The following is a 70866-nucleotide window of genomic DNA, read 5'->3' on the forward strand; positions in this document are numbered from 1 at the left end:
CTCTCCACGTCCACTCTGTCTGTGCCCTCTGGTCCAAGACTCCCCCAATATAGGAAACATCCTCTCCACGTCCACTCTATCTGTGTCCTCTGGTCCTAGACTCCCCCACTATAGGAACATACTCTCCACATACACTCTATCTGTGTCCTCTGGTCCTAGACTCCCCAACTAGCGGAAACATTCTCTCCATATCCACTCTGTCTGTGTCCTCTGGTGCTAGACTCCCCCACTATAGGAAACATCCTCTCCACATCCAGTCTGTCTGTGTCCTCTGGTCCTAGACTCCCCCACTACAGGAAACATCCTCTCCACATCCACTCTATCTGTGTCCTCTTGTCCTGGACTCCCCCACTATAGGAAACATCCTCTCCACGTCCACTCTATCTGTGTCCTCTGGTCCTAGACTCCCCCACTATAGGAAACATCCTCTCCACATCCACTCTATCTGTGCCCTCTGGACCTAGACTCCCCCACTATAGGAAACATCCTCTCCACGTCCACTCTGTCTCTGCCCTCTGGGCCTAGACTCCCCCACTATAGGAAACATCCTCTCCACTTCCACTCTGTCTGTGCCCCCTGGTCCTAGACTCCCTCACTATAGGAAACATCCTCTCCACGTCCACTCTGTCTGTGCCCCCTGGACCTAGACTCCCCCACTATAGGAAACATCCTCTCCACGTCCGCTCTGTCTGTGCCCTCTGGACCTAGACTCCCCCACTATAGGAAACATCCTCTCCACGTCCACTCTGTCTGTGCCCCCTGGTCCTAGACTCCCTCACTATAGGAAACATCCTCTCCACGTCCACTCTGTCTGTGCCCCCTTGTCCTAGACTCCCTCACTATAGGAAACATCCTCTCCACGTCCACTCTGTCTGTGCCCTCTGGACCTAGACTCCCCCACTATAGGAAACATCCTCTCCACATCCACTCTATCTGTGTTCTCTGGTCCTAGACTCCCCCACTATAGGAACATACTCTCCACATACACTCTATCTGTGTCCTCTGGTCCTAGACTCTCCCACTACAGGAAACATCCTCTTCACATCCACTCTATCTGTGTCCTCCGGTCCTAGACTCCCCCAATATAGGAAACATCCTCTCCACATCCACTCTATCTGTGCCCTCTGGACCTAGACTCCCCCACTATAGGAAACATCCTCTCCACGTCCACTCTGTCTCTGCCCTCTGGGCCTAGACTCCCCCACTATAGGAAACATCCTCTCCACTTCCACTCTGTCTGTGCCCCCTGGTCCTAGACTCCCTCACTATAGGAAACATCCTCTCCACGTCCACTCTGTCTGTGCCCCCTGGACCTAGACTCCCCCACTATAGGAAACATCCTCTCCACGTCCGCTCTGTCTGTGCCCTCTGGACCTAGACTCCCCCACTATAGGAAACGTCCTCTCCACGTCCACTCTGTCTGTGCCCCCTGGTCCTAGACTCCCTCACTATAGGAAACATCCTCTCCACGTCCACTCTGTCTGTGCCCCCTTGTCCTAGACTCCCTCACTATAGGAAACATCCTCTCCACGTCCACTCTGTCTGTGCCCTCTGGACCTAGACTCCCCCACTATAGGAAACATCCTCTCCACATCCACTCTATCTGTGTTCTCTGGTCCTAGACTCCCCCACTATAGGAACATACTCTCCACATACACTCTATCTGTGTCCTCTGGTCCTAGACTCTCCCACTACAGGAAACATCCTCTTCACATCCACTCTATCTGTGTCCTCCGGTCCTAGACTCCCCCAATATAGGAAACATCCTCTCCACGTCCACTCTGTCTGTGCCCCCTGGTCCTAGACTCCCTCACTATAGGAAACATCCTCTCCACATCCACTCTGTCTGTGCCCTCTGGACCTAGACTCCCCCACTATAGGAAACATCCTCTCCACATCCACACTATCTGTGTCCTCTGGTCCTAGACTTCCCCACTATAGGAACATACTCTCCACATACACTCTATCTGTGTCCTCTGGTCCTAGACTCTCCCACTACAGGAAACATCCTCTTCACATCCACTCTATCTGTGTCCTCCGGTCCTAGACTCCCCCACTATAGGAAACATCCTCTCCACATCCACTCTGTCTGTGTCCTCTGGTCCTAGACTCCCCCACTACAGGAAACATCCTCTCCACATCTACTCTGTCTGTGTCCTCTGGCCCTCGACCCCACCTCTCCACGTTCACTATCTCGGCTTTTCAACGTTTGATCGGCTTTCACTGTGATATCCCCCTTTCCCCCCCCCCCCCCCACACACACACACCTCCTTCTAAAATGTTCTCCAGTGAGTACAGGCCCAGAGACATCAAACACTGCTCGTACATTAACCCTTTCATTCCCGGGATCATCCCCGTGAACCCTCTCTGTAACCTCTCCAATGTCGGCGCATCCTTTCTTAGATAAGGGGTCCAAGCAACTGCTCACAACACTCTACGTGCGGTCTGACCAACACCTTAAGTCCTGAGCATACACCCTGGATCGTATATTCTAGTCTTCTCGAAATGAATGCTCATATTGCATTTGCCTTCCCTACTAGATAGATACACCCTTTATTGATCCCAAAGGAAATTACAGCGTCACAGCGGCATTACAGGCCCACAGATATAAATATTAGAAGAGAAGTGGAAAGAATAAAAAAATAAGTTACCTCAAACAGTCTTGCAGGAGAGAGTCAGCAGTTCCCCGGCGGCAGGTTGACTCGTTGTACAGTTCAATTTCCAAGGGTAAGAATGAGCTCATATCGCACTGTTTGGAGCAGCACGGTTGTCCCAGTCTGTGACTGCTCCGTTCAGCCAGGGTGGCGTGGAGAGGGTGAGATACATTGTCCGGAATTGCCAGGGTTTTCCGGAGGGTCCTTAGTTCCACCACAGCGTCCGGTGTGTCCGGTTTGACTCCTTTAACAGAGCCGGCCTTTCCAATCAGTTTATTGAACACTGTTGGCATCACCCATGTTGATGCCATTGCCCCAGCACGCCACCGCACAGAAGATTGTACTGGCGACAACAGGCTGGTAGGACGGGTGAAGGAGCGGCCCGTGTACTCCACAGTCTCCCCACGAAGTGGAGGCGACTCCGGCCCTCCTTGTCCACAGCCTCCGTGTTGGGGCTCCGCTCAAGTCTGTCATCCAGGTGCCCCCCACCCCGGGTACTCGTAGGTCCTCACCTCATCCACGTCCTCGCCATCGATAGTAACCGGGAGCAGTGTAGGCTCAATCTTCCTAAAGTCCATCACCACCTCCTCTGTCTGACTGATGTTGAGCTGCAGACTCGACCTGCAAGTTAATCTTTTGGGAATTTTGAAATCCCCCATGACTGTCGTGACATCGTTGTGTTTGACATGGGCTTTCTATCCCCTGTTGTAATTCGTACCCCACGTCCTGGCTGCTGCTCGGAGGCCTGTATATAACTCCCATCGGGGTCTTTTAACCCTTGCATTCCTCTGCCCACCAGGGTTCTGCATCTTCCGATCCTGTGCCACCTCTTTCGAAGGATTTGATTTCATATTTTACCCCTCCCCTTCTGCCGACCTGCAATTTTGCCCCATCCTCAGCCTTCCCTTGCTGCCTCTTGCTTGTACACCAAACGCCCCATCACTCCTACTCCCACCCCCTCCCAAATCTGTTTAGATCCTCCCCAACAGTTCTAGAAAACCTGCCCGCTAGGATATTGCCCCCATCCCCTCGGTTCAGGTGTAACCTGCCCCTTGTGCACAGGTCATACCCTCCTCTCCAATGATCCAGAAATCCGAAATCCTATTCCTCAGCCACCCATTCACCTGCCAAATCGTCCTTTTCTTACCCTCACTGGCAAGTGGCACAGACAGCATGGAGGCCCTGTTTCTCAGCTTTCTACCTCGCTCCCTTAATTCGCTCTTCAGAACCTCCTCCCTTTTCCCACCTGCCCCACGGGTGCCAATACGTATGAAGACTTCTGGCTGTCCACCCTCCCCCTTTAGAGTGCAGTGGACCCAGTCCGACACGCCCCTGACCCCCTGGCACCTGGGAGGCGATATACAATCCCGGTGTCTCTATCTTGTCCACAGAGTCTGCTGTCTGCTCCTCCAGTGGAATCCACTACCACTACCGTGGTTCGGGGGTCAGACAGGCGATTCTGTGGACGCAGTCAGGAGACCCGGTTGGCAGTTCGCCTCCCAGGTGCCGGGGTCCGGGATGTTTCTGATCGCGTCCACGATATCCTGAAGTGAAGAAGGTGAACAGCCAGAGGTCGTGGTATGTATTGGTACCAACAATACCGGCAGGAAAAGGGAGGAGGTCCTGAAAACAGACGACAGGGAGTTGGGAAGGAAGTTGAGAAGCAGGACCTCAAAGGTAGTAATCTCGGGATTACAGCCTGTGCCATGGGACAGTGAGGATAGGAATAGAATGAGGTGGGAGATAAATACGTGGCTGAGGGATTGGAGCAGGGGGCAGGGATTCAGAGTTCTGGATCATTGGAACCTCTTTCGGGGCGGGAGTGACCTGTACAAAAAGGACAGATTGCACTTGAAACCCAGGGGGACCAATATCCTAGCGGGGAGGTTTGCTAAGGGTATTGGGGAGAGTTTAAACTAGAATCACTGGGGGGGGGGGGTGGGAACCAAACTGAAGAGACAGAGGAAGGGGCGGTTGGCTCACAAGTACAGAAAGCTTGTAGGCAGAGTGAGAGGGAGGACAGGCAGGTGATAGAGAAGGGATGTGCTTATGGTTTGAATGTCTCTATTTTAACGCAAGGAGTATTATGAACAAAGCAGATGAGCTTAGAGCATGGGTCAGCACTTGGAGCTATGTTGTTGTGGCCATTACAGAATGCTTGGATGGCTCAGGGGCAGGAATGGTTACTTCCAGTGCCAGGCTTTAAATGTTTCAGAAACGACAGGGAGGGAGGCAAAAGAGGTGGAGGCATGGCACCGTTGATCAGAGGACGTTGATCCAGTTGATCTAGTACCGTGGATCTAGTGTCATGGCTGCAGAAAAGGAGGAAGTCATGGAGGGGTTGTCTGCGGAGTCTCTGTGGGTGGAGGTTAGGAACGGGAAGGGGTCAATAACTCTACTGGGTGTTTTTTATAGGCCGCCCAATAGTAACAGGGACATGGAGGAGCAGATAGGGAGCCAGATTCTGGAAAGGTGTAATAATAACAGGGTTGTTGTGGTGGGAGATTTTAATTTCCCAAATATCGATTGACATGTCCCTAGAGAGGGGTTTAGATGGGGTGGAGTTTGTTAGGAGTGTTCAAGAAGGTTTCTTGACACAGTATGCAGACAAGCCTACAAGAGGAGAGGCTGTACTTGATCTGGTATTGGGAAATGAACCTGGTCAGGTGTCAGATCTCTCGGTGGGAGAGCAGCTTGGAGTCAGTGATCACAATTCTATCTCCTGTACCACAGCATTAGAGAGGGATAGGAACAGACAAGTTAGGGAAACGTTTAATTGGAGTAAGGGGAAATATGAGGCTCTCAGGCCTCATCACCCAACTCCATCACCCACCCAGCTCCATAACCCACCCAGCTCCATCACCCACCCAATTCTGTCACCCACCCAATTCTGTCACCCACCCAACTCCATCACCCACCCGTCCATCACCCACCCTACTCCATCACCCACCCAATTCCGTCACCCACCCAACTCCATCACCCACCCAACCATCACCCACCCAACCATCACCCACCCAGCTCCATTACCCACCCAACTCCGTCACCCACCCAGCTCCGTCACCCACCCAACTTCGTCACCCACCCAGCTCCGTCACCCACCCAGCTCCGTCACCCACTCAGCTCCATCACCCACCCAATATCACCCACCCAACTCCATCACCCACCCAGCTCCATCACCCACCCAGCTCCATCACCCACCCAGCTCCATCACCCACCCAGCTCCATCACCCACCCAACTCCATCACCCACCCAATATCACCCTCCCGTCCATCATCCACCCAGCTCCATCACCAACCTACTCCATCACCCACCCAATATCACCCGCCCAAGTCCATCACCCACCCCTCCATCACCCACCCACTCCAACACCCACCCAACTCCGTCACCCACCCAATTCCGTCACCCACCCTATATCACCCGCCCGTCCATCACCCACCCACCCACTCTCACTCAGTCACCCACCCAATATCACCCGCCCGTCCATCACCCACCCCTCTATCACCCACCCCTCTATCACCCACCCACTCCATCACCCACCCACCCACTCACTCACTCACTCACACTCACTCACTCCATCACCCACCCAATATCACCCGCCCATCCATCACCCACCCCTCCATCACCCACCCACCCACTCACCCACTCACCCACTCCATCACCCACCCACCCACTCACCCACTCCATCACCCACCCACTCACTCACCCACCCACTCACTCACTCACTCCATCACCCACCCACTCACTCACTCCATCACTCTCATACACGTTAACCTGTCAGGTGGGTTGTACCGTCCCTCCTGGGATGGAAAAGGGGCCAGTAACACCATGAAGGATCCCACCCACCCTGCTCGCAGCCTGTTTGTCCCCCTCACATCAGGGAGGAGGCTACGTAGCATCCACTCCGGGACCAGCAGACTCAAAAACAGTTGCTGTCCAGGCAGTGAGGCTGATCAACACCTCCACCCCCTCACCCCCACTTTAATATTTCCTATCAATCACCTTATGTGCAGCCGAGAGTCACTTTAGGGACAGACAATCAATCTAGTTATTAACTATCTTACGTGTTTATATTTATTGTGTTTTTAAAACAATTGTTCTTTATCTTTTCTGCTGTAGCAGATCCAGAGTAACAACTATTTCTTTCTTTTTTCCACTTGTGTCTAGGGAACCGCCATTGGTCAATCTTCAATCTTATTGGAAAACCACCGCACACTCAAAAAGCAAGCAACGGGAGATCTGCAGATGCTGGAAACTCAAACAACAGACACACACAAAACGCTGGTGGAACACAGCAGGCCGGGCAGCATCTGTAGGGAGAAGCGCTGTCGACGTTTCGGGCCGAGACCCTTCGGCAGCATCGATGGAGGGGAATAAGCAGCTGACGTTCTGGGCTGAGACCCTTCCTCGGGAGCTCACGTGGACGCTGCCTGACCTGCTGAGTTCCTCCAGCATCTTGTGTGTGTTGCTCCGGGTCCCCAGCGCCTGCAGAACCCCATGAATTATTGGAAAACCACTGATGTAATGCCGCGTCCGCCCGACAGAGGGGGCCCGGGTACAGCGAAGCGCAGGCCAGATCACAACGATTGCCATTGGGATACTGACCGAATCCATTATCCATGAAAATATTTAAAAGCCATCTAGAGAATCTTAAAACATCAAAAAAAAAAGTCCATCATGATGTTATGAAAGGGATATAATCTTGGCTTGTCAAACATTACTGGGGAACAGGTTTAATGATGGATGCCGCCTTTTTGAGGCATCGCTCCCGGGAGATGTCCTGGATACTGTGAGAACTGGTGATCGTGCCGGAGCTGACTGAGTTTACAACTCTCAATGCAGCTTATTTCGGACCCCCCACTTCTGATCTCCGACCACCCCCCCCCCCCCCACCCCCAGCACAGGGACCATGATCTACAGCGCGTCGAGAACGACAGTCCAGGGCCCAGCATTTCGGTAAGTCAGACAGGCGCTCTCTCACTAGCGAGGGAGATGGGGTGGGGGGTCGCTCCTGCCGCGTCGCCTCTCCGAGACCCCCCCCCCACCCCGACTCAAGGACCGACAGCCCCTCATTCACTTTGAAGAGAGGGGGGGGGGGGTTCGCTCGAGTTCAGAGTTCCGACAGTAGCGCACACCGCCCGCTGTCTCCATGATTCAGTCTCCTGCAACAGTTCGATGGGGAAATGATTGGGTATTTATTTATTTTTATTGAGGATTTATTGAGATACTATATCACTCTGGCCCTTCCAGCCTAGCCTACTCACGGGTCAATTTACAGTGACCAATTAACCTACCAACTGCTATGTCTTTGGACTGTGGGAGGAAACCGGAGCGCCCGGAGGAAACCCACGCGGTCACGGGGAGAACGGACAAACTCCTCACAGACAGCGCGGATGAGGCGCGGAGTTATGATGGCGCTCAATACTGACTCCTTCAAGCTCATCAGCGGGAAGAGCTTAATTTCTACCTTGGATGTCCCTGTTCCCTCTTCGAGGTGGGTGGGGGTTCTGTCCGAGACCCTGACTCAAACTTCGGTTCTTTGCGGCGTTGGGGCTTCACTCTGTGTCTGACCCCGGGAGTGTGTGATGGGACGGTGTGGCGGGAGCTTCACTCTGTGTCTGACCCCGGGAGTGTGTGATGGGACGGTGCGGAGGGAGCTTCACTCTGTGTCTGACCCCGGGAGTGTGTGATGGGACGGTGTGGAGAGAGCTTCACTCTGTGTCTGACCCCGGGAGTGTGTGATGGGACGGTGTGGAGGGAGTTTCACTCTGTGTCTGACCCCGGGAGTGTGTGATGGGACGGTGCGGAGGGAGCTTCACTCTGTGTCTGACCCCGGGAGTGTGTGATGGGACGGTGCGGAGGGAGCTTCACTCTGTGTCTGACCCCGGGAGTGTGTGATGGGACGGTGTGGAGGGAGATTCACTCTGTGTCTGACCCGGGAGTGTGTGATGGGACGGTGCGGAGGGAGCTTCACTCTATGACTGACCCCGGGAGTGTGTGATGGGACGGTGTGGAGGGAGATTCACTCTGTGTCTGACCCCGGGAGTGTGTGATGGGACGGTGTGGCGGGAGCTTCACTCTGTGTCTGACCCCGGGAGAGTGTGATGGGACGGTGCGGCGGGAGCTTCACTGTGTCTGACCCCGGGAGAGTGTGATGGGACGGTGCGGCGGGAGCTTCACTCTGTGTCTGACCCGGGAGTGTGTGATGGGACGGTGCGGAGGGAGTTTCACTCTGTGTCTGACCCCGGGAGTGTGTGATGGGACGGTGTGGAGGGAGTTTCACTCTGTGTCTGACCCCGGGAGTGTGTGATGGGACGGTGTGGAGGGAGCTTCACTTTGTGTCTGACCCCGGGAGTGTGTGATGGGACGGTGCGGAGGGAGTTTCACTCTGTGTCTGACCCCGGGAGTGTGTGATGGGACGGTGTGGAGGGAGTTTCACTCTGTGTCTGATCCCGGGAGTGTGTGATGGGACGGTGTGGAGGGAGCTTCACTCTGTGTCTGACCCAGGGAGTGTGTGATGGGACGGTGTGGAGGGAGCTTCACTCTGTGTCTGACCCCGGGAGTGTGTGATGGGACGGTGTGGAGGGAGCTTCACTTTGTGTCTGACCCCTGGAGTGTGTGATGGGACGGTGCGGAGGGAGCTTCACTCTGTGTCTGACCCCGGGAGTGTGTGATGGGACGGTGTGGAAGGAGCTTCACTGTGTCTGACCCCGGGAGTGTGTGATGGGACGGTGTGGAGGGAGCTTCACTCTGTGTCTGACCCCGGGAGTGTGTGATGGGACGGTGTGGTGGAAGATTCACTCTGTGTCTGACCCCGGGAGTGTGTGATGGGACGGTGTGGAGGGAGCTTCACTCTGTGTCTGACCCCGGGAGTGTGTGATGGGACGGTGCGGAGGGAGCTTCACTCTGTGTCTGACCCCGGGAGTGTGTGATGGGACCGGTGTGGAGGGAGCTTCACTCTGTGTCTGACCCCGGGAGTGTGTGATGGGACGGTGCGGAGGGAGCTTCACTGTGTCTGACCCCGGGAGTGTGTGATGGGACGGTGTGGAGGGAGCTTCACTCTGTGTCTGACCCCGGGAGTGTGTGATGGGACGGTGTGGAGGGAGCTTCACTGTGTTTGACCCCGGGAGTGTGTGATGGGACGGTGTGGAGGGAGCTTCACTCTGTGTCTGACCCCGGGAGAGTGTGATGGGACGGTGCGGCGGGAGCTTCACTGTGTCTGACCCCGGGAGAGTGTGATGGGACGGTGCGGCGGGAGCTTCACTCTGTGTCTGACCCGGGAGTGTGTGATGGGACGGTGCGGAGGGAGCTTCACTCTATGACTGACCCCGGGAGTGTGTGATGGGACGGTGTGGAGGGAGATTCACTCTGTGTCTGACCCCGGGAGTGTGTGATGGGACGGTGTGGCGGGAGCTTCACTCTGTGTCTGACCCCGGGAGAGTGTGATGGGACGGTGCGGCGGGAGCTTCACTGTGTCTGACCCCGGGAGAGTGTGATGGGACGGTGCGGCGGGAGCTTCACTCTGTGTCTGACCCGGGAGTGTGTGATGGGACGGTGCGGAGGGAGTTTCACTCTGTGTCTGACCCCGGGAGTGTGTGATGGGACGGTGTGGAGGGAGCTTCACTTTGTGTCTGACCCCGGGAGTGTGTGATGGGACGGTGCGGAGGGAGTTTCACTCTGTGTCTGACCCCGGGAGTGTGTGATGGGACGGTGTGGAGGGAGCTTCACTCTGTGTCTGTCCCCGGGAGTGTGTGATGGGATGGTGTAGAGGGAGATTCACTCTGTGTCTGACCCCGGGAGTGTGTGAAGGGACGGTGTGGAGGGAGCTTCACTCTGTGTCTGACCCCGGGAGTGTGTGACGGGACGGTGTGGAGGGAGCTTCACTCTGTGTCTGACCCCGGGAGTGTGTGACGGGACGGTGTGGAGGAAGATTCACTCTGTGTCTGACCCCGGGAGTGTGTGACGGGACGGTGTGGAGGGAGCTTCACTCTGTGTCTGACCCCGGGAGTGTGTGATGGGGACGGTGTGGAGGGAGCTTCACTCTGTGTCTGACCCTGGGAGTGTGTGATGGGGACGGTGTGGAGGGAGCTTCACTCTGTGTCTGACCCCGGGAGTGTGTGACGGGACGGTGTGGAGGGAGCTTCACTCTGTGTCTGACCCCGGGAGTGTGTGATGGGACGGTGTGGAGGGAGCTTCACTCTGTATCTGACCCCTGGAGTGTGTGATGGGACGGTGCGGAGGGAGCTTCACTCTGTGTCTGACCCCGGGAGTGTGTGATGGGACGGTGTGGAGGGAGCTTCACTCTGTGTCTGACCCCGGGAGTGTGTGACGGGACGGTGTGGAGGGACCCTTGGAGTTGTTGTGGTCGGGGCTCCCAGTCTACGTGATCCAGTCTCCCCAGCTGACGCCTCAGCACGAGCTGGTTGTTCCAGCAGCTTAAAACAGCTCGGAGCTGTCTGTAAATAGTTGCGGTTAAGCGACAGGGTTCTCTGTGCTTAGGGTGCGCCTGTCATCTGGCGATTTGTGTATTAATCCTCCTTCGGAAAAGGAATGGTTGTCAAGTGTACTCACCCACGCCCACAGCCCAACCTCATGAATGCTGACTCACGTTTCAGCTTTGAATTCCTTCCTGGTTCCTGCCAAATGACCTGTGTACGCAGAGACGTTCAAAGTTCAAAGTAAACTTATTATTAAAGTATGCATACGCCACTATATACAACGTTAAAGCCAGAGGGGATAACTTCAGGCTCCCCAGCACTGAACTGTTCCCACAACTCGTGACGGGACAGTGTAGAGGGAGCTTCACTTTCAAAAACTCTTCATCTCAGGTTCTCAACACTTAACGCTTATTTATTCTTGGACCAGAGGACGCAGATAGAGTGGATATGGAGAGGATGTTTCCTATAGTGGGGGAGTCTAGGACCAGAGGGCACAGATAGAGTGGATGTGGAGAGGATGTTTCCTATAGAGGGGGAGTCTAGGACCAGAGGACACAGATAGAGTGGATGTGGAGAGGATGTTTCCTATAGAGGGGGAGTCTAGGACCAGAGGACACAGATAGAGTGGATGTGGAGAGGATGTTTCCTATAGTGGGGGAGTCTAGGACCAGAGGACACAGACAGAGTGGATGTTGAGAGGATGTTTCCTATAGTGGGGGAGTCTAGGACCGGAGGACACAGATAGAGTGGATGTGGAGAGGATGTTTCCTGTAGTGGGGGAGTCTAGGACCGGAGGACGCAGCCTCAGAATAGAGGGATGCAGATGAGGAGCCTGATGGTTGAGGGGTAGTAAGTGTTCTTGAACGAGGCGGGTCCTGAGGCTCCTGTACCTTCTACCTGATGGCAGCAGTGAGAAGAGAGTGTATATATATATATTATGTTTTGTTGTGTAAGACCGGCAGTTGCTCAAGCTGCAAGTCTCCCCTCTCCACGCCACCGATGTTGTCCAAGGGAAGGGCATTAGGACCCATTCAGCTTGGCACCGGTGTCCTTGCTCAAGGACACAAACACACTGCCTCAGCTGAGGCTCGAACTGGCGACCTTCAGATAACTAGACGAACACCTTAACCACTTTGCCACGCGCCAAGAAAAAACCCTGCCCAGGCTTGCGCCCTGGAAACTTTCCAAAGTGTAAATCCATGGTCTATCGAGACTAATGGAGGGGTATATTTATCCTATAAATACAAGGGTATTTTATAGGATATGACAGATAAGCAGGAACAGGGTACTAGGATGGCTGAAGATGGGAGGATTAAGTGCAGGTTAGGGTATGAGCGTCTGTGATTGGGGAAGGGATGTAGAAGGTGAGTCTATCACACACTCCGGAGCAAAGGGTGGCGGTAATGTTGGGTGTCAACCGCCGTAAAGCAAGACAAAGAAGAAGCAGAGAGCACAGTCGGAGGGTAGGGATCTCCGATGATGGATGCTGTCTCCTACGACAATGTACCCCCTGAGGTGGTCACGGTGTCGCTGTCCCGATCAGGGTTGTGCGGGCGAGTTGAAGGGAAGAGGCAGCTCCTGAACCCGGTGGTGTGGGACTTCAGGCTTCTGTACCTCCTGCCCGATGGGAGCCGTGAGAAGATGCCACGGCCTGGGTGGATGTTGGGGTGGGGGGAGGATCTTTGACGCTGGGCGTTCCCTCCTTGAGGCAGTGCCTCCTGTAGATACTACCGATGGAGGGGAGGGATGTAGGGGAGCGAGTCCACCACTCTGCAGATTCTTACGTTGAAACCCAATTGCCCTGGTTCGGTCAGGATTCTTGCAACAACACTTCAGGGGCAATTAAGAAACTTTTAGATGGATGATGGAAAATGGAGAGCTATGTAGGAAGGAGGGTTAAATTGATCTAAAAGTAGGTTAAAAGTCTGGCACAACCACTCACCGTACTGTTTTGTAATGTTCTATGTTTGGGGCAGAAGCCCGAACACACGTACCAGCAGGATCAAGGGCAGCTTCTGTCCCGCTGAGACCATTGAATGGTCCCAATAAGATGGACTCTTTGTTTTACAAACTGCGTTTCTTGCTGCCGCCCGAGCGATTGGGTGGTTGGTGTTCGATGTTCTCGCAGTTGGCCCGATTTGTTTTTCTCTGTGTGTGTGTGTGGGGGGGGGGCGATGCTGTTGCTGTCTAAATTTTGTGGGGTGGGGGGTGGTTGGTGTTCGATATTCTTGCAGTTGGTCCGATTTGTTTTTCGTGTGTGTGGGGGGTGGCGATTTGTAATTTTTTTCGTGGGGGTGGCGGGTTTGATGAATGTTAGTGTGTGAGTGTGTGAGTGTGTGAGTGAGTGTGTGAGTGAGTGTGTGCGTGTCTGTGTGAGTGTGTCTGTGTGTGTGTGAGTGAGTGTGTGCGTGTCTGTGTGAGTGTGTCTGTGTGTGTGTGAGTGAGTGTGTGCGTGTGTCTGTGTGAGTGTGTCTGTGTGAGTGTGTCTGTGTGAGTGTGTCTGTGTGTGTGTGTGTGTGGAGGCGATTTGTAAGTTTTTTTCGCGGGGGTGGCGGGTTTGATGAATGACCTAGCAGGGTTTAATTTGTGGCTATCTGGAGTCGTGTAACTGCCCTCTCACCATCTGGAGTCGTGTAACTGCCCTCTCACCATCTGGAGTCGTGTAACTGCCCTCTCACCGTCTGGAGTCGTGTAACTGCCCTCTCACCGTCTGGAGTCGTGTAACTGCCCTCTCACTGTCTGGAGTCGTGTACCTGCCCTCTCACTGTCTGGAGTCGTGTAACTGCCCTCTCACCATCTGGAGTCGTGTAACTGCCCTCTCACTTCGATAACAAGTGAACCCCTGAACACGCGAGCCTTCCTCGACCTCGTTTACCCGTTGTTGAGCAATAAAGTTCCCGTGACGGTCCAGCCCCACTCTGAAATTACCCCGTTCTACCTCAGTGCACTGTGAACTGACCACTGGAATATGCAGGGCAGACTTCTCACGGTCTCTCGGTGCAGGTCGAAGGCGGGCGGAGCAGGAAAAGGTTTAGAGTATCTGAGGGACGAGGGATAATTTTTTCGCGGTGCCCGGCTCTGTTGCGGCAAAACTGCAAATTCCGGCTGGTCTGGCGTCGGCTCTTTCCCTTCCGGTCCTGAGAAGGGTCTCGGCCCGAGATGTCGGCGGTTTATCCATTCCCACAGACGCTGCCTGACCCGCTGAGACCCTCCTGCTTTTGTCGTGAGTGTGAGCGTGCGTTGCCCTGGATTTCCGGCGTCCATCGGGGCCTGGTACTCGGGATTCTGCCCGGCAAACTTTCTCCAGCAGGGCCGGAGCGGCGGCGCTCACAGGTCCAGGAGCCCGAGGTCGGGGCGTCCCGGGGATCGGAGTTCGATTCCGGGGCCGGCTGTAAGAACTTTCGGTTCCCCCACCCCCACCCCCGTGACCACGCAGTTTCCCTCCAAGTGCTCTGGTTTTCTCCCGCAGTCCAAACTTGTACCTACCGGTCAATTGGTAAATTGTCCTGTGATTAGCCCGGGGTAAAATAGGTGGGTTGCTGGGAATATCTATTCCATAAATACATAGACAGATAAGTTAACAGCATTTGAAAGGCACTTCTATAGATGCACGGCGGCGAGTTTTCTAACTGGCTGCATCACGGCCTGGTTCTGAGCCACCGACAGAAAGTGACGGGTCCGGCCCAGACCGTCACGAGCAAAGCGCTCCCCGCCGAGAGAAAGCCCCATCAGCGACCCACCGCCCAGGCCATGCCCTCTTCTCGCCTCGGGTCCCACACCACCAGCCTCAGGAACGGTCACTTACCCCTCAACCATCAGGCTCCCGAACCGGTGCGGATAATTTCACTCTCCACCTCTGAACTGATTCCGCCACCTATGAGACTCATGTTACATTAACTATAACATCGGGGGCGGCACGGCAGTGTAGCGGTTAGCGCCGTGGTCCCCGGTTCAATTCTCGCCAGGGCCCTTAAGGAGTCCTCCCCCGTGACCGCGTGGATTTCCTCCGGGCGCTCCGGTTAATTGGTCATTGTAAATTGTCCCGTGATTTGGGTTCACTCGGGGGGGGGGGGGGGGATTACATTTCCGCGTTGTATCGCTTCTAAGATAAATTTTATCTTGCATCGATAGGGAGTAGCGTTGTCGACGTTTCGGGCCGAGACCCTTCGTCAGGACCAACCGAAAGAAGAGATAGTAAGAGATTCACTTCGAAAGCTTGGGTTCCCAACCTTTTTTTAAATGCCAATTAAGCAAGGGAACAGAGGGATATTGGCCGAAGAGGAAAATGGGACCACGGACGAGTTGGACCCTGTCGTAAGGCTCTGAAAGTGCCTTTTGGATTTTCCTGTTGAAGAGACCATTTATTCCTTTCCACTGCTGCGTCCCCCCAGCATTTTGTGTGTTGTTGCTTGAATTTCCAGCATCTGCAGATTTCCTCGTGTTCGCTTTATCCAGCTTGCTTGTCCTTGATGTGCCGTCCTTTCTGACCTCCTGTGGACCCCCCCCCCCCATCATAAACTTTAAAAGGGGGAATGCCTATCCCACGCACACGCTTCCCTCTGTCCCTCCCAGCCCCCTGATTCAACCTTCCCGCGGCTGACGGAGTTTCCCTGCCCAGGTCCCGTCCCCGCCGCCGCGCCTGCGCACAGAGCGGCTGCCTGTCAAGAAAAGTTTTTATTTCCTCGGGGAGCGGCGGACGGGCGGAGAGACCCTGCGGCACCCCCCGCCGTCCGGGGCACAGCAGGAGTCCAGGTAACTCGCCGGGGGGGGGGGGGAAGGGGAGGTGGGGTGGGGTGAGGGAGGTACTGTCGGTCCTCTGCCCATGGGATCGGATCCCCGAGGGATCGACAGGAGGGCCTTCCGCGATTGGGAGAGAGAGAGAGGGAGGGAGGGAGAGAGGAAAAGAGGAAAGCAGAGGAAGAGGGTGGGAAAGAGAGAGGAGGAGGAAGGGAGGGAGTGGGGGAGGGAGTGGGGAAGGGAGACAGAAGGAGGGTGGGAGAGAGGGGAAGGGATAGGAAAGGAGGGTGGGGAGAGAGAGGAGGCGGGAGAGGGGAAGGTAGGAGAGTGGGAGGGAGAGGGGAGGGGACGGGAAAGAGGAGAGAGATGGGAGAGAGGGAAAGGGAGCGAAGAAAAGGGATGAGAGAGGGTGAGAAGAAAAGGCGAGGGAAAGAGAGGGAAATAGTGTTGGGAGATAAATAAGAGGGAGGGAGTGAGGAATAGGAGGCTGAAAGGGAAGTGAGAGGGAGGGAAAGGGGAAAAGAAAGGGCGGGCGAGAGTGGGGATAGAGAGAAAGGTAGATAGGAGGCAGGGAAAAGAGGGAGAGGGTCATTGAGGGGGTGAGATGGATGGAGAGGAGGATGGAATGAAGGAGAGAAAGCAAGGAGGGCTGTGGAAAGAGAGAGTGGGGAGATGGGGGGAAGGTATGGATCTCTCTCTCTCCCCCTCTAACTCCCCTTCCTCCCCTCTCTCTTGCTCTCCCGCCTCTCTTTATCTCTCTCCACCCTCCCCCTCCCTCTCCCCTCTATCTGTCTGTCTCTCTCTCTGTCTCTCGCACACACCCCTCCATCCCTCTCCCTCTCTGACCCACTCACTCTCCCTCTGACCCCTGGCTCCCTTTTGTTCCCTCCTCGCTGCCGTCCTACCTGTCCCTCACTTGCTTGCTCATTGGTGCCGACTCAGACACCAAACTAGAATTGAACCCCGCCATGTGACTAGCCAACCCCCACCCCTCACGTCCCCCCCTCCCACACCACCCAACGCCTCCCCCCCCCCCCGTGGTCAGATACAGGGACACTGAATGAACTTCACTCCCCCACCCCACGCTCAGAGGTCAGGAGGCGACCGTTCGGCCCATCCAACAGTTTCTACCATCCATTTCCCTTTCGGAAGATCCTGTCAATCACTGATCCCACGGTGCAACACGGTAGAGTAGAATTGAGCACCCCAGTGACCCCGGTTCAATTCCCGACATGGCCCGTGAGGACTTTGTATCTTCTCCCCGTGACCGCGTGGATTTAGGGGTGTCGTAGGTTAATTGGTCATTGTAAATTGTCCCGTGATTAAGCTCGGGGTTAAATAGGCGGGTTGCTGGGTCGTTGGACCGGGAAGAGCTGCTCCGCGCGCTCGCTCTCTAAATAAATAATATTACCTTAATCGATACCAGCAAAAAGGATTGCAAGGGATAAGATTGGTCCTCTGCAAAAGTCAGAATAGAAATCCATGCGTGGGGCCGGAAGAGGCGGGCGGGATCTCAAATGGACCTCTTTTTGCGTCCGAGCTTGCCCGGGAGACGGGAACAGAGCCTGGTGAAGTGAGGCGAAGCAGCGGCCAGCTCACGGGCCCCTGTACAGAGCACCGAGGGGGTGGTGAGTTCCGGCCTGAGGCAAATCCGGGCGGACTGATCCCCAGGGCCCGAACAAGGTGGTCCTTTGGACCCTGTGGGAGTAGCCGGGGCCCTAGCAGAGATATTTAAAACGTCCTTAGCGACGGGTGAGGTGGCTGATGTTGGAGGTCAGGCAATGTTGTTGCACTATTTAAAAAAGGCTTGAAGAACAAACCAGGAAGTTAAAGGCCGGGGAGTAAGTAATCAGTACAGGGGAAAGTTATTATTTGAAGAGACTGGATGCATGAGTATTTGGAAAGACAGGGATTGGTTCGGGACAGCCAACGTGGTCATGTCCAACTATTCCCGTGAAGAAGTTACCAGGAAAGTTGAAGGCTGGATGTTCACTGGTCACTGAATAACAGGAAAGATGTCAACAAAACAGAGGAGATTTACTAGAATGTTACCTGGGTTTCAGCACCTAAGTTACAGGGAAAGGTTGAACAAGTTAGGTCTTTATTCTTTGGAGCGTAGAAGGTTGAGGGGGGATTTGATAGAGGTATTTAAAATTACGAGGGGGATAGATAGAGTTGACGTGGATAGGCTTTTTCCATTGAGAGTAGGGGAGATTCAAACAAGAGGACATGGGTTGAGAGTTAGGGGGCAAAAGTTTAGGGGTAACACGAGGGGGGAACTTCTTTACTCAGGGAGTGGTGGCTGTGTGGAACGAGCTTCCAGTAGAAGTGGTAGAGGCAGGTTCGATTTTGTCATTGAAAGTAAAATTTGATAAGTATATGGACTGGAAAGATAGATAGATAGATACTCTATTCATCCCCAAGGGGAAATTCAACATTTTCCCAGTGTCCCATACACTTATTGTAGCAAAAACTAATTACAAACAGTACTTAACTCAGTATTTAAAGGGATGGAGGGTTATGGGCTGAGTGCAGGTCGGTGGGACTGGGTGAGAGTAAGTGTTCAGCACGGACTAGAAGGGCCGAGATGGCCTGTTTCCGTGCTGTGATTGTTATGTGGTTACATGTTGTCAAATGGTGTCAAATGGGAGGCTGGTCGAGAAGGTTCAGTCGCTCTGCATTCAGGGCGAGGTAGTAAACTGGATTAGACACTGGCTTTGAGCGGGAAGTCAGGGAGTCCTGGGGTCTGGACTGGCTGGGAAAATGGCGGCTGGAATTTAATGCAGACAAGCATGAGGTGTTGCATTTTGGGAGGCCCAGCCCAGGGTCCGTCTTCCACGGTGAACGGTCGGGCACTGAGGAGCGAGGTAGAGTAGAGGGATCTGGGAGTACAGGCCCATCGTTCATTAAAAATGGTGTCACAGGTAGACGGGGTCGTAAAGAAAGCTTTTGGCACGTTGGCCTTCATAAATCAACGTACTGAGTACAGGAGAGTCGATGTCATGTTGAAGTTGTATGAGACGTTGGTGAGGCCTAGTTTGGAATACTGTGCGCAGTTTTGGTCACCGACCTACAGGAAAGATGTAAATAAAGTTGAAAGAGCGCAGAGAAAATTTACAGGGATGTTGCTGGGTCTGGAGGACCTGAGTTAGAGGGACAGATCGAATAGGTTAGGATTGTATTAGAACATAGAAGATTGAGGGGAGATTTGATAGAGGTATACAAAATTATGAGGGGTATAGACAGGGTAAATGCAAGCAGGCTTTTTCCACTGAGGTTGGGTGGGACTACGACCAGAGGTCATAGGTTAAGGGTGAAAGGTGAGAAGTTGAAGTGGAACACGAGGTGAAACTTCTTTACTCAGAGGGTGGTGAGAGTGTGGAACGAGCTGCCAGCACAAGTAGTCCATGCGAGCTCGATTTCAACATTTCGGAGAAGTTTGGACAGGCACACGGATGGGAGGGGGGTGGAGGGCTGTGGTCCCGGTGCAGGTCGAGGGGAGTCGGCAGTTTAAATGGTCCAGCACGGACTAGATGGTCTGAAGGGCCTGTTTTTGCGCTGCCGTTTTCTATGACTCTCCGGTAGAGGTGTTGAGTGTGGGAGTTAAGAAGTTGCACTGCAGTTGCATAAAACGTCAAAGTTCAGAGTAAATTTTATTACCAAAGTACGTGTGTACGTCACCCTCGGGCCCTCAATAACTCCGATAACCATATTAGAATCAATAAAAGGCCACACCCAACGGGGTGGGCAACCAGTGTGCAAATAGAACAAAAACAGAAATAATAACAAGAAATAAATGAGCAATAAATATCAAGAACTTGAGATAAAGAGTCCTTGGAAGCAAATCCTTTGGACAAGGGAACATTTCAATGGCGGACAAGTGAAGCCGGGCACAATTATCTCCTGTGAGTTCAAGAGCCTGATGGCTGAGGGGTAGTAATTGTCCTTGAACCTGGTGGTGCGAGTCCTGAGGCTCCTGTACCTTCTACCTGATGGTTGAGGGGTAGTAATTGTCCTTGAACCTGGTGGTGCGAGTCCTGAGGCTCCTGTACCTTCTACCTGATGGTTGAGGGGTAGTAATTGTCCTTGAATCTGGTGGTGCGAGTCCTGAGGCTCCTGTACCTTCTACCTGATGGCAGCAGTGAGAAGAGAACACGGCCTGGGTGGTGGGGATCTCTGACGATGGATGCTGCTTTCCTGCGGCGGCGTTTCACGTAGACGTGCTCAGTGGCGGGGAGGGCTGGGATGTCCCCACTGCCTCTTGTAGGATTCTCCGTTCGGGGGGTGGGGGGGATTGGTGTTCCTACCCCAGGTTGTGATGTACCCAGTCGGTACACCCTCCACCACATGTCTATAGAAGTCTGTCAAAGTTTTAGATGTCCTGCTAGATCTCCGCAAACTGCGAAGGAAGTCTGTGTCACTGCTGGCCCTGGGACAGGAACTCTGGAATAACAGCACCAAGGAATTTAAAGCTGCTGACCCTCCCCACCTCTGAACCCCCGATGAGGACTGGCTCATGGACCTCTGGTTTCCCTCTCCTGAAGTCAATAATCAGCTCCTTGGTCTTGCTGACAATGAGCGAGAGGTTGTTTGCAGTGGCACCCACTCAGCCAGATTTTCAGTCTCCCTCCTGATCCCTACCATCCACCCCGCTACCGTCCGGAAGGGGGTACAGGAGCATCCGGACGAGCGGCCCAGAGGAAGGCTGTTTCGTTTGGTTGTATACACGTACTTGAATCCCAGTTTGGAGGCCAGTCGGAGATCCGTCCTATTAAACGGAATGATGCTGAGTGCAGAGTTTCCTGGATGAACGTTCGAGGGAGATGGTCCAGCTGGAGGCCGGGGTCTCTCGGCCCCACCCGCGGTGACCCTCGCCCCACCCCCGGTCGTGTTATCTAATGCCTTACCGACCCTGTCCCGGTGGCAGAGTTTTCCGCCGGCCGCTGAGGCTAATCCACAGGGCAGCCAATTGCCTCGGCATGGCAAGATCCCAAAACTGTGATTGGTGCTTTGCCGTGACAGTGACGTGGGTCAAAGGAACGTGTGTTTGCCCCCTTCCCTCGGAACCGTGTTCTCTCCTCGCTGCCCCTCCCGCGGTGATCCCCTCCTCGCCTCCCCTTCTTCTCCCCCCCAACACTGCGTGGCGTTCCCTCCTCGCCTCCCCTTCCCCCCCCACACTGCGTGGCATTCCCTCCTCGCCTCCCCTTCCTCCCCCACACTGCGTGGCATTCCCTCCTCGCCTCCCCTTCCCCCCCCCCACACTGCGTGGCATTCCCTCCTCGCCACCCCTCAGCTGGGTTCTACTGCCCGGGGGAGCCCCGTTCGTCTGGCTGCCTCGTGGGCAGCTCGGGTGTGATCTGCCTCTCCCCGGGTCCAGGCCCGCTGAACTTGCCCTGGAATCGGAGGTGGTTCTGGGGAGGGAGGGAAGTGGATTAGAAAGGGACACTCTCTGGAGGTCAGGACCTGGGACAGGAGTGGATTTCATAGAAGACTCTATTGCTCCCTCTCTTTCTAACTCTTTAGTCTCTCTCTCTCTCTCTCTCTCTCTCTCTCTCTATCTCTCTCTCTATCTCTCTCTCTATCTCTATCTCTATCTCTATCTCTATCTCTATCTCTATCTCTATCTCTATCTCTATCTCTATCTCTATCTCTATCTCTCTCTCTCTCTCTCTCTCTCTCTCTCTCTCTCTCTCTCTCTATCTCTCTTTTTTTTGCTCTTTATTTCTATCTCTGTTTATCTCTCTCCCCTCCTCTCCCCCACCCTCTTTCTCTCCCCCTCCCCCTCTCCCCTCCCTCCCCCTCTCACCCCTTCTCTCTTTTCCTCTCTCCCCCTCTCTCCCCTCACTACCCCTCTCTCTCTCCCCTTCTTCTATCTCTCAACTCTCCTATCTCACTCACTCTCTCTCTCTCTCCCCTAAATCTCTCTCTCTATCAATCTATCTCTCTCCTTATCTCTATCCCTCTGTTAATCTCTCTCTCTCTGAGGGGCAGGTATCAGATTGAGAGGTTTTGGCAGTGATTATTAATTTGATTTGCTATCGTCACATGCTCTGGGGAACAGCGGAGAAACTGTATGCACAGATCATTTCATCACATCAGCACATCAGGGGGAGAAGGGATGACGATACGCAGGATAAAGTGTCACAGTCCCAGGGAAGGGGCGGTGCAGGCTGACGATAAGATGCGAGGGCTACTGTGAGGTTGTGAAGTCGAGCGGTGACCCTTGTCGTATTCGGGAACTGTCCAATAGTCTGATAAGGTCGGGGCAGCAGCCGACCCTGGGCCTGGTGGGACGAGCTTTCAGACTTTTGTATCTTCTGCCCGACGGGAGAGGGGGAGAAGGGAGATTGTCCGGTTGGGCGGCTGCTGTACTGAGGCAGTGAGGCGTGTAGACAGTCCATGGAGGGGAGGCTGGTTTCCGTGACGTACTGGAGCGGTGCCCACAACTCACAGGCAGAGCCATTCCCGATACTGAGCCGGGCAGGTCCAGATGGACAAAAGTGGGTGGGGACCGATGCCGTTAACCTCCTGAGGAAGGAGAGGCATTAGTGAACGTTCAAGGCTGTGATGGCCACGTGTTTGGACCAGGATAAGCCACTGGTGATGTCTTCTTCTAGGAATGTGACGCCCTCAACCCACTGAAGTCGGCACTAATTGTGCAACACCCTCTTTTTCTGAGGTCACTGACTAAGTTAGCTGACACTAAGGGAAAGATTGCCATCCTGACACAAAGTTGCCGAGTTCCATAGTTCATTCCAGCTGTCCGACTCGTCATTATTTGATGGTATTATCTGTGAATTCAGAGCAGAACCGGGCCACACCGTCGTCAGTGAACAGGGAATATCAGGGAGGTGTCCTGTGGTGAAATTTGATTTATTTTTCTCTCCTTTGATTTGTCACTAGCACCCGACCCAAATTTCCTGCTTGTTATAACCTGTACGGAGCGCAGAAATGTAGGCCCAAGCCAGGTTGCTATGGAGACGGCAGCTTAATTGGCCGGTAGGGATCTTTTGCGTCAGTGAGCCCTTCCAACCTTGACGTCCTGGCCTCAGGTGGTGTGGCATGGGACCCTCCCTCCTCACTCCCAGGTCCCAGGGGTTCTGAGGGCAGGTCGCACTGTGTGGCATTCATCTGGGGGCAGATGTTCCAGGCCCTGTCACTACTCTGAAACCTCCCCTGGTTGTTGCCACCCCTGCTTCACCTGCAGAGGCTGTCTCCCTCTCGCTCCTCCCCTCCCCTCCCTCCTCCCTCTCCCCTCCATCTCCCTCCACTCTACCCCCTCTCCCTCCTCCCCTTTCCACTCCCTCTCCCTCATCCCCTTTCCCCTCCCTCTCTCTCTCTCTCTCCCCCCCCCCACACACACACACACGTTCATACAAATGCTCACACACACAAACACACACCTGTCTCTGTAACCCCCTCCAGCCCTTACACCCCTCCCATCTCTGTAACTCCCTCCAGCCCCTACACCCCTCCCATCTCTGTAACTCCCTCCAGCCCCTAAACCCATCCCGTCTCTGTAATTCCTTCCAGTCCCTACACCCCTCCCCGTCTCAGTAACCCCCTCTGGCCCCTACACCCCTCCCCGTCTCCGTAACCCCCTCTGGCCACCACACCCCTCCCTGTCTCTGTAACCCACTCCGGTCCCTACACCCCTCTGTCTCTGTAACCCACTCCGGTCCCTACACCCCTCCCTGTCTCCGTAACCCCCTCTGACCCCTACACCCCTCACCGACTCTGGAACCCCCACCGGCCCCTACAGACCTCCCTGTCTCTGTAACCCCCTCCAGTCGCTACACCCCTCCCCGTCTCTGTAACCCCCTCTGGCCCCTACAACCCTCCCCGTCTCTGTAACTCATCCGGCCCCTACACCACTGCCCGTCTCCGTAACCCCCTCTGGCCCCTACACCCCTCCCTGTCTCTGTAACCCACTCCGGTCCCTACACCCCTCCCCGTCTCTGTAACCCCCTCCTGCCCCTACACCCCTCCCCATCTCTGTAACCCCCTCTGACCCCTACATCCATCCCTGTCTCTGTAACTCCTTCTGGCCCCAACACCCCTCCCCATCTCTGTAACCCCCTCTGGCCCTACACCCCTCCCTGTCTCTGTAACCCCCTCCGACCTCTACACCCCTCCCTGACTCTGTAACTCCCTCTGGCCCCTAAAGCCCGCTGTCACTGTAACCCCTCCTTCAGCCCTACACCCCTCCCCGTCTCTGTAATCCCCTCTGGTCCCTACAACCCATCCTTGTCTCTGTAACCCACTCCGGTCCCTACACCCCTCCCCATCTCTGTAACCCCCTCTGCCCCGACAGCCCTCCCCATCTCTGTAACCCCATCCGGCCCCTAGACCCCTCCCCGTCTCTGTAAACCCCTCTGGCCTCAGCACCCCTCCCTGTCTCAGTAACCCCCTCCGGCTCCTACACCCCTCCCCGTCACTGTAACCCCCTCCGGCTCCTACACCCCCATCCCCGTCACTGTAACTCCCTCCGGCTCCTACACCCCTCCCCGTCACTGTAACCCCCTCCGGCACCTACACCCCTCCCCGTCTCTGTAACCCCCTCTGACTCCTACACCCCTCCCCATCTCTGTAACCCCCTCCGGCCCTACACCCCTCCCCATCACTGTAAACCCCCCGGCGCCTACACCCCTCCCTGACTGTAACCCCCTCCGGCCCCTACACCCCTCCCCGTCACTCTAACCCCCTCCGGCCCCTACACCCCTCCCCGTCACTCTAACCCCCTCCGGCCCTACACCCCTCCCCATCACTGTAAACCCCCCCCCCGCCCCTACATCCCTCCCCATCACTGTAACCCCCCCGGCCCCTACAGCCCTCCCCATCTCTGTAACCCCCCCGGCCCCTACACCCCTCCCCATCACTGTAACCCCCCCGGCCCCTACAGCCCTCCCCATCTCTGTAACCCCCCCGGCCCCTACACCCCTCCCCATCACTGTAACCCCCCCGGCCCCTACACCCCTCCCCATCTCTGTAACCCCCCCGGCCCCTACAGCCCTCCCCATCTCTGTAACCCCCCCGGCCCCTACACCCCTCCCCATCACTGTAACCCCCCCGGCCCCTACAGCCCTCCCCATCTCTGTAACCCCCCCGGCCCCTACACCCCTCCCCATCATTGTAACCCCCCCGGCCCCTACAGCCCTCCCCATCTCTGTAACCCCCCCGGCCCCTACACCCCTCCCCATCACTGTAACCCCCCCGGCCCCTACACCCCTCCCCATCACTGTAACCCCCCCGGCCCCTACAGCCCTCCCCATCTCTGTAACCCCCCCGGCCCCTACACCCCTCCCCATCACTGTAACCCCCCCCCCCCCAGTCTGGTCGTGGGCGATGGGACAGTGTCTGCGCCTGACCCGTGCCATGCTGACATGTGCCGGGAGCAGGTGACGTGAGAGGAAGTGGCGAGGGATTGTGTAACGCAGTGTGTCACTCTGCCGGGTGTGGGTTGGTGAACTTTGTCACTAGCATCTGCCCCACATAATTTCACTTCTCTACAACTTCACTTCGGGGCTCCTCTGTGTCCTGGCACAGATGAGGCACACTCCACTGCTCGGTAGGACAGTGTTCAACCCTCTCTAAACGGGGAGGGGGTGCCAATTGTGGGTCAGCCATCAATGGGACAGCATCTGTGAGGGGCCGAATGGCTGTCTAATGCTCTGTTTTTAAAGGGGTGTTGAGCTGGGGTAGTGTGGATTGTGATCTGTGTCTGTTGGGAGTGTGGATGGTGGGGTGAATGGGAAGGGGTGGGGTCCCATTGGGAGTGCGGACGGTGGGAGTGAATGGGAAGGGGTAGGTCCCATTGGGAGTGCGGATGGTGGGAGTGAATGGGAAGGGGTGGGGTCCCATTGGGAGTGCGGACGGTGGGAGTGAATGGGATGGGGTGGGGTCCCATTGGGAGTGCGGACGGTGGGAGTGAATGGGAAGGGGTGGGGTCCCATTGGGAATGTGGACGGTGGGAGAGAATGGGAAAGGGTGGGGTCCCATTGGGAATGTGGACGGTGGGAGAGAATGGGAAAGGGTGGGGTCCCATTGGGAATGTGGACGGTGGCAGTGAATGGGAAGGGGTGGGTCCCATTGGGAGTGTGGACGGTGGGAGAGAATGGGAAAGGGTGGGGTCCCATTGGGAGTGTGGACGGTGGGAGAGAATGGGAAAGGGTGGGGTCTCATTGTGAATGTGGACGGTGGGAGTGAATGGGAAGGGGTGGGTCCCATTGGGAGTGAATGGGAAGGGGTGGGGACCCATTGGGAGTGAATGGGAAGGGGTGGGGTCCCATTGGGAGTGAATGGGAAGGGGTGGGGTCCCATTGGGAGTGAATGGGAAGGGGTGGGGTCCCATTGGGAGTGAATGGGAAGGGGTGGGGTCCCATTGGGAGTGAATGGGAAGGGGTGGGGTCCCATTGGGAGTGAATGAGAAGGGGTGGGGTCCCATTGGGAGTGAATGGGAAGGGGTGGGGTCCCATTGGGAGTGAATGAGAAGGGGTGGGTCCCATTGGGCGTGAGTGAATGGAAGGGGGCGGAGCGACGTGCCTCTCTTGGGCCCCGTAACTAACTGGCGTCCTCTCCGCAGTATGCAGGACGACCCGGTGTACGACGCCCCGAACACCGCGACCTGCCGGCAGCCGGCCCACAAGTGCTCCCTCACCAAGGTCAGCGTCTTGGATCGCCTCATCTTCACCCGCTCGGTGTGGTTGCAGCTGAGCATGAATTCCGCAACGGCCCTGCACATCCTCCAGCGGGAGCAGCCCGGAGTGAGTACCCGATTCCTCCGTACCCCCCTTCTCCCCATCCCCGATACCTCCGCACCCCCTTCACCCCGTCCCCATACCACCACACCCCCTTCTCCCCATCCCCAATACCTCCCCACCCCCTTCACCCCGTCCCCATACCTCCACACCCCCTTCACCCCGTCCCCATACCTCCACACCCCCTTCACCCCGTCCCCATACCGTACCCCCCAACAGCCTGTCCCGGATACCTCCGCACCACCCCGTCCCCATACCACACCCCCCTTCTCCCCCCCGATACCTCCGCACCCCCTTCTCCCCATCCCCGATACCTCCCCACCCCCTTCACCCCGTCCCCATACCTCCACACCCCCTTCACCTCATCCCCGATACCTCCACACTCCCCTTCACCCCGTCCCCATACCTCCACACTCCCCTTCACCCCGTCCCCGATACCTCCCACCCCCTTCACCCCGTCCCCATACCTCCACACCCCCCTTCACCCCGTCCCCGATACCTCCCACCCCCTTCACCCCGTCCCCGATACCTCCACAACCCCCTTTACCCCGTCCCCGATACCTCCCCACCACCTTCACCCCGTCCACATACCTCCACACCCCCTTCTCCCCATCCCTGATACCTCCCCACCCCCTTCACCCCGTCCCCATACCTCCACACCCCCTTCACCCCGTCCCCATACCTCCCCACCCCCTTCTCCCCATCCCCGATACCTCCGCACCTCCTTCACCCCGTCCCCATACCTCCACACCCCCCTTCTCCCCATCCTGGATACCTCCCCACCCCCACCCCGTCCCCATACCGCCACACCCCCCTTCTCCCCATCCCCGGTAACTCCCCACCCCCTTCACCCCGTCCCCATACCTCCACACCTCCCTTCTCCCCATCCCCGGTAACTCCCCACCCCCTTCATCCCGTCCCCAGACCTCCACACCCCCCTTCTCCCCATCCCCGATACCTCCCCACCCCCTTCACCCCCTCCCCATACCTCCACAACCCCCTTCTCCCCATCCCCGATACCTCCCACCCCCTTCACCCCGTCCCCATACCTCCACACCCCCTTCTCCCCATCCCCGATACCTCCACACCCCCTTCTCCCCATCCCCGATACCTCCCCACCCCCTTCACCCCGTCCCCATACCTCCACACCCCCTTCTCCCCATCCCCGATACCTCCCCACCCCCTTCACCCCGTCCCCATACCTCCACACCCCCTTTCCCAGCCCCGATACCTCCCCACCCCCTTCACCCCGTCCCCATACCGCCACACCCCCCTTCTCCCCATCCCCGATACCTCCCCACCACCTTCACCCCGTCCCCATACCTCCACACCCCCTTCTCCCCATCCCCGATACCTCCACACCCCCTTCACCCCGTCCCCATACCTCCCCACCCCCTTCTCCCCATCCCCGATACCTCCCCACCCGCTTCACCCCGTCCCCATACCGCCACATGCCCCTTCTCCCCATCCCCGGTAACTCCCCACCCCCTTCACCCCGTCCCCATACCTCCACACCCCCCTTCTCCCCATCCCCGATACCTCCCCACCCCCTTCACCCCCTCCCCATACCTCCACAACCCCCTTCTCCCCATCCCCGATACCTCCCACCCCCTTCACCCCGTCCCCATACCTCCACATCCCCCTTCTCCCCATCCCCGATACCTCCCCACCTCCTTCACCTCGTCCCCATACCTCCACACCCCTCTTCTCCCCATCCCCGATACCTCCCCAACCCCTTCACCCCCTCCCCATACCTCCACAACCCCCTTCTCCCCATCCCCGATATCTCCCACCCCCTTCACCCCGTCCCCATACCTCCACACCCCCTTCTCCCCATCCCCGATACCTCCCCACCCCCTTCACCCCGTCCCCATACCTCCACACCCCCTTCTCCCCATCCCCGATACCTCCCCACCCCCTTCACCCCGTCCCCATACCTCCACACCCCCCTTCCCATCCCCGATACCTCCTCACCCCCTTCACCCCGTCCCCATACCTCCACACCCCCCTTCCCATCCCCGATACCTCCCCACCCCCTTCACCCCGTTCCCATACCACCACACCCCCTTCTCCCCATCCCCGATACCTCCCCACCCCCTTCACCCCGTCCCCATACATACACACCCCCTTCTCCCCATCCCCGAAACCTCCAAACCCCCTTCACCCCGTCCCCATACCGCCACACCCCCCTTCTCCCCATCCCCGGTAACTCCCCACCCCCTTCACCCCGTCCCCATACCTCCACACCTCCCTTCTCCCCATCCCCGATACCAACCCACCCCCTTCACCCCGTCCCCATACCTCCACACCCCCCTTCTCCCCATCCCCGATACCTCCCCACCCCCTTCACCCCGTCCCCATACCTCCACACCCCCCTTCTCCCCATCCCCGATACCTCCCCACCCCCTTCACCCCGTCCCCATACCTCCACATCCCCTTCTCCCCGTCCCCGAAACCTCCCCACCCACTTCACCCCGTCCCCATACCGCCACACCCCCTTCTCCCCATCCCCGATACCTCCCCACCCCCTTCACCCCGTCCCCATACCTCCACACCCCCCTTCTCCCCATCCCCGATACCTCCCCACCCCCTTCACCCCGTCCCCATACCTCCACACCCCCCTTCCCATCCCCGATACCTCCCCACCCCCTTCACCCCGTCCCCATACCTCCACACCCCCTTCTCCCCATCCCCGATACCTCCCCACCCCGTCCCCTTACCTCCACACCCCCTTCTCCCCATCCCCGAAACCTCCCCACCCCCTTCATCGCGTCCCCATACCGCCACACCCCCCTTCTCCCCATCCCCGATACCTCCTCACCCCGTCCCCATACCTCCACACCCCCCTTCTCCCCATCCCCGATATCTCCCCACCCCCTTCACCCCGTCCCCATACCTCCACACCTCCCCATCCCCGATACCTCCCCACCCCCTTCACCCCGTCCCCATACCTCCACACCCCCCTTCTCCCCATCCCCGATACCTCCCCACCCCCTTCACCCCGTCCCCATACCACCACACCCCCTTCTCCCTATCCCCGATACCTCCCCACCTCCTTCACCTCGTCCCCATACCTCCGCACCCCCCTTCTCCCATCCCCGATACCTCCCCACCTCCTTCACCCCGTCCCCATACCTCCACACCCCCTTCTCCCCGTCCCCATACCTCCACACCCACCTTCTCCCCATCCCCGATACCTCCCCACCCCCTTCACCCCGTCCCCATACCTCCACACCCCCTTCTCCCCATCCCCGATACCTCCCCACCCCCTTCACCCCGTCCCCATACGTCCCCACCCCCTTCTCCCCATCCTCGATACCTCCCCACCCCCTTCACCCCGTCCCCATACCTCCACACCCCCCTTCTCCCCATCCCCGATACCTCCGCACCCGCTTCACCCCGTCCCCATACCTCCACACCCCCTTCTCCCCATCCCCGATACCTCCGCACCCCCTTCACCCCGTCCCCATACCTCCACACCCCCTTCTCCCCATCCCCGATACCTCCCCACCCCCTTCTCCCCATCCCCGATACCTCCACACCCCCCTTCACCCCGTCCCCATACCTCCACACCCCCCTTCACCCCGTCCCCATACCTCCACACCCCCTTCTCCCCATCCCCGATACCTCCCCACCCCCTTCACCCCGTCCCCATACCTCCACACCCCCTTCTCCCCATCCCCGATACCTCCCCACCCCCTTCACCCCGTCCCCATACCTCCACACCCCCCTTCTCCCCATCCCCGATACCTCCCCACCCCCTTCACCCCATCCCCGATACCTCCCCACCCCCTTCACCCCGTCCCCATACCTCCACACCCCCCTTCTCCCCATCCCCGATACCTCCACACCCCCCTTCTCCCCGTCCCCATACCTCCACACCCCCTTCTCCCCATCCCCGATACCTCCCCACCCCCTTGACCCCGCCCGCGTTCTGGCGACAAGACCCTGGCACAGCCGTCGAACATCCCTCGTTGATTCCAGTCTCGTCCGGAATCTCCACTTTGCCCGAGAGTTGGCTCTCTGGAGATCGTACCTGTACCATTCTTGATCTGCAGACTTGACTGCCTCTGATCAGCATCAGAGGATGCTGTCCAAGTCGCATGCCATCTTGGACAATGCCTCCCATCCACTCCAGAATGTACTGGTTAGGCACAGGAGTACATTCAGCCAGAGACTCATTCCACTGAGTGTAACACTGAGCTTCATAGGAAGTCATTCCTGCCTGTGGCCATCAAACTTTACAACTCCTCCCTCGGAGTGTCAGACACCCTGAGGCAATAGGCTGATCCTGGACTTATTTCCACTGGGCATGATTTACCTATTATTATTTAATTATTTATGGTTTTATAATGCTATATTTCTACACTATTCTTGGTTGGTGCGGCTGTAACGTAACCCAGTTTCCCTCGGGATCAATAACGTCTGTCTGCCTGTCTCTGTCACTACCCCTCAACCATCAGGCTCCTGAACGAAAGGGGAAAACCCCACTCACTCGTCCCATCCTTTGACAGGCTCCCACAACCAATGACCCCACTGTAAGGACCCCTCCTCTCATGTTCTCGTTATCTATTAATTCTTGCATTTGCACAGTTTATCGGCGTTCACGGGGAGAGGTTATTTTTTTTAGCTTCAATATCTTTAAAAAAAAATTTTTATTGAAGACAAACAAAAACAGAAACACTAAACCTATGCTAACAAAGCCAGGGAAATCGCAAATAAGCAGCAACAAGGCAAATAAACAAGAAAATCCGTTCTAAATACCGTTGGACAGAAGGAACTATAACTGAAAGGAGACGGAAACAGAAGCACTGACAGAGATAGACCAAAACGTTGACAGATTTGTACAGCTTTCTGGTTATGGGAAGTTTTTCAGAGTATTAACGTTTGAAGTCTGACGTTAAAAAAAAATATAAATTAAAGTTCCTTATTGCTTTGTTTGGACTTGTGGATGAAACATTTCACGGGACTGGAACTCCGCCCACTGGCCCTGTCGATGTTGGTGCTGCGCTGACCTCTGCTGGCCAGAGCTGGCCTAGCAGCTCCGGACTCGCTCTCGGGAACTACCCACCCCCTTTGGGAGGGCAAGCGGAGACACACAGTCGGCGTTCAAAGACTGTTCGCCCACCCCCCCCCCCCCCCCACCCTCCCCGCCGCTGAGTCCCTCCGGCGCTTTCCAGAGTCCGGAATCAGATCTACCACCACCGACAGCGCAGAAACAGGCCCTTCGGCCCGTCTAGTCCGCGCCGAACCATTTTAAACTGCCCCACTCCCCTCGAGCTGCACCGGGACCACAGCCCTCCCTGCCCCTCCCGTCCGTGTAACTGTCCGAACTCCTCTTCAACGTTGAACTCGAGCTCGCATTCACCACCTGCGCTGGCAGCTCGTTCCGCGCTCTCAGAAAGACGTTTTGCCCCCATGTTCCCCTTGAACCTTTCACCTTTCACCCATGACCTCCGGTCGTGGGCATAAGTTGTGAAGTTTGGCAGCACATTAAAAGTTACGGACAATATTAATAAAACCAGTTTGGCGGCAAACGCCATATGTCATCAGAAGAGAAGAACGATGTAGTGTGAAGAACGATGTAGTGTTCTTGCACCATTCAGAAATCGGACGGCGGAGGGGAAGAGGCTGTTCCTGAATCGTCGAGTGTGTGTCTTCAGGCTCCTGTACCTCCTCCCTGATGGCAGAGGGGAAGAAGCTGTTCCTGAATCATTGAGTGTGTGTCTTCAGGCTCCTGTACCTCCTCCCTGATGGCAGAGGGGAAGAAGCTGTTCCTGAATCATTGAGTGTGTGTCTTCAGGCTCCTGTACCTCCTCCCTGATGGCAGAGGGGAAGAAGCTGTTCCTGAATCACTGAGTGTGTGTCTTCAGGCTCCTGTACCTCCTCCCTGATGGCAGAGGGGAAGAAGCTGTTCCTGAATCGCTGAGTGTGTGTCTTCAGGCTCCTGTACCTCCTCCCTGATGGCAGAGGGGAAGAAGCTGTTCCTGAATCGCTGAGTGTGTGTCTTCAGGCTCCTGTACCTCCTCCCTGATGGCAGAGGGGAAGAAGCTGTTCCTGAATCGTTGAGTGTGTGTCTTCAGGCTCCTGTACCTCCTCCCTGATGGCAGAGGGGAAGAAGCTGTTCCTGAATCGTTGAGTGTGTGTCTTCAGGCTCCTGTACCTCCTCCCTGATGGCAGAGGGGAAGAAGCTGTTCCTGAATCGTTGAGTGTGTGTCTTCGGGCTCCTGTAGCTCCTCCCTGATGGCAGAGGGGAAGAAGCTGTTCCTGAATCGCTGAGTGTGTGTCTTCAGGCTCCTGTACCCCCTCCCTGATGGCAGAGGGGAAGAAGCTGTTCCTGAATCGCTGAGTGTGTGTCTTCAGGCTCCTGTACCTCCTCCCTGATGGCGGAGGGGAAGAAGCTGTTCCTGAATCGCTGAGTGTGTGTCTTCAGACTCCTGTACCTCCTCCCTGATGGTAGCAATGAGAAGAGGGCATGGCCTGGGTGGTGGGGGTCCTTAATGATGGACGCCGCCTTCTTGGGGCATCGCATCTTGAATGATCAGCTTTCTCCGATCCTGTACCAAGGGTGATGCAAGTAGTTGGAATTGACTGTACAAATATGTTGGAGTCTTTGGTGAACCAGAATCAGGTTTATTATCACCGGCACGTGACGTGAAATTTGTTAACTTAGCAGCAGCAGTTCAATACATTACATAATCTAGCAGAGAAAAAAATAATAATAATATAAATAAATCAATCAATTACAGTATATTGAATAGATTAAAAATCGTGCAAAAACAAATAATATGTATGTAAATGAAGTAATATGTATGATAGTGTTATCATGTTTGCTGTTGTGTGCTGGGGCAGCAGGCTGAGGGGGGCAGCAGGCTGAGGGTAGCAGACACCAACAGAGTCAACAAACTCATTCGTAAGGCCAGTGATGTTGTGGGGGTGGAACTGGACTCTCTGACGGTGGTGTCTGAAAAGAGGATGCTGTCCAAGTTGCATGCCATCTTGGACAATGACTCCCATCCACTTCATAATGTACTGATTAGGCACAGGAGTACATTCAGCAAGAGACTCATTCCACCGAGATGTAACACTGAGCGTCATAGGAAGTCATTCCTGCCTGTGGCCATCAAACTTTATAACTCCTCCTTCGGAGTGTCAGACACTCTGAGCCAATAGGCTGGTCCTGGACTTATTTCCACTTGGCACGATTAACTTATTATTATTGTTTTTATAATGCTATATTTCTACACTATTCTTGGTGCGACTGTAACGAAACCCAGTTTCCCTCGGGATCAATAAAGTCTGTCTGTCTGTATCTGTAAAAAAAGTGAGGTAGTGTTCAAAGGTTCAATGTCCATTTAGGAATCAGGTGGCAGAGGGGAAGAAGCTGTTCCTGAATCACTGAGTGTGTGTCTTCAGGCTTCTGTACCTCCTCTCTGATGGCAGAGGGAAGAAGCTGTTCCTGAATCGCTGAGTGTGTGTCTTCAGGCTCCTGTACCTCCTCCCTGATGGCAGAGCGCCTTCCCCGTATCTTTATGTCCGCCTCCGAACTCGTCATTCTTCGCCTGAGGTAGGCCTTCTACAGAGAGCACGGCGGAAGTTGTATCACCGGACGGAGAAACAGCGGTGTTCAAGCTCCAACGAGACCCTCTGGCACCCGGCGTCTTTATAACCGTCAAGCTGCCGAAGATCATGAGCGTAAAACCAGGACGGGCCAAAAGGGTCCGACCAGTTTGGCTCACGGACCTCGATTTTTGCAGATGACATGGTCCTGCTCATCGACCAGGAGGAGGAAGCACAGCAGCCACCGACAAAAGTGGAAACTGAGGGCGACAAAGTCGGACTAGGAGGGCCGAGATGGCCTGTTTCCGTGCTGTGATTGTTATAAGTACAAATTAAAATAAATAAATAGATATCGAGAGCACGAGATGGGAGAAAGTGGGTCCATAGGTTTTGAAAATAGAATATGGGATGAAGAATTTCGACACCTCTTGACCAGAGGATCTGTCTCACTCCTGTGTGCCTCCTCCTGCGGTTTTGCCAACGACTCTGGTGTCTCTGGCGAATTTACAGGAGCCATTTTGTAGGGAGTTTGTCCATTTTCCCTGAGACTGCTGGGGTTTCCTCCGGGCGCTCCGGTTTCCTCCCAAATTCCTGAAATCGGTGTGTAGTTGGGCTCACTGGCGCGGAAGGGCCTGGTAGCACCCGGTATCTCTACGGCAGGGTGAACTAATAGACCACGCGCCCAAAGTGCCGGAGGAACTCAGCGGGCCGGGCAGCATCTGTGGAAAAGAGTGAACAGTCGACGTTTTGGGCCGAGAACCCTTCGGCGGGACTGGAGAAAAAAAAAATTAATATTTCAGTAATATTCGAGTAATCTTGCCCTGCAGTCTTACCACCCCACCCCCCACCCCGGTTTGAATCCTAGCCTAATCACAGGACAATTTACAATGACAAATTAGCCTATCAACCGGTACATCTTTGGACTGTCGGAGGAAACAGGGTCACGGTGGGGTGGGGTGGGGTGGGGATGCGTACAAGGTCCTTACAGGTGGCGGCGGGGGGAATTACACCTGGGGGGGGGAGAGGATATTAGGGGACTGTTAAGCGTTGTGCCGACCAACACCGTTTGATTAAGCGTTCCAGTTTGTTTAATGAAATCATTATGCGTATGAGTCTGAAAATTGGGTGCGGCATCGCGCTGACACATGACACGGTTAAAGTAAGCAGGAGGTTGGAGCCCAGTTGCTGTGGTAGTTAATGGGTTAATCCTATGCCCCTCAGCTGGCCGCCCCCACACGGGAGGAGTTCAAACACTGTTGTGATAAAGTTTAGTTGAGTATCCTGCATGCGGGGGTCCGGTTGCACTGCCCCTCAGTAACCAACACAACACACACCTGATGTCCTTTGAATTAGTGTCATGTTCTGAAGTTATAAAACTTAACGTTTTCGACTCGAGATTTAACAGTGGTGAACGGTCAAGGGAGGGGGGGGGGTGTGGAATCGAGGGCTGAGAGATGCAGGTGGGGAGAGAGGGGATCGTGGGAGGACAGTGGCGTGGGGGGGGGGGGGGGAGAACGCGTCCGGCACCCTGGGGGAGGGGGTGACAGGGAAATCTTCCGAAGAGCAGATGGGGAACTGAGACTGGGGAGCGGATGATTCAAACTCACACCGCACGGTTGAGGGAGGGGCGATGACGGGGTAACCGGGTCTGTCTACTGACCGCTCTCCTCCTCCCGCAGATATTCCTGGTACGCAAGTCGGCCACGTCCCAGCGGAAGGTGCTGTCGGCCCGCATGGCCGACGACAGTGACCCCTCCTTCGTCCAGGACTTCCCCATCCTCGAGGAGTCTGATAGTACTGGTGAGTGAGCGACCTCTTCCCCACCCTCACCCTCTCCCTTTCAAACCCCCCAGTCATCTTTCTTCCCCCCTTCCCCACAACTCTCTCCCTCTCTCCTCACTTTCCCCCTCCTCCCACTCTCCCCACACCCCCTTCCCTCTCTCCCCTAATATCTGTCCCCTTCCCTTCCCCGCCAACTTTATCCCTCTCTCCCCACCCCCTATCCTATCCACACACTCCCTTCCTTCTCCCCGACTCTGTCCCTCTCCCCCCCACCCTCTCACCTCTTTCCCCCACCCTCTCCTCCCTACACCTCCTTCTCTCTCTTCCCCACTCCTTCCCTCTCTCCCCTACCCCTTACCACTCCATCTGTCCTTCTCACCTTACCTGTTCCCTCCCAGTTCTTCCCTTCCCTCTTCCCATTCGCTCTCCCCCCTCCCTCCCCTTCACCACTCAGCCTCCCGACAGACCATTATGGGAGGCGGTGTGTGTGTGTGTCCCTGTGTTCAGTGGGACCAGGGTGGGGGATCTGTTTGTGTGTGTGTGTGGGGGGGGCGGTACACGAGAGTGCGTGTATCTGTGTGTGTGTCCCTGTGTTCAGTGGGACCAGGGTGGGGGATCTGTTTGTGTGTGTGTGTGTGGGGGGGGGTACACGAGAGTGCGTGTATCTGTGTGTGTGTCCCTGTGTTCAGTGGGACCAGGGTGGGGGATCTGTTTGTGTGTGTGTGTGTGGGGGGGGGGGTACACGAGAGTGCGTGTATCTGTGTGTGTGTGTGGGGGGGGGGGTACACGAGAGTGCGTGTATCTGTGTGTGTGTCCCTGTGTTCAGTGGGACCAGGGTGGGGGATCTGTTTGTGTGTGTGTGTGTGTGGGGGGGGGTACACGAGAGTGCGTGTATCTGTGTGTGTGTGTGTGGGGGGGGTACACGAGAGTGCGTGTATCTGTGTGTGTGTCCCTGTGTTCAGTGGGACCAGGGTGGGGGATCTGTTTGTGTGTGTGTGGGGGGGGGGGTACACGAGAGTGCGTGTATCTGTGTGTGTGTGTGTCCCTGTGTTCAGTGGGACCAGGGTGGGGGATTTGTGTGTGTGTGTGTGTGTGTGGGGGGGGGTACACGAGAGTGCGTGTATCTGTGTGTGTGTGTGGGGGGGGGGGTACACGAGAGTGCGTGTATCTGTGTGTGTGTCCCTGTGTTCAGTGGGACCAGGGTGGGGGATCTGTTTGTGTGTGTGTGTGTGGGGGGGGGGGTACACGAGAGTGCGTGTATCTGTGTGTGTGTGTGTCCCTGTGTTCAGTGGGACCAGGGTGGGGGATCTGTGTGTGTGTGTGTGTGTGTGGGGGGGGGTACACGAGAGTGCGTGTATCTGTGTATGTGGTGGTCCCGAGTTTGGGGGTCTGCGTGCGGGCCCCACAGGCTGTCTCGGACCTACCCCTCCGGCGGCCGGCCCGAGTACTGACCCTGGACTCTGCTCTCTCCCCTCCAGCCTTCTCCCTCGAGGGTTCATCCATCACCTTTGAGGACCTCTTCCACCTCATCTCCTTCTACTGCGTCAGCAGGTGAGTCTGGGGCCCCGCCATCGGGAAACATCCCCTCCCCTCGGGATCCATTCCTTCCGATTCAGGATCCAACCTCCTCCCCTCCTCTCGGGATTTGGCCCCTCCGTTCAGGTTACCATCGTTCCCTTTGAGGCCCATCGTCCCCCCCCCCCCGAGATTCATCCGCTCCTTTTGGGATCCCCCCCCCCCACTCCGAGAAGTCCAGTCCCAAATAATAATCTCGCTCTGCCCCTCTCCCTTTCATCCCTCCTTCCTCCTCCCCCTCACTCCTTGAGTCTTCCTCTCCCCCCTCCATCGCCCTCTCGTCCCTCACCATCTCGCTTTCCCCATCTGTCTCCTCCTACCTTGCCCCCTTCCTTTTCCTTCCCCTCCACCCCCTCTCCTCCCCTCATCCACCTCTCCTTCTCCCCATCTTCCTCATCTGCCTCCTCCATCCCCCTCTCCTTCCCAGACACAAGTTCCTGTGTGTAAATGTACACACACACACACACACACATCGTCCTGCCCGGATACGGGTGGGGGGGGGGGGAGCAGCATCGATTTTAACCCCTGCTTCTACCTCTCTCTCTAGGGACATCCTTCCGTTCACTTTAAAGCTCCCTCAGGCCATTGCGAGCGCGCGGTCCCACAAGAAACTGAAGACAATTTCGCACCTGGGGATAGGTGAGTAATCCTCTCCTCTCCGTCCTGACAGCCCCACCGTGGTAGCGCCGCGGGTTAGCGTAACGCCCCACGGCGCCAGTGATCGGGGTTCGGTCCCCGCCGCGGCCCCGTACGCTCTCCCCGTGACCGCGGGCTCGATATCCTCGGACCGTCGGCTGTTGACACAAGCGGCGTGGGTCACGGTATGAACGTCTCCCCTCTGAATTCATGGCTTGGCACGGCAGCTGCAAGAAGGGTCGGACAGGTTCGGCCGATCCCCGGGAGGTGTCTGATCGATGTGCACAAAATTATTCCCGCTGAGGTCGGGGGGAGGCTGGAACTTGAGGTCGTGGGTTAAGGGTTGAAGGTGAAAGATTTACGGGGCACATCTTCGCTCGCGGGGAGGGGGGTGGTGAGGGTGGGGAACGAGCTGCCAGCGGAAGTGGGTTCGATTTCGACGTTTCATAGAGTCCCAGGAAAAGTACCCTCGTCCGGTTGGTGGACAGTGACCCCCGGTGTCCCGCGGGGGCCGGTGCCGGGGCCACTTCTTTCTATGCTGCACTATCAACGATTTAGATGATGGAATAGATGGCTTTGTTGCCAAGTTTGCGGATGATGAGAGGACTGGTGGAGGGGCAGGTCGTGTTGAGGACACAGGTAGGCTGCAGAAGGACCTAGACAGATTAGGAGAATGGGCAAGAAAGTGGCAGATGTCAAGTCCAGTCACTTTTATTGTCATAACTGCTGGTACAGTACACAGTATAAATGAGACAACGTTTTTCCAGGACCGTGGTGTTGCATGACACAGTACAAAAACTAGACTGTACTATGTGAAAACAAAAACACTGAAAGAAACTATGCTAGGCTGCAGAGCTACCCAGGACTTGTGTCAGCAGCCGACACAGTCCGAGGATGTGCTGGGAGGGGGGGGGGCAGCCACTTCCGGCGCCAACAATATCTAGCCCGCAACTCTCCGACCCTGACCCGCACACTCCTGGACTGCGGGAGGAAACGCGGTCACGGGCCGCGGCGGGGACCGAACCCCGATCACTGGCGCCGTGGGGGCGTTACGCTAACCCCCCCCCGCGGCGCCACCACGCCGGCCCCAAATACAATGTTGGTCGTGCACTTTTGGTAGCAGAAGTGCATGCTATTTTGTTAATGGGGAATCTGAGATGCAGAGGGACTGGGGAGTCCCCGAAGGTTAACTTGCAGGTCGAGTCGGTGGGGGGGGGGGGGGGGGGAAGGCAAATGCCGTGTTAGCTTTCATTTCAAGAGGTCCAGAACACAAGAGCAGGGATGTGACTTTGAGGCTCTACAAGGCTCTGGTGAGGCCAATCCTTGGGTGTTGTTTTGGGCTGGCATTGGGGACGGTCCGGGGGGGGTGATTCCAGCGAAATGCTCTGGTTCCATCGGCTGCGCAAGTCTGGGGTAGACTATCCCTGGCCCCCGCCAAACGTGTGAGATTGAGGTGCAAACCCACCCCGGAACCCCCCCGGTTTGTGCGGATGCTGCGTGATTCGTTACCCTGGTAAGTGCCGTGAATTAACGGACCGCACGCCGCATAACGATTTAGTTTTATAATTCTTAATTTGGGTTAGTAAAGAAAAAATAAAAGGAGAAGGGCCCATTTTACCGGAACAGTCCGTTGTGCATGGGCCGGGGCTCAGAGTTTCCCCTTCGCCAATCCTCCTCCGATCTCCCCGGGGTTCGTCAGACCTCCGCCCCGATCCAGGTCGAGTCCTGCGACCTCTTCTCTCCGGCGCCTCCTCCCTTCATCTCCCGCCGAGCGGAAGACCCAGCTCGCCCCGGTGTCAGGCACGTTAGCAGTGAACCCTTTCCCGGGGTGTGACACCGGGAGTGGAAGGGTTATCATATGAGGCGCGCTTGGCGGCTCTGGGTCTGCACTCGCTGGAGATGGGGCGATCTCATTGAAATCTTTCGGATGTTGAAGGGCCTAGACAGTGTAGATGTGGAAAGGATGTCTCCCATGGTGGGGGAGTCCAGGACAAGAGGGCACGGCCTCACGTCCAGTTAAAACAGAGATGCGGAGAAATTTATTTCAGCCAGAGGGTGGAGAATTTGTGGAATTATTTACCACAACCAGCGTCTGAGGCCACGTTGCTGAGCATATTTAAGGCGAAGATTGAGAAACACAAAGTACGCGGCAGATGCTGTGGTCAAATCAAGACGTACAGACAAGCCGGATGAACTCAGCAGGTCGGAGGGCATCCGTTGACTGCTCGTTTCCATGGATGCTGCCCGACATGCTGAGTTCCCCCAGCTTGTTTGATAGGTTCTTGAGGCGTCATGGCAGCAAAGCTTACGGGGAGCGGGGTTGACGAGGGGGATCGAGGATCGGCCGTTACCGATGGTCCAAGTGGCCCAATTTCTGCTCCTCTGTCCTTGTGGTCTTTATGCAACGCAGAAGCAGGCCTTTCGGCCCATCTAGTCCACGCCGAACCATTTAAACTGCCCCGCTCCCATCGACCTGCACGGGGGGGGGGGGGCCACAGCCACTTACCTATCCAGACCTTTCTTAAAACATTGAAGTGGAGCCGACAGGCGCTGGCAGCTCGTTCTGCACTCTCACCGCCCCGTGAGTGAAGAAGTTTCCCCTCACGTTTCCCCCCCCTTACACTTTTCACCTTTCACCCTTAACCCCGTGACCTCTGAGGTCCCAGCCAACCTCAGTGGATAAAATCTGCTTGCATTTACCCCCTCTATACCTCTACCAAATCTCCCCTCGGTCTTCTGCGCCCCAAGAAGTAAAGTCCAGACCTTGATGACCCAAGTCCTCCAGACAGGGCAACTACTTCCAAGAGAAGTTTGGTTAAACACATGGGTGGGAGGGTTAGGGAGGGCTATGGCCCGGGCGAGGCAGAATAACAGCTCAGAATAGACTAGATGGGCTGATGGGTCTCGTTCTGTGCTGCAGTGGAGATGAGTAATATAATAGTAATATTAGTAACAATAACAATTGTATCAGTAGTGGGGGGGAGATCTGATGGAGGCATACGGATGAGGGATATAGACAGGATAAATGCAGGGGTGAGACTGGAGCTAGAGTGTTGTAATGTGAGTGTTATCAAAAGTAAGTTCCTACGAACCGGGAAGCTGTTGGTAACAAGAGGTTGGTTCCGGGGTCAGCAGGGTTTTACTGCCAGTGTGCATTGTCTGTAGTTCCATCACCCATCCCGCACGAGGTACCTGGAAGCCTTGGTATTGGAAATATCATTTGCTGTCCCAGATAAAGATGTTCCCTTGGCCGTGAAATTGTCGAATGGTCCTTTTTTTTATATATAAAAAAACAGGTAGAAGTTACCACATAGAGGTCATGGGTCAAGGGTGAAAGATTTCAACCAGATTGTCAGATTTCAGAGAATATTTACAAGGGTGAGGCCAGAGGCCGAGGTCAACAGGCAATAGACAGTAGGTGCAGGAGTAGGCCATTCGGTCCTTCGAGCCAGCACCGCCATTCACTGTGATCATGGCTGATCATACACAATCAGTACCCCGTTCCTGCCCTCTCCCCATATCCCTTGACCCCGCTATCTATAAGAGTTCTATCTAACTCTCTCTTGAATGCGTCCAGAGACTTGGCCTCCACTGCCTTCTGGGGCAGAGCATTCCACAGATCCACCGCTCTCTGGGTGAAAAAGTTTTTCCGCATGTCTGTTCTAAATGGCCTACCCCTTATTCTTAAACTGTGGCCTCTAGTTCTGGACTCACCCATCAGCGGGAACATGTTTCCTGCCTCCAGCTTGTCCAATCCCTTAATAATATATGTCTCAATCAGATCCCCTCTCATCCTTCTAAATTCCAGTTTATACAAGCCTAGTCGCTCCAATCTTTCAACATATGACAGTCCCGCCATCCCAGGAATTAACCTTGTGAACCTACGCTGCACTCCCTCAAGAGCAAGAATGTCCTTCCTCAAATTTGGAGACCAAAACTGCACACAATTCTCCAGGTGGGGTCTCACCAGGGCCCTGTACAACTGCAGAAGGACCTCTTTACTCCTATACTCAATTCCTCTTGTTATAAAGGCCAGCATGCCATTAGCTCTCTTCACTGCCTGTTGTACCTGCATGTTAGCTTTCATTGACTGATGTACACCTAGATCTCGTTGTACTTCCCCTTTTCCCAACTTGTCTCCATTCAGATAGTAATCTGCCTTCCTGTTCTTGCCACCAAAATGGATGACCTCACATTTATCCACATTAAACTGCATCTGCCATGCATCTGCCCACTCACCCAACCTGTCCAAGTCACCCTGTGTTCTCATAACATCTTCCTGACACAAGGGTCACAAGGGTCTGGTCAGCTGCCGACAGGAAAGATGTCAAGAAGATTGAAAGAGTGCAGGGAAAACTTACAGGACTTGAGGGCCTGAGTTACAGGGAAAGGTCGAATAGGTTTGCAAAGCATGCCCGCAGGGTAAAGAACCTCAGGGCTGGGCGTGGCCCCGTGTTCTTTGAACTTTGAATGGGTCATTCCCCAGAGCGTAGGAGAATGAGGGGGAGGTGTACAAAATCATGAAGGGTATAGATAGGCAAGCGGGTTTTCTCCGCTGAGGTTGGGTGGGATTCTTCATGGGGTGGATGGTGTGTGGGAGGGGGTTTACGGTGGGGATGGGGTGTCCGGGTGGGGGGGTTTGGGGGTGGAGGGGAGGTGGTCTGGGTGTTGTTCAGGCATTGGGGAGGTGGGAGGAGATGGTGGGGAAGTGTTTGGTTTACGAGGTGGAGGGGTGACCCTGCGTTGCCTGGCTAACTGACCCTCCTCTTTCTCCCCTCTCGCCCTTTACCCCGTCTCACCTCACACCCCCCCCAAACACTGCCGACCCCCTCCCTCCCTCTCTCTCTCACCCACCCCCAAAAACACTCCCTTCACTATCCTCCCTCTCCCTCGCCCCTCATTTTCACTCCTCCCCCCCCACTTCCTAGAGTTCTGGAACTCCCCCTTGAACGTCCGGGACCCCCCGGAGGACCTCGGTGACGGGGGCGCTCCCCAGGAGCCGGGCAGCCCCGGACGGCCGGGGCCCCTGAAGACCCGCCACCCGGCCGAGGTGTGCCTGACCAGCCCGGGCGGGGCCCTGGCATTCCTCAACCCGCTGTTTGCCGCGGAGGAGCCGTGCGCCGGCCGCCGGGCCCAGTTCAAGCGCAGCTTCAAGGTGCGGGTCTCCACCGAGACCTCCAGCCCCCTGTCGCCCCCCTCGCAGCCCCCGCCGCCCATCCCGGCCTCTGCCCGCGGCCCCGGGCCCGGCCGGCTCCCGTCCTCCGACAGCGACGAGCCCTCCTGCGGCCCGCCCCGGACACCCTTGCCACCCCCTCGCCCGAAGAAGAAGGCGAGAGCGGCCGTCGGCCGAGGAGGGGAGGGAAGGAGGGGAGGGGGAGTGAGAGGAGGAGGAGAGGGAAGGACAGTTGGAGGGGGAGGAGAAGAGCTACTGGGAGCAGACATTGCGGGTTATCAGGTGCCGGTGCCCTCCTGTAGCCCCTCCCCTGAACTCTCCCCTGTCCTCTCCATCGCTGCCCTCACTTCCCCCCTCGCCAACTTTGCCTCCTCTTCCGCCCCCTCTTCCCCCTTCCCCAGTCCTACCCCTGCCCCCCAACCTGCCCCCACCTCTCCCGACCGCTCCTCCGGCCCCGCCCCTGGCCCCTCCTCGTCCGCCGACCCCTCGCCCGCCTCCTCCTCCGGCCCCTCCTCGCCCCTCCACCCCGCCGGCCGCGGGGGCCCCGCACCGGCCCCCAGGCACCAGCTCAGCGAGCAGTCCTGCAGCTCGGAGGACGAGGGGCCGGGGCGTCTGCTTGGGGACCCCCCACCTCTCCTGCAGCACCTGCCCTCGCAGTCCGTCAGCAGCCTGGAAGAGGAGGAGGAAGGGGAGGAGGACGAGGAGGAGGAAGAGGAGGACGGGGAGTGTGGGGAGGACCCGGACGACCGCCAGCGCCCGGCTTCCTGGACGCAGCGGGGTGTGGGCTGGGTGATGAGGGGGCCCCTGCGCAAGGTGCTGAGCTCCCTGGGCAGGCCCGAGAGGAGGCTGGTGAGGGCGGTGGAGGAGAGGTCGAGGGACGGGGGCACCTACTTCGGGGGCCTCGTCCAGGACTACCTGCGGCTGGTGAGAGGGGGCCAGGCGGGCCACACCTCGCCCTCCGAACTTCTGCAGTCTGTTCGCCAGTTCATGAGCCACATGAAGGTGCTGCTGACAGACAGCTCCGAGCTCGACTCCGCACTCGAGGCGCTGGTGGAGGAGACAGAGAGAGGTGAGAGAGGGGAGGGCCGGTGGGAGGGTGGCGGGGGGGTGGGGGGGGCGACGGCATCGGTTTCAGTTGGCAACTCGGTGGGGCGAGTGAAGTTCTCACACCCACCGAATCCCCTCCCACAGCTCCCAGACACTCTCCCCCGTCACTGACTCTCCCCACACCCACCGAATCCCCTCCCACAACCCACAGACACTCACCCCCGTCACTGACTCTCCCCACACCCACCGAATCCCCTCCCACAGCCCACGGACACTCTCCCCCAACACTGACTCTCCACACACCCACCGAATCCCCTCCCACAGCCCACGGACACTCTCCCCCATCACTGACTCTCCACACACCCACCGAATCCCCTCCCACAGCCCACAGACACTCTCCCCCATCACTGACTCTCCCCACACCCACCGAATCCCCTCCCACAGCCCACGGACACTCTCCCCCATCACTGACTCTCCACACACCCACCGAATCCCCTCCCACAGCCCACAGACACTCTCCCCATCACTGACTCTCCCCACACCCACCGAATCCCCTCCCACAGCCCACAGACACTCTCCCCATCACTGACTCTCCCCACACCCACCGAATCCCCTCCCACAGCCCACAGACACTCTCCCCCATCACTGACTCTCCCCACACCCACCGAATCCCCTCTCACAGCCCACAGACACTCTCCACCATCACTGACTCTCCCCACACCCACCGAATCCCCTCCCACAGCCCACAGACACTCTCCCCCATCTGACTCTCCCCACACCCACTGAAACCCCTCCCACAGCCCACGGACACTCTCCCCCATCACGGACTCTCCCCTCACCCACCGAATCCCCTCTCACAGCCCACAGACACTCTCCCCCATCACCGACTCTTCCCACACCCACCGAATCCCCTCCCACAGACACTCTCCCCACCCACCGAATCCCCTCCCACAGCCCACGGACACTCTCCCCCATCACTGACTCTCCCCACACCCACCGAATCCCCTCCCACAGCCCACATACACTCTCCCCCATCACTGACTCTCCCCACACCCACCGAATCCCCTCCCACAGCCCACAGACACTCTCCCCCATCACTGACTCTCCCCACACCCACCGAATCCCCTCCCACAGCCCACAGACACTCTCCCCCGTCACTGACTCTCCCCACACCCACCGAATCCCCTCCCACAGCCCACAGACACTCTCCCCCGTCACTGACTCTCCCCACACCCACCGAATCCCCTCCCACATCCCACAGACACTCTCCCCCGTCACTGACTCTCCCCACACCCACTGAAACCCCTCTCACAGTCCATGGACACTCTCCCCCATCACTGACTCTCCCCACACCCACCGAATCCCCTCCCACAGCCCACAGACACTCTCCCCCATCACTGACTCTCCCCACACCCACCGAATCCCCTCCCACAGCCCACAGACACTCTCCCCGTCACTGACTCTCCCCACACACACAGAATCCTCTCCCACAGCCCACAGACACTCTCCCCCGTCTCTGACTCTCCCCACACCCACCGAATCCCCTCCCACAGACACACTCCCCCATCACTGACTCTCCCCACACCCACCGAATCCCCTCCCACAGACACTCTCCCCCGTCACTGACTCTCCCCACACCCACCAAATCCCCTCCCACAGCCCACGGACACTCTCCCCACCCACCGAATCCCCTCCCACAGTCCACGGACACTCTCCCCACCCACCGAATCCCCTCCCACAGTCCACAGACACTCTATCCCACATCCTCCCCCCCCCACCCCATCACTGACTCTCCCCACAGCCACCGAATCCCCTCCCACAGTCCACAGACACTCTATCCCACATCCTCTCCCCCCCACCCCGTCACTGACTCTCCCCACCCACCTCCCAGTGTTGCCAGGAATCGCGTTCTCACCCGAAACGTCTTCACCCCCGCCCGCAGATCGCCTGCTGGAGTCGGCCATGCACAAGTGCGTGCTGAAGCCCCTGAAGCCGTCGCTGTACAGCAGCCTGCGCCAGTTCCACGCGGCCGACGGCTCACTGGAGCAGTTGAGCGATAACCTGCGCCGGGTGCGGAAGGGAGGCCCCCAGGGGATGGGTGTCCGGGCCAGCCTTCCCGACCTCGGGACCCTGGAGAAGATCAGGCTCAAGTTCGGGCTGATGCAAAAGGCGTACTCACCCGTAAAGAAGGTTCAGCTCCTGCTCCACGTCTGTAAACTCATATACGAGCGGCTACGGACTCCCCAGGGTACATCTTCCTATTTACATATATTATAAATTCGAACACCACATTCATCACGTCACACAAACAAAAGCAAAAGAACTCATAGCTAATTACTAGGATTTACTAGGATGTTACCTGGGTTTCAGCACTTAAGTTACAGAGAAAGGTTGAACAAGTTAGGTCTCTATTCATTGGAGCGTAGAAGGTTGAGGGGGGATTTGATCGAGGTATTTAAAATTTTGAGAGGGATAGAGTTGATGTGAATAGGCTGTTTCCATTGAGAGTAGGGGAGATTCAAACGAGAGGACATGATTTGAGAGTTAGGGGGCAGAAGTTTAAGGGAAACACGAGGGGGTATTTCTTTACTCAGAGAGTGATAGCTGTGTGGAATGAGCTTCCTGTAGAAGTAGTAGGGGCCAGTTCAGTTGCGTCATTTAAGGTAAAATTGGATAGGTATATGGACAGGAAAGGAGTGGAGGGTTATGGGCTGAGTGCAGGTAGGTGGGACTAGGTGAGATTAAGAGTTCGGCACGGACTAGGAGGGCCGAGATGGCCTGTTTCCGTGCTGTGATTGTTATATGGTTAGGTTAACGCAGATTAAACTAATACACCCTCGTTGAGTGTGGCATTTACCCCCACGGTCTTGAAATACATGTTGGTCCACGATTCCAGGTGCTGATTGGCCGGAGCAGAGTGTGGGAATAAAGAAGGGCATTTCTGATTGGCTGCCGGTGACTAGTTGTGTTGCACAGGGGGTCAAGCGTTGGGTCCGCTCCTTTCTACGTTATATGTCAATGACTTGGAGGACGGGATTGACGGCTTTGTGGCCAGGTTTGTGGAGGATACGGAGGTAGGCGGTGGGGCAGGTGGTTTCTGAGGGAGCAGAAGGGCGACAGAAGGAGAAAGAGCGAAGAAGTGGCGGGTTGAACACAGTGTTGGGAGGTGCCCACTGTGTCCACTTCGCCAGAAGAAATAAGAGGGTAAATTGTCTTCTAAATGAGGAGAAGATTCAAAAGTCCGAGGTGCAAATTGGTTAGGGAGTCTTCATGCAGGATTCCCTGAGGGCCAATTAGCAGTTTGAGTCGGTGGCCAGGAAGGCAAATGTGATGTCAGCGTTCATTTCGAGAGGACTGGAATGTAGAAGCCAGGATGTAATGGTGAGGCTTTATGAAGCACTGGTGAGGCCTCGCTTGGAGTATCGTGAGCAGTTTTGGGCCCCTTATTTCGGAAAGGATAGACCATAGAACATAGAACACCCCAGCACAGTACAGGCCCTTCAGCCCTCCATGTTGTGCCGACCCATATAATCCTTAAAAAAAAGTACTAAACCCACACTACCCCATAACCCTCCATTTTTCTTTCATCCATGTGCCTGTCCAAGAGGCTCTTAAATACCCCTAATGTTTTAGCCTCCACCACCATCCCTGGCAAGTCATTCCAGGCACTCACAACCCTCTGTGTAAAAAAACTTACCCCTGATGTCTCCCCTAAACTTCCCTCCCTTAATTTTGTACAGATGCCCTCTGGTGTTTGCTATTGGTGCCCTGGGAAACAGGTACTGACTATCCACCCCATCTATGCCTCTCATAACCTTGTAGACCTCTATCAAGTCCCCTCTCATCCTTCTGCGCTCCAAAGAACTCTGCTAACCTTGATTCATGTGACTTGTTCTCCAAACCAGGCAACATCCTGGTAAATCTCCTCTGCACTCTCTCCATAGCTTCCACATCCTTCCTGTAATGACGGGACCGGGATGTGCTGTAGCTGGAGAGGGTTCAAAGGAGGTTCTCTGGGATGACTCTGGGAATGAAAGGGTTCTCATGTGAGGAGCGTTCGATGGCTCTGGGCCCGTACTCACTGGAGTTCAGAAGAATGAGGGGTGACCTCATTGAAACCTAACGAATGGTGAAAGGTCTCGACAGAGTAGTCTGGAGAGGATGTTTCCCATGGGGCGGGGGGGAGTCAGAATAGAGCGTTCTTTTAGAATGGAGAGGACGAGGGATTTCTTTAGCCAGAGAGTAGTGAAACTGTGAAATTCTTTACCACAGGCGTCTGTGGAGGCCGAGCCATTGGGTGTGCAGGTAATTAAGGCAGAGGTTGATAGATTGTTAACTAATGAAGGGATATAGGGAGGGAGATATAGGCTCAGAGGATGAATGGATCTGCCAGGGTGAAGTGGCAGAGCAGATTCAATGGACCAAATGCTCCTGTCTCCTATGCTGTTATAGATTCTGCATGATGCAGGCACCCCCTGAACATTGCTCAGCAGGGCCCACGGAGAGATATCTTAGTATGTCTGCTGTGTGATAGTCTCTCCGATTTGTAGCATCACACACTCCTGGGGTCAGATCCTCCACACCGTCCCATCACACACTCCCGGGGTCAGACACAGAGTGAAGCTCCCTCCACACTGTCCCATCACACACTCCCGGGGTCAGACATAGAGTGAATCTCCCTCCGCACCGTCCCATCACACACTCCCGGGGTCAGACACAGAGTGAAGCTCCCTCCACACCGTCCCATCACACACTCCTGGGGTCAGACACAGACTGAAGCTCCCTCCGCACCGTCCCATCACACACTCCCAGGGTCAGACACAGAGTGAAGCTCCCTCCGCACCGTCCCATCACACACTCCCGGGGTCAGACACAGAGTGAAGCTCCCTCCGCACCGTCCCATCACACACTTCCGGGGTCAGACACAGAGTGAAGCTCCCTCCACACCGTCCCATCACTAACTCCCGCGGTCAGACACAGAGTGAAGCTCCCTCCACACCGTCACATCACACACTCCCGGGGTCAGACACGGAGTGAAGCTCCCTCCGCACCGTCCCATCACACACTCCCGGGGTCAGACACAGACTGAAGCTCCCTCCGCACCGTCCCATCACACACTCCCAGGGTCAGACACAGAGTGAAGCTCCCTCCACACCGTCCCATCACACACTCCCGGGGTCAGACACAGAGTGAAGCTCCTCCACACCGTCCCATCACACACTCCCGGGGTCAGACACAGAGTGAAGGTCCCTGTACACTGTCCCATCACAGAATGAAACTCCCTCTACACTGTCCCATCACACACTCCTGGGGTTAGGAATAGGGTAAGAGGTGACTTGAGGCGTACAAGGGACACAGATCGAGTGAACCTTTTTCCCCTGGGGTGGAAATGGCCAGTATGAGGGGGCTTGTTTCAAGGTGATTGGAGGAAAGTTTTGTGGGGGGTGAGGATGTTAGTGGTAGGGTATTTTCACTCCGAGAGTAGGTGGTAATTGGAACACGCTGCCAGGAGTGGTGGGAGGGCAGCTACGATCGGGAACTTGATGAAAGAAAATTGGAGGGTTACGTAGGAGGGAAGGGTTGAATTGATTTTGGAGGTGGTTAAATGGACAGCACAACATGATGGGTCGAATGGCCTGCACTGTGTTCCAACAGTATTGTCGAAAAGCTTTCTGTTGTATCTTTGTACATTGGAGTGGTAGCATAGTGGTTAGAACGTCGGTTTACCGTCCCGGCGACCTGCGTTCAATTCCCGCCACTGCCTGTAGGGAGTCATCTCCCTGTAACGGTTAATTGGTCATTGTGGGAGGAAGGGGGTAGAGGTGAAGGGGTGTGGCCCCTGTCTGACCATGTGTCCTGGTGACTCTCCCCCCACCCCCCGAGCAGGTGGACCGTGCGGGGCGGATGAGTTTCTGCCGGCGCTCTCCTACGTGGTGGCGCAGTGCGACCTGCCGGAACTGGCCCTGGAGCTGGAGTACATGATGGAGCTTCTCGACCAGCCCGAGCTGATGGGAGAAGGTAGGCGGAGCACGCGTGCGTGACCCTCTGGTCCCTCGGTAACCTTCCCTTACCCCCCAAATCCCCTCGGCCCTCTCCCTCCATACTCACTCCCCCAATCCTTCTCTTACTCCTCTCAAACTGCAAATCCTATGACTCTCTCTCCCCCACTTCTATCCCCTCTTCCCTCACTCCCCCCTCCCCCCAATCCCCCTCTCCCCTCTCCCTCCCCCTCTCCCTCCCCCCTCTCCCTCCCCCCTCTCCCTCCCCCCTCTCCCTCCCCCTCTCCCTCCCCCCTCTCCCTCCCCCCTCTCCCTCTCCCCCCTCCCCTCTCCCTCCCTCTCCCCTCCCCCTCTCTCTCCCCCCTCCCCCTCTCCCCCTCTCCCCCTCCCCCCTCCCCCTCTCCCCCCCCCTCCCCCCCTCCCCCCCCTCTCCCCCCCGTCTCCCCCCCGTCTCCCCCCCGTCTCCCCCCCGTCTCCCCCCCCTCTCCCCCCCTTGATCGCTCAGTGTCATTGTAAAGGCGATGGCCCCGACAACCTCTGTCCCAGAACACTTTTTCTGGGCCTCTCAGTACATTCTAACGTTCAGACAGATGGGGAGCCCAGAACAAGCCTCTTTGACGGCTGATATAGGGAGTGGGGTTACGCTGTGAAGTCATTTTCCTAGGAGAGTTCACCCTCGTCCCTTCCTCCCCTCAGGTGGATACTATCTCATCAGCTTCTACACCAGTATGTTCGAGCTGCAGAATTATCACCTCAATCAGCCCGTGGTGGGGATGAGCCACGAGATTAGGCACTCTCTGAAACAGTGGCACAAGCGAAGGAAAACGTGTAAACCCTTGCCTTCCATCAGTGACTTCCAGGTAAGTTAGGGAGGGAGCCAGCAAGTCTTTCCTAATTCTATCAACCAGGAAAAGCCCAGGTCTGCGTTCGGCCTTTCCACCAGGAAAAGCCCAGGTCTGCATCTGGCCTCTCCACCAGGAAAAGCCCAGGTCTGTGTCTGGCCTTTCCACCAGGAAAAGCCCAGGTCTGTGTCTGGCCTTTCCACCAGGAAAAGCCCAGGTCTGTGTCTGGCCTTTCCACTAGGAAAAGCTCAGGCCTGCTTCCGGCCTTTCCACCCGGAAAAGCTCAGGCCTGTGTCCGGCCTTTCCACCCGGAAAAGCTCAGGCCTGCACCCGGCCTTTCCACCCGGAAAAGCTCAGGCCTGCCTCCGGCCTTTCCACCCGGAAAAGCCCAGGCCTGCGTCCGGCCTTTCCACCAGGAAAAGCCCAGGCCTGTGTCTGGCCTTTCCACCAGGAAAAGCCCAGGCCTGAGTCCGGGCCCCAGTGTGTGGGTGAGGGGCGGGAGAACAACATGTGTTCAGTGTAGGTGGGTTGGCACAGACTCTGCGGGCTGAAGGGCCTGTTTTTGTGCTATTAAGCATCTCAGTGACTGCAGGAAAGTTTAAGTTCTTTGGGAGGGGTGGGTGAGTGGTTCTGGGCCTGGTGTGGTGGGAATCCCCTGGAGCGGAGGACAGGGGTAGGGTGTCTACGCGCGCTGGGGGAGCGCCTTATTGGGAGAGGGGCCACAAGGAGGGAACACTGTGGAAGGACTGACCAGGGCGTCGAATAGGGAGCCCTGCGCAGTGGGAGAAAGGGTGGGGGGGGGGATGGAGCACCGCAGGAGGGGCAGTGAGGGGGGAGTGCCATGCCCTGGGAGGGGCGGCGAGGAAGGAGCTTCAAACCGTGGAATGAGGAGAAAGTGCCTTACTGTGGGAGGGAGGAGCACTACAGGAGAGGCAGTGAGGAGGCAGCCTTCCACCATCAGAGGGGCGGTGAGCTGGTAGCCTCGAACTTGGGGGCAGGTGGTGAGCAGTGAGATCTACACCACGTAGGGGGTCTTCTCAAATTCCCAGTTCTCCATTAGAGATCCCATAATCACCACGAGACTTCCTTGCATCAATTGGTGGGATCTTTCAAGCCACATTTGTTGGGGTCTTTCTGGGTCCCCTTTCATGGGATTTTTCCATGCTTCTGGGAACAGGGCTGCCTCGGGCTATTGCTGCCTCTCTCCTGGGACATTCTGATTTAGGGTGGGGCCCCACTGTAATGATCCTTTTTCTCTCTTTACCTGCTCTGGCCAGAACCTCCTCCGGGTGGCCTACGAGGACCCCAGCCACGGCTGCACAGCCAAGACGCTGGTGGTGCAGCCTACGGACACGGTGGCTGACCTTTGCCGGCTCTGCGCCGAGAAGTTCAACGTGTCCGAGCCCGCGACTCACGGCCTGTACCTGGTGGAGGACGACAGCTGCCGACCCCTGCCCTCCGACTCACACCCCCAGCTCATCAAGGCCGAGTTGAGGATCCAGGAGGGCCCCGGCCACCAATACTGCTTCGTCTATGGCCGCCTCCAGCAGAGCTCGCCTGCCCAGGCACACCGCCAGCTCCGACGGGACAACGCCTTTGACCTGGAGGATGTCCCACCGCTCTGACAAGTGAATCAGGGTTCCCAGCGAGCCTGCCATGAGGAAGGACAACAGGGCCTACCTGTCGCCGTGGCAACGGGTAGGCCTGTGAAGCCTGGAGCTGGATTTGAAAGGGTTTGGGTTTCTTTTTTAAGGATCTGGCTCCTGTTGCCGGTGGATTAAACTTCAGGGGGAGGTGGTCGGGAATGTGAATTGGAGTGGTTCAGGAGGGTCAGGGTCAAGCTCACGGTGATATGTACAGGTGCAACGAAAAACATACTTTGCAGTAACATCTCAAACAAATAGTCTCAGATGCACAGCATGCACAAGAAAAATATCAAGTATGCACAATTTTTACAAGGAGGTACACAGCTGGAATAAAGAAACCAAAGTCCATTGTAGATACTACTGACGGTGGATAGGGAAGCACTTGTGTCACATTGGGCCGAGTCAGCTACTATGTGTATCTTATGTTTCTGTGCCTTACCATAGCACGATGGATCCAGTCTGGATACCTGCTACTGTATGTATATCTATAAGTTCAATTGTTTGATGATAAGCCTCTTCAACCTTTTGAGAAAGTAAGGGAGCTAGTACACTGGTTTTTTTTATGTCCGAGCTACTTGGCCCTGGTTTTGGGTCACTGGGACTGCAACTGGCCCTTGTCCCCTGACCTTCGAGATGCTGGGGAGGTCAAGGTGCACTATTGCCAAATATCTAGCTACAGCCGGTGGGACGAACACAGTGAGGACGCACTCAGGGAAGGGGGTTACCTCCTGGGGCAGGTTGAGGCCATCACTCCCCGATGGGGGTGGTGGTGGCAGGTGAGGAGGGGAAGATTCGGAGCCTTCTCGTGTGTTCTCCTCAACCCCCCCTCTGCCTTCTTCTCTTCGCTGCCCCTGTCCCACCTCACGCCACCCCACCAAACCCCTGCTCTCTCCAATACCTCATGCCCGCTGGGGTGCGAGCGAATCCTACAAGTTGAATTCTCTAGGAAGTGTTTAACTCCTTCGTCCTCCATACCGTGTGATTTGCTGTGTTCCTGTGGATTTCGACACCCAGTGGCCACTTTGTTAGGTACACCCGCTGGTTAATGACGGTATCTAATCAGCCAATCACGTGGCAGCAACTCAGTGCATAAAAAAATGTGGACACGGTCAAGAGGTTCAGTTGTTGTTCAGACCAAACGTCAGAAATGGGGGAGAAAAGTTATCAAAGTGACTTTGACCCTGATTGTTGGTGCCAGACGGGGTGGTTTGAGTATCTCAGAAACTGCTGATCTTCCGGGATTTTCACGCACAACACTGTCTAGAGTTTACAGAGAATGGCGTGAAAAGCAAAAAGCATCCAGTGGGCGGCAGTTCTGTGGGTGAATACGCCTCGTTAATGAGAGAGGTCGGAGGAGGGTGGCCAGACTGGTTCGAGCTGACAGGAAGTGGACAGTAAAATAACCGGCAGCAGTGTGCAGAAGAGGATCTCTGAATGCACAACACGTCGAACCTTGAGGTGGATGGGCTGCAGCAGCAGAAAGCCACAAAGACACACACTCAGTGGCCACTTCGTTAGGCGGAGCAGGTACCTATTAAATTGGCTGCTCAGCGCAGGCCGAACAAGAAAAAATCTGCAGATGCTGGAATTCCGAGCAACACACACAAAACGCCGGAGGAACTCAGCAGGCCAGGCAGCATCCGTGGAAAAGAGTACAGTTGACGTTTCGGGCCGAGACCCTTCGGCAGGACTGGACGTCTTTGGACTGTGGGACTGGAGCACTTGGAGGAGGACTGTCTGTGTCTCTCGCTGTCTGTCTGTCTCTGTTTTTCAAAGTCTTTCTCTTTCAGTGTCTGTGTATTTGTCTGTCTGTTTTTCAATGTCTATCTCTCTTTGTCTGTCTCTCTCTGTCTGTCTGTTATTTCTGTCTGTCTCTGTTTTTCAATGTCTATTTCTCTTTCTGTGTATTTCTGTCTGTCTGTTTATCAATGTCTATCTATCTCTCTCTGTCTGTCTCTGTTTTTCAATGTCTATTTCTCTTTCTGTGTCTGTGTATTTCTGTCTGTTTGTTTTTCAATGTTTATCTCTCTCTGCCGTTATGTTATTTCTGTCTGTCTGTCTCTGTTTTTCAATGTCTGTCTCTCTGTCTATCTCCCCCTGTCTGCGTCTGTTATTTCTGTCTGTGTGTCCGTGTTTCTCTATCATTCGTTTTGCTGAATCTGCGTGCCAGTGTTTTACTCTGTGTTCTTGCCCCCTTGTTAAGGCAAACACGTACTTTCTGTGTATGTATTTGTGTAAAACGTGCCTGATCTGCATGGTATGTACGTTCGTCGGTGAGCTTTTCCACTTGCCTGTGCTTTCTGCGCATTTTTCTGAGTGCCAGCGTTGTGCCAGTTTCACGGCATGATGGCAATGCACAAGTGCTTGTATATGTGCATGTGTGTACACACACCCCTCATCTCTGCTTATGGGTACTTGGACCAAGTAAAAATTTGTGTCTTAAAAACATATAAAACTACAGTAGAAATTCTAATATATCTCTTGTCCTGTCCCAGGGTGCAGGTTTAAAGTTTGGTTTAAAACTGTATGTATAAGATTTTTAATTAATATAATGTGAGCAGGCCTCACAGAACTTTGCAACTAATTGTCTTGAGGGATTCTGTATAGTTTTAAAGTTTTATATTAACACAGAAACCAGAATGATCCTACTCCCTCACTAACCCCCCCTAAACTTCATGTAAATCCCGATACTGTGGCCACAGTATTAGGTACACCTGCTCGTTGATGCAAATAATTAATCAGCCAATCGTGTGGCAGCAACTCAGTGCATAAAAGCATGCAGACACGGTCAAGAGGTTCAGTTGTTGTTCAAACCAAACATCAGAATAGGGGAAGGAATGTGACTTTGACAGTGGAATACCTGTTGGTGCCAGATGGGGTGGTATGAGTGTCTCAGAAACTGATCTCCTGGGACTTTCATGCACAACAGCCTCTACAGTTTCCAGAGGATGACTTGAAAAACAAAAACCCAGTGGTGGGTAGAAGAGCCCCCCTCCCCCCATCCCCTCCCCTTGCTCCTCTCTCCCCCTCCCCCCACCCCCTCCCCTTGCTCCTCTCTCCCCCTCCCCCCACCCCCTCCCCTTGCTCCTCTCTCCCCCTCCCCCATCCCCTCCCCTTGCTCCTCTCTCCCCCTCCCCCATCCCCTCCCCTCCCCTTGCTCCTCTCTCCCCCTCTCCCCCCATCCCCCTTCCCCCCTTGCTCCTCTCTCACCCCTCCTGCCCCCCACCCTCCCTCCCCTTGCTCCTCTCTCCCCCTCCCCCCACCCCCTTCCCCTTGCTCCTCTCCTCCCCCCCCTCCCCCCATCCCCCTCCCCCTTGCTCCTCTCTCCCCCCTCCCCCCACCCCCTCCTCCTTGCTCCTCTCTCCCCCTCCCCCCACCCCCTCCCCTTGCTCCTCTCTCCCCCTCCCCCCACTCCCCTCCCCCTTGCTCCTCTCTCCCCCCTCCCCCCATCCCCCTCCTCCCCTTGCTCCCTCCTCTCCCCCCTCCCCCCCCCCCCACCCCCTCCCCTTGCTCCTCTCTCCCCCTCCCCCCCACCCCCTCCCCTTGCTCCTCTCTCCCCCTCCCCCCATCCCCTCCCCCTTGCTCCTCTCTCCCCCTCCCCCCATCCCCTCCCCTTGCTCCTCTCTCCCCCTCCCCCATCCCCCTCCCCTTGCTCCTCTCTCCCCCTCCCCCATCCCCTCCCCTTGCTCCTCTCCCCCCACTCTCCCCCATCCCCTCCCCCTTGCTCCTCTCTCCCCCTCCCCCCCACCCCTCCCTCCCCTTGCTCCTCTCTCCCCACACCCCCTCCCCTTGCTCCTCTCTCCCCACACCCCCTCACCTTGCTCTCCTCTCCCCCTCCCCCCACCCCCTCCCCCTTGCTCCTCTCTCCCCCTCCCCCATCCCCTCCCCTTGCTCCTCTCTCCCCTCCCCCATCCCCTCCCCCTTGCTCCTCTCTCCCCCTCCCCCCACCCTCTCCCCTTGCTCCTCTCTCCCCCCTCCCCCATCCCCTCCCCTTGCTCCTCTCTCCCCCTCCCCCCATCCCCTCCCCTTGCTCCTCTCTCCCCCTCCCCCCACCTATCTCTCCCCCCCTCTCTCCTCCCTCCTTGTTTGGGGGAACACCTCAATGGATGGACAAGTGAGTGTACTTATCCCCTGTCGTTCAAGACCCTGATGGTTGAGGGGTAGTAACTGTCCCTGAACCTGGTGGTGTGGGTCCTGAGGCTCCTGTACCTCCTTCCCAATGGTTGAGAGGTAATAACTGTTCCTGAACCCTGGTGGTGCGAGTCCGGAGGCTCCTGTACCTCCTTTCTGATGGTTGAGGGGTGATAACTGTTCCTGAACCTGGTGGTGTGAGTCCTGAGGCTCCTGTACCTCCTCCCTGATGGTTGAGAGGTAATAACTGTTCCTGAACCTGGTGGTGCGAGTCCGGAGGCTCCTGTACCTCCTTCCTGATGGTTGAGAGGTAATAACTGTTCCTGAACCTGGTGGTGCGAGTCCGGAGGCTCCTGTACCTCCTTCCTGATGATTGAGGGGTGGTAACTGTTCCTGAACCTGGTGGTGCGAGTCCTGAGGCTCCTGTACGTCCTTCCTGATGGTTGAGGGGTGATAACTGTTCCTGAACCTGGTGGTGTGGGTCCTGAGGCTCCTGTACCTCCTTCCTGATGGTTGAGGGGTAGTAACTGTCCCTTAACCTGGTGGTGTGAGTCCTGAGGCTCCTGTACCTCCTTCCTGATGGTCGAGGGGTAGTAACTGTCCCTGAACCTGGTGGTGCGAGTCCGGAGGCTCCTGTACCTCCTTCCTGATGGTCGAGGGGTAGTAACTGTTCCTGAACCTGGTGGTGTGAGTCCTGAGGCTCCTGTACCCTCCTTCCTGATGGTTGAGGGGTAGTAACTGTTCCTGAACCTGGTGGTGCGAGTCCTGAGGCTCCTGTACCTCCTTCCTGATGGTTGAGGGGGTAGTAACTGTTCCTGAACCTGGTGGTGCGAGTCCTGAGGCTCCTGTACCCTCAATCTGATGGCAGCAGTGAGAAGCGAGCACGGCCTGGGTGGTGGGGGTCCCTGATGATGGACGCTGCTTTCCTGCGACAGCGTTTCAAGTCGATCTGCTCGATGGTTGGTGAGGGCAAATCTTAACTCTGCGTTCCCGCCCACAAACATTCCAAGATTTTAAGTGTATTTACCACATGTGAGTTGAAGCGTGCTCACGGTGAGAGGCATCATTGGTGCCACCAACAAAGACGGGGGATGGGGGGGGGGGGTGCAGTGTCGGCACACAATCCACTGCCAGAACAGTATGCCCACTATAGCCAGCCGGGTAACACAGAACCCAACAAGTAACGAAGCCCATTCACCACCCTCCCATTCTTGCAGACGTACACAGTCTTCTACCACGAGGACAAGCCATCTTCCCCCAGTTTCAGACTCCTGCGGAATCGGATCAGACTGGGACACGTGGACATAGGTCCTTCAAATACATGGTGGACATGCCGACGCCACGTAATCTGCCAGACCCTTGCTTATCGAAAGTCTTAAAAAAGAAACACCCAAAAATCCTTCAACTGTGCTTTAAGAATGGATTTCCTAAAAGACACATAACCCCAGACTGACTTTCACAAAGCTTCTGGACCTTGGGGAGAAAATGGGACAGTGGGATTAGTTTGGGGACGGACACAGGACTCTGGGGAGACGGTGGGACAGAGGGATTAGTTTGGGGTCTGACACAGGGCTGTGGGGAGCGAGTGGGACAGTGGGATTAGTTTGGAGACTGACATAGGGCTGTGGGGAGGGAGAGGGACAGTGGGATTAGATTGGGGACAGACAGAGGACTGTGGGGAGAGACTGGGACAGTAGGATTAGATTGGGGACTGACGCAAGGCTGTAGGGAGAGAGTGGGACTGGGATTAGTTTGCGGACTGACACGTGAACGTTGGGAGGGAGAGGGACAGAGGGATTTGTTTGGGGACTGACACGGGGTTGCGGGGAGAGACTGGGACAGTGGGATTAGTTTGGGGACTGATACGGGACTGTGGAGATGATGGGATTTACTTGCGGACTGACACGGGGCTGTGGAGAGAGAGTAGGACAGTGGGATTAGTTTGGGGACTGACACAGGACTGTGGGGAGACGGTGGGACAGAGGGATTAGTTTGGGGTCTGACACAGGACTGTGGGGAGAGTGTGGGACAGTGGGATTAGTTTGGGGACGGACACAGGACTGTGGAGAGAGAGTGGGGCAGTGGGATTAGTTTGGGGACTGACACAGGACAGTGGGGAGAGAGTAGGACAGTGGGATTAGTTTGGGGTCTGACACAGGACTGTGGGGAGAGTGTGGGACAGTGGGATTAGTTTGGGGTCTGACACAGGACTGTGGGGAGACGGTGGGACAGAGGGATTAGTTTGGGGTCTGACACAGGACTGTGGGGAGAGAGTGGACAGTGATATTAGTTTGAGGACTGACACAGGACTGTGGGGAGACGGTGGGACAGAGGGATTAGTTTGGGGTCTGACACAGGACTGTGGGGAGAGAGTGGACAGTGGTATTAGTTTGAGGACTGACACAGGACTGTGGGGAGAGTGTGGGACAGTGGGATTAGTTTGGGGACGGACACAGGACTGTGGGGAGAGAGTGGGGCAGTGGGATTAGTTTGGGGACTGACACAGGACAGTGGGGAGAGAGTAGGACAGTGGGATTAGTTTGGGGACTGACACAGGACTGTGGGGAGAGAGTGGGAAATTGGGATTAGTTTGGGGACGGACACAGGGCTGTGGAGAGAGAGTGGGACAGTGGGATTTGTTTGGGGTCTGACACAGGTCTGTGGGGAGAGAGTGGGACGGTGGGATTGGTTTTGCGACTGACACAGTACAGTGGGATTAGTTTGTGGACTTACACAGGACTGTGGGAGAGAGTGGGACAGTGGGATTAGTTTGGGGACTGACACAGGGCTGTGGAGAGAGAGTGGGACAGTGGGATTAGTTTGGGGACTGGCACAGTGCTGTGGAGAGAGAGTGGGACAGTGGGATTAGTATGGGGACTGACACAGGGCTGTGGAGAGAGAGTGGGACAGTGGGATTAGTTTGGGGACTGACACAGGGCTGTGGAGAGAGAGTGGGACAGTGGGATTAGTCTGGGGACTGACACAGGGCTGTGGAGAGAGAGTGGGACAGTAGGATTAGTTTGGGGACTGACTCAGTACAGTGGGATTAGTTTGTGGACTTACACAGGACTGTGGGAGAGAGTGGGACAGTGGGATTAGTTTCGGGACTCACACGGTGTGGTGAACTATGTGCCTGTCTGGACACACCCCCTGCTGACTGCTCCTGTGGCTCCTCCCACAGGCCCCTGTATAAAGGCGATTCAGGTCTAATCCTCTGCCTCATTCTCCAGGATGTAATATGATGGTCACTCACTGCTAGTTCCTTCTTCAGTCAATAAAAGCCGATATCTCGCCTTACGTCTCAGAGTGAGTTACTGATGGTGCATCACATGGAACTGTGGGGAGAGAGTGGGACAGTTGGATTAGTTTGGGGACTGACACAGGACTGTGGAGAGAGTGGGATTAGTTTGGGGACTGACACAGGACTGTGGGGAGAGAGTGGGACAGTGGGATTAGTTTGGTGACTGACAGAGGACTGTGCGGAGAGAGTAGGAACAGTGGGGTTAGTTTGGGGACTGCCACAGGGCTGTGGGGTGAGAGTGGGACAGTAGGATTAGTTTGGGGTTGTTACAGGACTGTGGGGAGAGAGTGGGACAGTGGGATGAGTTCTGTGCCTCACACAGGACGTTGGGGAGAGAGTGGGACAGTGAGATAAGTTTGGTGTCTCACACAGGACTGTGGGGAGAGAGTTGGACAGTGGGATTAGTTTGGGGACTGACACAGGGTTGTGGGGAGAGAGTGGGGAGAGAGTGGGACAGTGGGATTAGTTTGGGGACTGACACAGGACTGTGGAGAGAGAGTGGACAGTGGGATTAGTTTGCGTACGGACACAGGACGGTGGGGAGAGAGTGGGACAGTGGGATTAGTTTGGGGACGGACACAGGACTGTGGGTACAGAGTGGGACAGTGGGATGAGTTTGGTGTCTGACACAGGACTGTGGGTAGAGAGTGGGACAATGGGATGTGTTTGTGGACTGACACGGGGTTGTGGGGAGAGAGTGGGACGGTGGGATTAGTTTGTGGACTGTCACGGGACTGTGGAGATTGTGGGATTAATTTGCGGACTGACACAGGGCTGTGGGGATAGAGTGGGACAGTGGGATTAGTTTGGGGACTGTCACGGGACTGTGGGGAGAGAGTGGGACAGCGCGATTAGTTTGGGGATGTAACAGGACTGTGCGCAGAGAGTGGGTCAGTGGGTTTAGTTTGGGGACTGACACAGGACTGTGGAGAGAGAGTGGGACACTGGGATTAGTTTGGGGAGTGACACGGAACTGTGGAGAGTGTGGGATTAGTTTGGGAACTGACAGAGGACTGTGGGGAGAAACTGGGATAGTGGGATTAGTCTGGGGACTGACACAGGACTGTGGGGAGAGAGTGGGACAGTGGGATTAGTTTGCGGACGGACACAGGGCTGTGGGGAGAGAGTAGGACAGTGGGATTAGTTTGGGGACCGACAGAGGACTGTGGGGAGAGAGTTGGACAGTGGGATTAGTTTGGGGACTGCCACAGGGCTGTGGGGTGATAGTGGGACAGTAGGATTAGTTTGGGGTTGTTACAGGACTGTGGGGAGAGAGTGGGACAGTGGTATTGGTTTGGGGATTGACACGGAACTGTGGAGAGTGTGGGATTAGTTTGGGAACTGACAGAGGACTGTGGGGAGAAACTGGGATAGTGGGATTAGTCTGGGGACTGACACAGGACTGTGGGGAGAGAGTGGGACAGTGGGATTAATTTGTGGACGGACAGGACTGTGGGGAGACGGTGGGACAGAGGGATTAGTTTGGGGTGTGACACAGGACTGTGGGGAGTGAGTGGGACAGTGGGATTAGTTTGGGGACTGACACGGGACCGTGGAGAGTGTGCGATTAGTTTGGGGATTGACACAGGACTGTGGGGAGAGTGTAGGTCAATGGGATTAGTTTGGGGACGGACACAGGACTGTGGGGAGAGAGTGGGACTGTGTGATGAGTTTGGTGTCTCACACAGGACTGTGGGGAGAGAGTGGGACTGCGGGATTAGTTTGTGGACTGCAACTGAACTGTGGAGATGGTGGGATTAATTTGCGGACTGACACAGGGCTGTGGGGAGAGAGTGGGATAGTGGGATTAGTTTGGGGACTGACACAGGACTGTGGGGAGAGAGTGGGAAATTGGGATTAGTTTGGGGACTGACACGGGACTGTGGAGAGAGAGTGGGACAGTGGGATTTGTTTGGGGACTGACACAGGTCTGTGGGAAGAGAGTGGGACGGTGGGATTGGTTTTGCGACTGACACAGTACAGTGGGATTAGTTTGTGGACTTACACAGGGCTGTGGAGAGAGAGTGGGATGGTGGGATTAGTTTGGGGACTGACACGGGACTGTTGAGAGAGAATGGGACAGTGGGATTAGTTTGGGTACGGACACAGGACGGTGGCGAGAGAGTGGGACAGTGGGATTAGTTTGGAGACGGACACAGGACTGTGGGGAGAGAGTGGGACAGTGGGATGAGTTTGGTGTCTCACACAGGACTGTGGGTAGAGAGTGGGACAGTGGGATTTGTTTGTGGACTGACACGGGGTTGTGGGGAGAGAGTGGAATGGTGGGATTAGTTTGTGGACTGTCACGGGACTGTGGAGATGGTGGGATTAATTTGCGGACTGACACAGGGCTGTGGGGATAGAGTGGGACAGTGGGATTAGTTTGGGGACTGACACAGGACTGGGGAGAGAGAGGGACAGTGGGATTAGTCTGGGGACTGACACAGGACTGTGGGGAGAGAGTGGGACAGTTGGATTAGTTTGGAGACTGACACAGGACAGTGGGGAGAGAGTAGGACAGTGGGATTAGTTTGGGGTCTGACACAGGACTGTGGGGAGAGTGTGGGACAGTGGGATTAGTTTGGGGTCTGACACAGGACTGTGGGGAGAGAGTGGACAGTGGTATTAGTTTGAGGACTGACACAGGACTGTGGGGAGAGTGTGGGACAGTGGGATTAGTTTGGGGACGGACACAGGACTGTGGGGAGAGAGTGGGGCAGTGGGATTAGTTTGGGGACTGACACAGGACAGTGGGGAGAGAGTAGGACAGTGGGATTAGTTTGGGGTCTGACACAGGACTGTGGGGAGAGAGTGGGAAATTGGGATTAGTTTGGGGACGGACACAGGGCTGTGGAGAGAGAGTGGGACAGTGGGATTTGTTTGGGGTCTGACACAGGTCTGTGGGGAGAGAGTGGGACGGTGGGATTGGTTTTGCGACTGACACAGTACAGTGGGATTAGTTTGTGGACTTACACAGGACTGTGGGAGAGAGTGGGACAGTGGGATTAGTTTGGGGACTGACACAGGGCTGTGGAGAGAGAGTGGGACAGTGGGATTAGTATGGGGACTGACACAGGGCTGTGGAGAGAGAGTGGGACAGTGGGATTAGTTTGGGGACTGACACAGGGCTGTGGAGAGAGAGTGGGACAGTGGGATTAGTCTGGGGACTGACACAGGGCTGTGGAGAGAGAGTGGGACAGTAGGATTAGTTTGGGGACTGACTCAGTACTCTGGGGAGAGAGTGAGACAGTGGGATTAGTTTGGGGACTGACACAGGACTGTGGGGAGAGAGTGGGACAGTGGGATTAGTTTGGGGACTGACACAGGGCTGTGGAGAGAGAGTGGGACAGTGGGATTAGTTTCGGGACTCACACGGTGTGGTGAACTATGTGCCTGTCTGGACACACCCCCTGCTGACTGCTCCTGTGGCTCCTCCCACAGGCCCCTGTATAAAGGCGATTCAGGTCTAATCCTCTGCCTCATTCTCCAGGATGTAATATGATGGTCACTCACTGCTAGTTCCTTCTTCAGTCAATAAAAGCCGATATCTCGCCTTACGTCTCAGAGTGAGTTACTGATGGTGCATCACATGGAACTGTGGGGAGAGAGTGGGACAGTTGGATTAGTTTGGGGACTGACACAGGACTGTGGAGAGAGTGGGATTAGTTTGGGGACTGACACAGGACTGTGGGGAGAGAGTGGGACAGTGGGATTAGTTTGGTGACTGACAGAGGACTGTGCGGAGAGAGTAGGAACAGTGGGGTTAGTTTGGGGACTGCCACAGGGCTGTGGGGTGAGAGTGGGACAGTAGGATTAGTTTGGGGTTGTTACAGGACTGTGGGAAGAGAGTGGGACAGTGGGATGAGTTCTGTGCCTCACACAGGACGTTGGGGAGAGAGTGGGACAGTGAGATAAGTTTGGTGTCTCACACAGGACTGTGGGGAGAGAGTTGGACAGTGGGATTATTTTGGGGACTGACACGGGGTTGTGGGGAGAGAGTGGGACAGTGGGATTAGTTTGGGGACTGACACAGGACTGTGGAGAGAGAGTGGACAGTGGGATTAGTTTGCGTACGGACACAGGACGGTGGGGAGAGAGTGGGACAGTGGGATTAGTTTGGGGACGGACACAGGACTGTGGGTACAGAGTGGGACAGTGGGATGAGTTTGGTGTCTGACACAGGACTGTGGGTAGAGAGTGGGACAATGGGATGTGTTTGTGGACTGACACGGGGTTGTGGGGAGAGAGTGGGACGGTGGGATTAGTTTGTGGACTGTCACGGGACTGTGGAGATTGTGGGATTAATTTGCGGACTGACACAGGGCTGTGGGGATAGAGTGGGACAGTGGGATTAGTTTGGGGACTGTCACGGGACTGTGGGGAGAGAGTGGGACAGCGCGATTAGTTTGGGGATGTAACAGGACTGTGCGCAGAGAGTGGGTCAGTGGGTTTAGTTTGGGGACTGACACAGGACTGTGGAGAGAGAGTGGGACACTGGGATTAGTTTGGGGAGTGACACGGAACTGTGGAGAGTGTGGGATTAGTTTGGGAACTGACAGAGGACTGTGGGGAGAAACTGGGATAGTGGGATTAGTCTGGGGACTGACACAGGACTGTGGGGAGAGAGTGGGACAGTGGGATTAGTTTGCGGACGGACACAGGGCTGTGGGGAGAGAGTAGGACAGTGGGATTAGTTTGGGGACCGACAGAGGACTGTGGGGAGAGAGTTGGACAGTGGGATTAGTTTGGGGACTGCCACAGGGCTGTGGGGAGAGAGTGGGACAGTGGGATTAGTTTGCGGACGGACACAGGGCTGTGGGGAGAGAGTAGGACAGTGGGATTAGTTTGGGGACCGACAGAGGACTGTGGGTAGAGAGTGGGACAGTGGGATTTGTTTGTGGACTGACACGGGGTTGTGGGGAGAGAGTGGAATGGTGGGATTAGTTTGTGGACTGTCACGGGACTGTGGAGGTGGTGGGATTAATTTGCGGACTGACACAGGGCTGTGGGGATAGAGTGGGACAGTGGGATTAGTTTGGGGACTGACACAGGGTTGTGGGGAGAGACTGGGACAGTGGGATTAGTTTGGGGACTGATACGAGACTGTGGAGATGGTGGGATTAATTTGCGGAGTGACGGGGCTGTGGGGAGAGAGTAGGACAGTGGGATTAGTTTGGGGACCGACAGAGGACTATGGGGAGAGAGTGGGACAGTGGGATTAGTTTGGGGATTGACAGAGGGCTGTGGGGTGAGAGTGGGACAGTAGGACTAGTTTGGGGATGTTACAGGACTGTGGGGAGAGAGTGGGACAGTGGTATTGGTTTGGGGATTGGGGATTAGTTTGGGGATGGACACAGGACTGTGGGGAGACGGTGGGACAGAGGGATCAGTTTGGGGTGTGACACAGGACTGTGGGGAGTGAGTGGGACAGTGGGATTAGTTTGGGGACTGACATGGGACTGTGGAGAGAGTGCGATTAGTTTGGGGATTGACAGAGGACTGTTGGGAGAGAGTGGGACAGTGGGATTAGTTTGGGGACGGACACAGGACTGTGGGGAGAGAGTGGGACAGTGGGATGAGTTCAGTGCCTCACACAGGACGGTGGGGAGAGAGTGGGACAGTGGGATTTGTTTGGGGATGGACACGGGACTGTGGAGAGAGAGGGATTAGTTTGGGGACTGGCGCAGGACTGTGGAGAGAGTGCGATTAGTTTGGGGATTGACAGAGGACTGTTGGGAGAGAGTGGGACAGTGGGATTAGTTTGGGGACGGACACAGGACTGTGGGGAGTGAGTGGGACAGTGGGATTAGTTTGGGGACTGACACGGGACTGTGGAGAGAGTGCGATTAGTTTGGGAATTGACAGAGGACTGTTGGGAGAGAGTGGGACAGTGGGATTAGTTTGGGGACGGACACAGGACTGTGGGGAGAGAGTCGGACATTGGGATGAGTTTGATGTCTCACACAGGACGGTGGGGAGTGAGTGGGACAGTGGGATTTGTTTGTGGACTGACACGGGGTTGTGGGGAGAGAGTGGGATGGTGGGATTAGTTTGTGGACTGTCACGGGACAGTGGAGATGGTGGGATTAATTTGCGGACTGACAGTGCTGTGGGGAGAGAGTGGGACAGTGGGATTAGTTTGGGGACTGACACAGGACTGTGGGAAGAGAGTGGGACAATGGGATTAGTTTGGGGACGGACACAGGACTGTGGAGAGAGTGTGGGACAGTGGGATTAGTTTGTGGACTGACACGGGGTTGTGGGGAGAGAGTGGGACAGTGGGATTAGTTTGTGGACTGACACGGGGTTGTGGGGAGAGAGTGGGACGGTGTGATTAGTTTGTGGACTGTCACGGGACTGTGGAGATGGTGGGATTTATTTGCGGACTGACACAGGGCTGTGGGGATAGAGTGGGACAGTGGGATTAGTTTGGGGACTGACACAGGACTTTGGGGAGAGAGAGTGGGACGGTGGGATTGGTTTTGCGACTGACACAGTACAGTGGGATTAGTTTGGGGACTTACACAGGGCTGTGGAGAGAGAGTGGGACGGTGGGATTAATTTGGGGACTGACACGGGACTGTGCGCAGAGAGTGGGACAGTGGGTTTAGTTTGGGGACGGACACAGGACTGTGGGGAGAGAGTGGGACTGTGTGATGAGTTTGGTGTCTCACACAGGACTGTGGGGAGAGAGTGGGACTGCGGGATTAGTTTGTGGACTGCAACTGAACTGTGGAGATGGTGGGATTAATTTGCGGACTGACACAGGGCTGTGGGGAGAGAGTGGGATAGTGGGATTAGTTTGGGGACTGACACAGGACTGCGGGGAGAGAGTGGGATAGTGGGATTAGTTTGGGGACTGACACAGGACAGTGGGGAGAGAGTGGGAAATTGGGATTAGTTTGGGGACTGACACGGGACTGTGGAGAGAGAGTGGGACAGTGGGATTAGTTTGTGGACTTACACAGGGCTGTGGAGAGAGAGTGGGATGGTGGGATTAGTTTGGGGACTGACTCAGTACTTTGGGGAGAGAGTGAGACAGTGGGATTAGTTTGGGGTCTTACACAGGGCTGTGGAGAGAGAGTGGGACAGTGGGATTAATTTGGGGACTGACACGGGACTGTTGAGAGAGAATGGGACAGTGGGATTAGTTTGGGTACGGACACAGGACGGTGGGGAGAGAGTGGGACAGTGGGATTAGTTTGGAGACGGACACAGGACTGTGGGGAGAGAGTGGGACAGTGGGATTAGTTTGGGGACTGACAGGACTGTGGGGAGAGAGAGGGACAGTGGGATTAGTTTGGGGACTGACACAGGATTTTGGGGAGAGAGAGGGACAGTGGGATTAGTTTGGGGATGTAACAGGACTGTGCGCAGAGAGTGGGACACTGGGATTAGTTTGGGGAGTGACATGGAACTGTGGAGAGTGTGGGATTAGTTTGGGGACTGACAGAGGACTGCGGAGAGAAACTGGGATAGTGGGATTAGTCTGGGGACTGACACAGGACTGTGGGGAGAGAGTGGGACAGTTGGATTAGTTTGGAGACTGACACGGGGTTGTGGGGAGAGACTGGGACAGTGGGATTAGTTTGGGGACTGATACGAGACTGTGGAGATGGTGGGATTAATTTGCGGAGTGACGGGGCTGTGGGGAGAGAGTAGGACAGTGGGATTAGTTTGGGGACCGACAGAGGACTGTGGGGAGAGAATGGGACAGTGGGATTAGTTTGGGGATTGACAGAGGGCTGTGGGGTGAGAGTGGGACAGTAGGACTAGTTTGGGGATGTTACAGGACTGTGGGGAGAGAGTGGGACAGTGGTATTGGTTTGGGGATTGGGGATTAGTTTGGGGATGGACACAGGACTGTCGGGAGACGGTGGGACAGAGGGATCAGTTTGGGGTGTGACACAGGACTGTGGGGAGTGAGTGGGACAGTGGGATTAGTTTGGGGACTGACATGGGACTGTGGAGAGAGTGCGATTAGTTTGGGGATTGACAGAGGACTGTTGGGAGAGAGTGGGACAGTGGGATTAGTTTGGGGACGGACACAGGACTGTGGGGAGAGAGTGGGACAGTGGGATGAGTTCAGTGCCTCACACAGGACGGTGGGGAGAGAGTGGGACAGTGGGATTTGTTTGGGGATGGACACGGGACTGTGGAGAGAGAGGGATTAGTTTGGGGACGGACACAGGACTGTGGGGAGAGAGTTGGACAGTGGGATGAGTTTGATGTCTCACACAGGACGGTGGGGAGTGAGTGGGACAGTGGGATTTGTTTGTGGACTGACACGGGGTTGTGGGGAGAGAGTGGGATGGTGGGATTAGTTTGTGGACTGTCACGGGACAGTGGAGATGGTGGGATTAATTTGCGGACTGACAGTGCTGTGGGGAGAGAGTGGGACAGTGGGATTAGTTTGGGGACTGACACAGGACTGTGGGAAGAGAGTGGGACAATGGGATTAGTTTGGGGACGGACACAGGACTGTGGAGAGAGTGTGGGACAGTGGGATGAGTTTGGTGTCTCACACAGGACGGTGGGGAGAGAGTGGGACAGTGGGATTAGTTTGTGGACTGACACGGGGTTGTGGGGAGAGAGTGGGACGGTGCGATTAGTTTGTGGACTGTCACGGGACTGTGGAGATGGTGGGATTTATTTGCGGACTGACACAGGGCTGTGGGGATAGAGTGGGACAGTGGGATTAGTTTGGGGATGTAACAGGACTGTGGGGAGAGAGAGGGACAGTGGGATTTTTTTGGGGACTGACTGAGGACTGTGGGGAGAGAGTGGGACAGTGGGATTTCTTTGGGGACTGACACAGGTCTGTGGGGAGAGAGTGGGATGGTGGGATTTGTTTGGGGACTGACACAGGTCTGTGGGGAGAGAGTGAGAGAGTGGGATTAGTTTGGGGACTGACACGGAGTTGTGGAGGGAGAGTGGGACAGTGGGATTAGTTTGGGGACTGACACAGGATTGTGGAGAGAGAGTGGACAGTGGGATTAATTTGGGTACGGACACAGGACTATGGGGAGAGAGTGAGACAGTGGGATGAGTTTGGTGTCTCACACAGGACTGTGGGTAGATAGTGGGACAGTGGGATTTGTTTGTGGACTGACAGGGCTGTGGGGAGAGAGTGGGACAGTGGGATTAGTTTGGGGACTGACTCAGGACTGTGGCGAGAGAGTGGGACAGTGGGATTAGTTCGGGGTCTGACACAGGACTGTGCGCAGAGAGTGGGACAGTGGGTTTAGTTTGGGGACTGACACAGGACTGTGGGGAGAGAGTGGGACATTGGGATTAGTTTGGGGACTGACACATGACTGTGGGGAGAGAGTGGGATACTGGGATTAGTTTGGGGAGTGACACGGAACTGTGGAGAGTGTGGGATTAGTTTGTGGACTGACACAGGACTGTGGGGAGAGAGTGGGACATTGGGATTAGTTTGGGGACTGACACGGGGTTGTGGGGAGAGAGTGGGACAGTGGGATTAGTTTGGGGACTGACACGGAGTTGTGGAGGGAGAGTGGGACAGTGGGATTAGTTTGGGGACTGACACAGGACTGTGGAGAGAGAGTGGACAGTGGGATTAGTTTGGGTACGGACACAGGACTGTGGGGAGAGAGTGGGACAGTGGGATTTGTTTGTGGACTGACACGGGGTTGTGGGGAGAGAGTGGAATGGTGGGATTAGTTTGTGGACTGTCACGGGACTGTGGGGATGGTGGGATTAATTTGCGGACTGACACAGGGCTGTGGGGATAGAGTGGGACAGTGGGATTAGTTTGAGGACTGACAGGACTGTGGGGAGAGAGAGGGACAGTGGGATTAGTTTGGGGACTGACACAGGACTTTGGGGAGAGAGAGGGACAGTGGGATTAGTTTGGGGATGTAACAGGACTGTGCGCAGAGAGTGGGACACTGGGATTAGTTTGGGGAGTGACACGGAACTGTGGAGAGTGTGGGATTAGTTTGGGGACTGACAGAGGACTGCGGAGAGAAACTGGGATAGTGGGATTAGTCTGGGGACTGACACAGGACTGTGGGGAGAGAGTGGGACAGTTGGATTAGTTTGGAGACTGACACGGGGTTGTGGGGAGAGACCGGGACAGTGGGATTAGTTTGGGGACCGACAGAGGACTGTGGGGAGAGAGTGGGACAGTGGGATTAGTTTGGGGATTGACAGAGGGCTGTGGGGTGAGAGTGGGACAGTAGGACTAGTTTGGGGATGTTACAGGACTGTGGGGAGAGAGTGGGACAGTGGTATTGGTTTGGGGATTGGGGATTAGTTTGGGGATGGACACAGGACTGTGGGGAGACGGTGGGACAGAGGGATCAGTTTGGGGTGTGACACAGGACTGTGGGGAGTGAGTGGGACAGTGGGATTAGTTTGGGGACTGACATGGGACTGTGGAGAGAGTGCGATTAGTTTGGGGACTGGCGCAGGACTGTGGAGAGAGTGCGATTAGTTTGGGGATTGACAGAGGACTGTTGGGAGAGAGTGGGACAGTGGGATTAGTTTGGGGACGGACACAGGACTGTGGAGAGAGAGTGGGACAGTGGGATTAGTTTGGGGACTGACACAGGACTGTGGGAAG

At 56.0% G+C, this 70866-nt stretch overlaps 1 protein-coding gene across 4 annotated transcripts; it reads left to right on the forward strand.

Moving 5' to 3' along the window:
* Positions 1 to 11444: 11444 nt before the first annotated feature.
* On the forward strand, positions 11445 to 55179 carry LOC132390121 (ras and Rab interactor 2-like). Of its 4 annotated transcripts, XM_059962717.1 has the most exons (11): positions 11445 to 11479; positions 15221 to 15283; positions 26409 to 26589; positions 35823 to 35943; positions 37404 to 37476; positions 38048 to 38139; positions 43065 to 44378; positions 46299 to 46604; positions 50243 to 50374; positions 51052 to 51215; positions 52475 to 55179. In XM_059962717.1, exons 3-11 carry the CDS (start codon positions 26410 to 26412, stop codon positions 52820 to 52822), a joined length of 2730 nt encoding a protein of 909 aa, XP_059818700.1. In that variant the 5' UTR covers positions 11445 to 11479; positions 15221 to 15283; position 26409; the 3' UTR covers positions 52823 to 55179. The 4 variants fall into 4 exon arrangements, with proteins under 4 accessions (XP_059818700.1, XP_059818697.1, XP_059818698.1 ...); XM_059962714.1 differs by lacking the exons at positions 11445 to 11479; positions 15221 to 15283 and adding an exon at positions 15294 to 15841; XM_059962715.1 differs by lacking the exons at positions 11445 to 11479; positions 15221 to 15283 and adding an exon at positions 22499 to 22825.
* The last annotated feature ends 15687 nt before the right edge of the window (positions 55180 to 70866 follow it).

This window comes from Hypanus sabinus, unplaced genomic scaffold (genome assembly GCF_030144855.1).
Source record: "Hypanus sabinus isolate sHypSab1 unplaced genomic scaffold, sHypSab1.hap1 scaffold_776, whole genome shotgun sequence".
Classification (NCBI taxonomy): Eukaryota; Metazoa; Chordata; class Chondrichthyes; order Myliobatiformes; family Dasyatidae; genus Hypanus; species Hypanus sabinus.

Bases quoted from the DNA above. Each gene is read 5' to 3' on its own strand.
- LOC132390121 (XM_059962717.1), top strand. From the start codon at position 26,410: ATGCAGGACGACCCGGTGTACGACGCCCCGAACACCGCGACCTGCCGG. The intron at 26,590-35,822 runs GTGAGTACCCGA...CTCCTCCCGCAG, and splicing joins TCCAGCGGGAGCAGCCCGGA to ATATTCCTGGTACGCAAGTC. The intron at 51,216-52,474 runs GTAAGTTAGGGA...TGCTCTGGCCAG, and splicing joins CTTCCATCAGTGACTTCCAG to AACCTCCTCCGGGTGGCCTA.